Source organism: Dryas octopetala, chromosome 5 (genome assembly GCF_963921425.1).
Source record: "Dryas octopetala chromosome 5, drDryOcto1.1, whole genome shotgun sequence".
NCBI lineage: Eukaryota > Viridiplantae > Streptophyta > Magnoliopsida > Rosales > Rosaceae > Dryas > Dryas octopetala.
In genome coordinates this window covers 14283062-14352061 of record NC_141370.1, presented here as the reverse complement: position 1 = coordinate 14352061, position 69000 = coordinate 14283062, and the positions used below count along the sequence as shown (strand labels likewise).

Genomic DNA, 69000 nt, shown 5'->3' with positions numbered 1-69000 from the left:
CGAAGGTACTATTTTGACACAAAATGAAAGTTAAGATACTTTTTTGCAAGTTTTCAAAGTTAGGGGTACTAAGTTAAAACAACATGTAAAATTGAGATACTAATTGTAATTTACTCTTATTATTAAAACAAAAAGAAGAAAAGAAAAAGAAAATAAAGAATCAAGCTCACCATAGGCTAAATATCCAGAAATGTTTATTTCTAATTTTGTAGGTGTTCAAGTGAATCTGAATGCTAGTATATTTTTTTTAGGGTCCTTTAACATACATATATTTGTACCTAAATATATTAACCAAAACCACCTAAAGCCTCATTCTTTCTTTGCGGGCCAACTACCACAATCTTATTATTCATTTGCGGACACCACACCCACTAGATCCCAAAATACCATCTGAAAATAGACATAACAAAAACATAACATGCAGACATCTTCTAAAATATCAGCATCAACGCATCACCAAAAAACAGAAACTGAAACTACAAGTCCGCAACTCCAATAAACTACAGTTTCAACTCTACTAAATTGCAGTTTCTGCAGTTTCAGTTCACTTACAGTTTCATAAACTGCAGAAACTGCAATTTAGGGTAAACCCAAAAAACTGAAACTGAAACTGCAAGTCCGCAACTCCAATAAACTGCAGTTTCAACTCTAATAAATTGCAGTTTCTGCACTTTCAGTTCACTTACAGTTTCAGAAACTGAAACTGCAAGTCCGCAACTCCAATAAACTGCAGTTTCAACTATAATAAATTGCAGTTTCTGTTCACTTACAGTTCCAGAAACTGCAGTTTCAGTTCACTTGTAGTTCCAGAAACTGCAGAAAGTTCAATTGCAGTTCCAGAAACTGAACTAAACAAAAAAAATCAAGAACCTAAACATACTCATGCAGAGACCTTGATAAGAAGAGAGAAAAGTCGGGATCTGAATTATTTGATTAATTGATAAATTGGATCGAAATTAGTGGCCGGCAGCGGCAAAATGGGAAACTGGATGACGAACAGATCGCGGAGCTGCTCGTGGTGGTGGTGTTCGTCCTGGAGGTGCTTGCTCTGCGAAGAAGAAGAACAAGAAGATGATGAAGAAGAAAGAGAAAAAAGATATAGTGGGGGGATAAAGAGAGAAGATGAGCGTGAAGAGAGAAGAGAAAAGAGAGAGAATGACAAAAAGGAAATAAAATGGCAATTGACCAGATTTCAAGATAGCAACTTACCTTGTTATTAAGAAAAATTAATTGGTGCACTAGAGAGTAAAAACAATAAATAAAAGGTAGCTTAGGGTAATTAATTCTTTTTTTTTTTTTATATCACAAGGAAGGTAGAAAATGTTTGAAAGATAAGTTAGATAACACATGTGAGAAAACATTAAAAGGTTTTAGAATAAAAATAAAAATAAAATAATTGATTTTTTAATTTAAATTTAGGCATAAATACAATTTAGACATATAACTATATATGCTATTTCAACGGGGTCCATGAAATTTCAAATATTTCAAATATACACCTGATTTATTATGTAAATTGAAAAGTGAAATTCCGTCCATTAATTTATTGAGAGATCAGTTAAATGTCAGCTTGGGTTTTGCTAACGGGAATTAATTGGCGACGTGGCACCAACTCAGCATACATTTCCCGCCAAATGAGCAACACATGTCCACTTGACACGGGCCCACACACCCATCACCTCCTTCCCGCTCGTCGAACATTCTCCTGACCATTTAGTCTCCAAAAAACATCACGTTTTCCCCCAAATTTGAATATAAATCTCTCACTTGTGTTCAACGAGCGAGAAAGAGATGATGAGTTTGTGGACCCGTGTCAGGGGTTAGGTGGACCTGTGTTGCTTATTTGGCAGGAAATGAGCCATACGGGTCCACCTAACCCCTGACACGGGCCCACAAACTCTCACTCTCTCTATTATTATTAAATTGTGGGCCCGTGTAGCTCATTCGGCGGAAAATGTTTGCTGAGATAGCGCCACGTCGTCAAGTAATCCCGGTCAGTAAAAGCCAAGCTGTCATTTAACTGATCTCTCAACGAATCAATGGACATAAATTCATTTTTCAATTTATATAATAGATCGGGTGTATATTTGAAATATTTTAAAGTTCATGAACTCCGTTGAAATAGCTTATATAGTTATGTGTCTAAATTGAATTTATGTCTTAAATTTATCTATTTGTTCTTCACTTCTTCTTAACTTCTCAAATTTTTTATTTATCTCGTGTCTCCTCTTTCTTTAATATATATTTTTTTAATGAAAAACAAACCACCCTTACATTTTTTATTAAACCGGAAGTATATAAACGGTAATCATATAAACCAACCACCGCCATATTGAAAACGTAATTAACGGTTAGTCGCATTCGCTGCGCTCTCTGCTCTGCTCTGAAATGGCTGTTATCGGATCCAAAATAGCCAGCGAGGTCACGTTTCATCTTCCTCCTTCGATTTGTTTTCCATTGCGCTTCGCTCAATAATCTATGTTTTGTTCTCATTTCTATTTCGTTTATTTTTTGGCTAATGTTCAATAAATTCGAAATTACTTCGCGCGCGTTAGGGATTCTCAGCAATTCATAATTTCAAATCAAAATGTTTATTCAGTAATTTTCAAGATGATTCAATTTGAATTTCATAAGTTTGTTTTCTTTTCATTTCGTCTTTTTTTTTTGTTTGGAATTCCAATTGTTGCTGTAAATCGTGCGAGTCCGGTACTAGACAATGAATCGTAGAAGTAAATCCCTGATTGTAATACTAATTGCAGTGGTAGTTTAAGATTTTGGATTGTGAAATTCATTGATTTCTTTGAAGCCTCTGCAGTTATTCAGTAGTTCTTAAAGTGCAATCTTGTGGCCTATTGTGTTTTTGTGTGTGCCCATAGTAGTTGCTTGTGTGTGTATATTGTTTTTCGGCTTTCACTATTGGCGTCATTGTTGCATTTAAGATCGGAATGCAATGCCTTTCTGATAATTACATGCTTTAATTGATGTATGAGAATATCTGATGCAGGTAGGGCTGCGGTTGCTCCTCGGACCTCTTGGGGGTACGAACATTGTACTGCGAACAGCATGGTAAGACATGGTTAGTGTTCCTTTGTCCAGGTTAAACTTAAAAAGTGGTTATTTATGGTATAATTTTGAGTTTTTCCCTGGAATAGTTGTTCTGTGGGGATTGCTTTACCAGTATACTGTACCTGCAAGGCAATTGAGAGGAAAGACCATACTGCGCAACATAAGTGGCTTTTATATTGGGCAGGTTGGGAATTACTATTATTTCTTTTTTCCCTTTGGCACTTGAATTTAGATCACCTTTCATCTCATTTATATTAGAGGCTTATTTGAGCCCTTTCATGCAACTAAATTAGTTCTTCAAATTCCTTCAAATGATTGCAGCTTATGGATCTTTCAGCCTTGTGGAAATATTTTCAGATAAGCTTATTTCTTGGTAAGGCTCTGGACCCTATTCTCTAAATTATCGTATTTGTTATTTAGGAAAAATTCTCTATGTAAGGTTAGATAGGGCAAGTTTTGCCTCTAGAAAATCCCATAAAATGTTTGATATGTTGCATTTAACATGTACTACTTCTTCTCATGTTTACCCAGAATTCACTGTCTAATTATCCTTGCTAGCTTTGTGTAGTTTCAGGATTACTCTCATTCTCTTCTGATTTTGTACATTATAGATGGTTTAATGAATAAGGTTAAATGTGTGATGTGTCAAGTGTCAACCATAAGTTGTTGATAATTGAAATTGACATTTCAAGAATAATAAAGAAGGCTACACTACAGTCTTTATATACTTACACATTCCTCTGCTTATGTACTTGTTATGATCATGACATGAAACCATTTTTCCAACAAGACACTGATGCAGTAGTATTCAGTGTAGAATGTGTTTCAACACTATCATCTATGGTTATAAATGAGATTCTATTAGCATAAGGGAAGAGTAAAATATATCCAACAACTTTATAAGAAAAGATATCACTGGTAGTTTATGCATGTGTGTTTCTGAACCTGAATATCTTCATCTTTTTTTGTTGTGAACAGGTGCCCAATGTACTATCATATGAAATTTGCATTTCTTGTTTGGCTTCAACTTCCATCTGCTGATGTAAGTCAATTTTGATTCTTCCCTTTGGAGTGTTTATATCAATATCTATTGAAGAAGAATGACAATGGTACCTATCTGTCACGAAGTTGAGTTGGCTCTAATTGTCCATCTTCTCCCTCCCTCTCTTGCATTCACTTCTATTATGTCATTGCAATCATCCTCATTATTTTCTGACTCATTTGTAATTCAGGAAATACCCTCTGGGCATTTTTGGATAAAACTGAATAGTTACATCAAATAAAAAAAAAAAATTTGTCTTCATCTTTCTGTTTTGATGATATTTTCTTCTGGCACATTGGGATCAGATTGAACCATGACCTATCCTAATCGTAAACCTTTTCCCATCCCCTCACCACCTGGGCTAGCCCCAAAGGCTTATTAATAAACTCTTGCTTCTTAGTTACTGTGCTATAATTGAAGCTCCTATGCATGTGAGAAATCTGTTAATCTACTATATAACAACATATTTATCTTTGAATTAGGTTGAAATTTCTTTTCTCAAGGGAATTTTGGTAGGTATTCCTCATGTTTGTTTGGGGGCCGGGGGTGGTACAATGAGATTACGAGTAAAATGTAGTTTTAGAGCAGTTGATTTAGCTTTGGGGGTTATTTTTGTAAGTTGTCAAGTTATAAACATTTAGGTTTTGGCTGAAAGACATCAAACAAAGAACCCGAATTCCTTTAAAGTATTACTTTTATCTAATTCAGTGGATATCTAGATCTTTTCACATCATAGTCCAATTTCTTTCAAGGATCATTGTTTATGAGGATGGTGACAGAGAGACAGATACACACACGCATCTATATATTATACGTGTATATATATACAGGCCCATTTAGGTGCGGACGTCCACACATTCACACCTAGCGCCAAGTGCTAGGTGCAGCACTTGGCCGTTGTAAAAAACATGCTACCGAGCACTCGGCGGCATGTTCGCACGTCCGTTTGTCCGCACTGATCAAATCTGTTATATATATATATTCATTTAGGTTATGGGGGTCTAATCTTATGTTTTTATGTGCGATCTGGACATGAGGGAAACCTTGAGTTGAGCCTGCTTTCTTCTATAAAAAATAAATAAATAACTGCCTGCTTTCCACCAGGGGGCGAATCAGTTGTACATGAACCACCTACGCCCATTCCTTTTGAGGCATCAAGCTAAAGTTGATCGAGTTTTGGGCCTTACATATGGTGAATTGGTATGCCCATTGTCTCCATATAGTTTTGATTGAGCAATGTGAGTTTGTTTGAATGGTAAAACACTAAAATGTACGTTTATTGAGGTATTCTGGTTTCTTTATTGCAGCTCAAACTCATCAATGCACACCAAGCAGAGATCCAGTATGCTAAGGCTATGGTCATGAAAATTTTGGGTTCAGGTGAGAATGACATTGGTTACCCCCCACAACACACGCTCAAAGTCAAAAAGTGGTAGTGGACTACAGAAAAGGGATATTCCTTTTCCTCCACATAATCCTATTCAAAGGAATCACATACAAAGGAATGGATATCATTAGGTTTCAGAGGCTAGTAGTTAGTGCTTGTTTGTTAAATTCGCTAGTAGCCTAGTTCATTTTGGCTGACTAAAATTCATTGTCTTCCCTCCTTTTAACAGACCAAGTGTATAAGGGCAGGGCTAGTTCGGATCTACAACAGCGAAATGCAATTGAAGGCCAGACAAGAACAACCCCAATTGAAGGCCAGACAAGAACAGCCCCAATTGAAGGTCAGACAGGAGCAACCGTGGATTCTGAGTCTGGTCATGATTGAATTCTTACAAGTTCCGCTGCAAGAAAAAGAAAAAAGAAAAAAAATCATCCCCCCTATGATAAGGTAGTCTTATATTTCTTTTATTTGTGCTTTTAACTAGTGAAGATCTGAGGTAGTGTGTAGCATACAATAAAACGAAGAAATCATTTCTAGTTTGACTGTTAGCATGTTCTTTGTCGATTGGGCCAGATTATGTATATAAGGTTTAACTGTACTTTTGCATACGTAAATATTGCATGTGTTTTGTCTTAGTCTTTACCACATTCCGTTTCAGGTTTTTGTTCTTATTATTTATTTCATCCCCTTTCGTAAACATGTTAAAAATTTCTCACTGGAAGTTCTTTGACCAAGCACTGCCGTTTCTAACCGATCGATGGTGAGCTAGTTCCTAAGAGGACAAAATAGGAGGAAAAAAAAGACACTAAAATATCTCCAAAATTTCTGCTCTTAGTTTCTTCCCTTTTTAATCCCCTAGGAACTAGGATGCTTTCAATATTTTCGGGTCAGAGTTTGAATTTTGGTGGTGTAATATGTAACTTTCAAATAGAAAAACAAAATAAAAAGGCAAATCCTTTCCCTTTTTTCTTCCTGAAAAACTATTCCTTTTCACGGTTTCTGTATCTGATCGAAGAATTCACTTTGTCAACTAATAAACGCAAAAAGGATTAATTACCTCTAAAATTTTAGAACGAATTTGAAATAACTTCAATAAAAACTTTATCCTAATTCAACCAACTAAACTGCTTTTCCGCTCGCGTGTGAACTAAATATTATCACCTAAGAAAAATAGAAAATGCTTTATTGAAACCCAACTAATCTTCCAACTTTTTCATATAAAGTCATTTTATGTGAAATCGATTATATTGTAAGACCAATGTAATACTCATCTCATATGAGTTATTTGTAAAGATTCTGGGACAAGAATGCAATTTAACATCTTCCTATCTCAGTCACTTGGAATAAAAGATCCAACAAGTTGGATGTCTCTAATTCTAAACAAACAGCTCCCCCATTGGGTGGCTAAATGAATATAGACAAACAATAGGGCATCATACTAATGAGACACCATAGATCGATTCAAAAAGCTTAAGAGTCCATGGAAGTAATCTATTATATACTCTTTTCCAATGATACAACAATTTGCATGGTTCCATCAAGGATCCAACTCGGTTACAAGTTCATAAATAAAAGTTGCAGTTACAGAGAAGGGTTAAGTGTACAAATTAGTAAGAAAAACAAATACTCTACGCTCAATTCGAGGGTGTCATGGTCTCCGGAGCTCAATAAATTTCTGTTACTATGAGGAGAGACTAATTTCATCTCAGCTGTTGCTTTCACCACCACCAGCCTGGTGCTCAAGGTTTGCTACTACATCTGGTCCGCACAATCGTGTTAATTCTTCCTGTATAGCCAGAAAATTATGCTCGTTAGAAAATGGACTACACTCTGGATTGCTTTTGATGAATCAAGCTAGCACTTGACAACAAGCAAGGATTCTCTTAACATTCGGTATACAAGTAAAGGAAGTGAACAAAATGCAATCATCATTGAAATAAACCTTTATAGAAGTGTTTTCAGAAGTAAGTTTCTCGCAATCCTCAGAAAGCCTGTGCAGCTCATCTCTAAGGTTATGATTCTCATTGCTCAATGTCTCTACTCTTGCTTGTAGCTCTTCACACTCTGCCTGGAAAACATAGGAAATGGAAAAGTGATTTTAGGCTGATATTTTGTTTGTTCAGGTCTAATCAAATAGCTCTATTTTTCAATACTCTTTCTTGGTCCTCAAAATTTATTATTCTCCAGTAGGCCAATGCAAAATTAAAAACTCCACTAGTTGAAAAGGGATAACTATTTTATTTCCCTTAAATTCAGATTTTCCTTTCAGAGCCTGGATTTGGTGGAACCAAATTGGATAATGGTTTAAAAAAAAAACATAAACAAAACAAGGCAGATAGAACAGGGAAATTTCTGCCAACAGGTATGCATAAGTACATCTGTACCTGCTTCCGTAATCTTGACCTCCTAGCTGATTCCCTATTCGATTGCTTCCTTTTCTGTCTTTTCAGTTCACGTTCGTCCTGTCAAAATCATGAAAACAAATTAAAAACATTAAAGCGAGGTAAAACTAATACAGAAGTACAACATCAGTCTTTTAAGAAAGATGATCTCCAGAAGGTCTTCAAGACTAGACACCTCCACAAAATATAAATGGAAGCCCATTTTAAAAGATGAACACGCAGAAAAGAAATTAAATTGAAAGTACAATAATAATTCAAGTATTATCATTTCATTAACAATATGATTGACTTCATTAGCAAAATAACCATTTAATTCTTAGGCAATTCAATTACAAATACATATAAATATTATATATAAAGTTTTGCATGTATAATGAGTAGACAATAACAGTTTAAAAGATAACAGAAAGGTTCTTACTTGGATCCAATGGTCAGGACCTTCACGTCCCATCATGGATGCAGGAACCACAGCCGATGAGGCACCAGATGGATTTGCTCTCACTTTTGCTCCTCCAGCACCAGCAGGGGATGCATTCCATAAGTCCATTCCAATATTCAGATTAGTTGCAGGCATAGAGACTACAGGCTTCCCAGGCACTGCAGCAGTGCTATTCTGTGCATTTGCTCCTGAAAAATTAATTGTTAGAAAACCATTTTAGTAAATATAACATAGGTAGGAACTGTTGGTTGAACTCAATTGATCTACCATCTGCAAGCATCTTGTCAAAGCTTCCCTTCTTGTTTGCACCATATTCCTAAAGAAAAAGTAGCCATGATTTCATTAGAAGAAAAAAAAAAATACATCAACCAAAAGAAATTTTATTAGGCCAGGTTATTATGGAAGTCTAAACTCCAATACACATAGTATATAATTTTAGATGCGCGAGAGCATAAAATGACAACACCAGTTTTCCAGATGGGTTTCAAAAGCTCCCGCAACTTTGTTAGCCATTTGAATTAGTTATAAAGAACACCTAGGAGTAATTAACTGTAATGTAATGCATGCACACACCTGTTGGTTAGCATTATCATCACTTCCATCTGATGAACCCTCACTACCACTGTCACCACTATAAACCAGAAAATTTACAGTCAGACAAGGCACTACACTGATAGAAAAGTCTTTTAACAAAATCAATGTAATGAAGAAAAAAATGATATAAAAACTTGTTAAAAGGAAGAATCCAAAGCAAAGACCAGTGCACCTTTGTGAAGCGCCATCATTTCCTGAACCTGAAGTTGCTTTTCCACTCTCCCCAGCCTTGCCACCAACCAAACTTGTATTTCCTGCAGCTCCCTTGGGTTTTTTGGTTGAAGCCCTCTCTTTCACATCTGGACCCTTCCCATCCAACTCTGGATTTATCTGTGCTGGGACTGGAGTCTACAGAACAGATAGATAAAACAAATCAGCTGATCAATTTCAAATCTTCCTAGATATCATAGAGGCATGTGTCTGTCAGAATTGGTTACGATTGCAAGGGGATATAATCATACAGGAGGAAGAACATCATACCGTGACCATACTAGGATGAGCATAAACTCCACCTGGAGGATACATGGCTTGATATGGAACTGGAGTTCCATATGGTGGCATCATAGGGTGCTGGAAAATCGTAAACAAAAACCACCTTCTTTCTCATAAAAAGAATAAACAAATAATAAAAAGCAACAATCTCTATTATGGAACATGTATGCCACTGTATAATTCTAAAAGTAAATGAGAATTCACCTGGGCTCCCCACAGATAGGGGTGGGGTGTTGGGGAAGCAACAGTAGAGGCGAAAAAGGGAGGCGGAGTAGCTCCAGGACCATAATAAGCCTAAACAAGAAGCTGAGCTGTGAGCTATTAAATTTATTTATCAAGATACTAAAATTTCTATCTTCCTACTTCACAAAAAATTACATATTGATCCACAGTGTGTTTTCATCATGAACCTGCATAGAGCTAGACCAATCAGGATATGAAGGTGTTGTTGGCATCTCCTGAGCTGTAGAACCTTGTTTGGGAGGCTTAGAAGGTGTGCTCTCTTCCCCTGTCCCCATTTTGACTGGTACAGCAAACACCCCTTTAGGCTTTAGTTCACAATTTACCAGATCAAGTTTACTCTTAATGATATCTATGAAGAACCTGAAAAACATCAAAGTCAACAGTCCTAAGAATCAGTAATTACATGCTTAATTGAAGACAAAATTAGATACTCTAATTGAAGACCTACCCCATATCACATTGAACCGAAAAAGGGGGGGAGGGGCTAGACTGAAAAAATTCCCTTCCAAATTCTCAAGCATTTACTATTCAGGCACTGATTTGAAACTCAAAGCCCCAAAATTTACCAGCTTTGGAATTGAATTACACCTATCTTCATCTAAATTTAACTAATTTTCCTACTGGGCAAGCTCAAAATTCAATCAAATCACTATCACAGAGCTCAAACAAAAGTTGACAGTGAATCACTACCAGCAGCAGCAACAACAACAACAACAGCAGCAGATTAACTTGTGTAAAAACAACAAAGAAATTAATGAAGTTCAGATTTCGAAATTAAGTTGTGGATACATAAACACAAAACGGGAAAGGAAATTAACGAGAAATTAGGCTATGAGACGCGTGATTAGAATTATTTAAGGAAAGAAAAGAGAGAGAGACAGACCTGCTTTCATGGCGTTTAGATGAGTGAGGTGGAAGTCCAGGTGGAACCACTTTGTTATAATAAGATCGAACGGCTGAGAAATTAAGGGAGTTTACACTTTAGGGTTTTAGATTTTTACAACCTCAAAAAACAAAGTACGAGGCCAAGAGAGAGAGAGAGAGAGAGGGAGGAGCTAGATGTGGGTGTGTCCGTTCCTCAGCTTCTGCTTCTCTCTCTCTCTCTAAGTAGTAGTTGTTGTCGTTGCTGGGATGGATGGGACTGACTGGTAGTGGATATGTGTGTACGGACGGATCGGGTGTGGCGGTGGTCTACCGGAAGAAACAAGGATGTTAGGGTTTCGCGGGGGAGACACGTGAGCGAGCAAAGAGCCTTCCAGCTGTCCACGTTTTACTGGATTGGATCGTGACGATGCGCAAGCCACGATGACTCATCCTGACAACTACCATAAATACTATTTTATTTTATTTCTTAATTATTAATCTTCTTCTCTACTCTTCTCCGATGCTTTTCAGTTTTCCCTCCGGTTTCTACTAACTCATCTTTTATTTTCTGCCACGTCAGCTTAAAGTGGAACTACTTTTCTTGGATAAGAGGAAGGAAAAACCGATGACTCACTCCCTCGAGGGTTTGTGGATCCCACCTCACTTTAATGTCATTTTAAACTTCGAGGAATCTAGCTACCCACGCAATGTAATTGGACGACTGAAGTCGTTCCTTTTTTAGTCTTTGAGGATGGTTTGATTCATGTTTTGAAAGAGAAATCAATTATATGTTTATATTTGGTACGTACATAAAAAAAAAAAAAATTTCTCCCTCAAGTGAATCTAATGTCCTTATTTCGGAAAAATGAAACTTTTGCTTCAACCTGGGTTTTGTTTTCCTTTTTTTAAGAAAGTATTTATTGCTTTTTTTTTTGACAAAATCAATCCTATAATCATTTGAAAATGTTAACTTTATTGTCATTCCTTAAATAAATAAAGGTAATTTTTTGTTTACTTTATAAAAAGAGAGCTGTTATTTGTATACTTTTTTTTTTCTTTTTGCACATACTTTTCTCATACACACTTTCTATCATCTTTTAAAATGTAAAATTTCTCTTTAATACACACTTCTCATTACCAAAATACCATCAATCTCATTAATTTTACCAAATTTCTCTTACACACCCCACTCAATTCATTCAAACAATACACACACACATTCAACCCTTTCAAACAATACACACCCCCACCCCTAACTTCACACCCACCCAATCCTAACTAAGAACACACCCCTGTATACCAACATCATCATCGGAGCCATCACCACTGCCGTCAACTCAGTCATCAAAGTTGCCGTTAACTCACTACTATCAATTCGTTATTGGTGGTCTCACCACCTTACTACAACATCATAGCTATTGTTGTCAACATATAGTTATGTCTTAAGCTAAATTATTTTGATTCATATGCAAATCTAGGTTTTTTTATCAAATTTAAATTGATTAATCCATCCCAAGACTTATTTTTTTATGTTTGAGATAATTTGGAGTGCGGGTTTTCTAGGTTTCAAGATTGAAATTTCGAGTTTGGGTTATAGGGTTTTGCAAGTCGTTCGGCATTGATCTACCGAACATTTCGGTTTCGTTCGGTAGTAAGCTGTCGAATCTTTCAGTTTCGTTCGACAACTTACTACCGAACAAAACCGAAATGCTCAGCAAATTAGTGTCGAACGACCTACGAATCCGAAAATGAATAACTAGAAAATTCACTCTTGCCCTCTAAAAAACCTCACTCCAAATCATCGCAAACAGACGAAAAAGCTATTGGGATTGATTAACCAATTGAAATTAGATAAAAAAACATTAGATTTACCAATTGAAATTAGATAAGAAAGCATTACATTTACATTCAAATCCAAAAATTTTAGGTTAGGGCATGCCTCCAACTTCCAATGGCTATGGTGGAGAAATGGTGCATGGCGGCAATGAAGGCGGGTTGACAGCGGAGGTGAGTGTCGGCAATTTTGGGATGGAGGTGGGGTCACTAGTGGGGTGTGTTTTGGTTGTGGTTGGAGGTGAGGTTGAGGGTGGGGTGTGTAGTTGTGGTTTAGGAGTGTTGAGTTTGTGGTATGTAAGGAGAGTTTTTTTTTTTTTTTTTCTAAATGATGTAGGTTGTCCTTTAAGGTAATTTTCTTTTGTGTCAATTAAGTAATTTTACAAAATAAGTTGGTGGGGGTGTGCAAAAAGATAAAAAAAAGTGTGCAAATAGCAGCACTCTATCAGAATTACCAAACACACGAAAGAGAATTTTACATTTCCTTCTCCCCAAAAAATGCAAAAGAATTGATTTCCCAAGAAATCAATTTTGTGAACCAAATGGACCCTTAAAGATCTTCTATGTAATTATTAGCTATTTGATGACGGTTAAATAATTAGATGACTTTCGATTCATTCAATTGATAGATGATCTTTAAATAATCATTTATAAAATGAATTATTTAAATCATGATAGTACGCTACGAAATAGGTATGAAAAGAAATAATATAGAAAAGGGACACAAAACTAGCATTTCTCTTAATCTTTAATGGGGTATGCCCTATGGAGTATTTGAAGTAACTTCTCCTCATCATATCTAAAGTATGTAAGCTTGAAAGTGTATAATTGTAGGTATTCTTACACATAAGATAAAACTCTTGTTTTTTTTCTAAATAAAGCCATTGTTTTTTATTTTTAATAAAGCCTTTGTTTTTTCTAAATAAAACCTTTTGACCATTGCTTTGTCAAAAAAAAAAAAAAAATATTATTTTTGTATTTTTTGAGAGTATAGGGTATAAATTCACCTCATACCTTTTTAGGGTATATAATGAAAGTTTGTGGATGCTGCATATTAGGTTTTAACTCTGAGATTTTAGGCTCTCAGAGTTAAAACATAATATAAAACAAACAAATCAGCGCTTGAGGAAGAAGTAAAATGCACTATCGAACACTCGAAAATAGCCGTTGAGCGCTTCGGCGCCTGATATGTGTGAAAAAAAAAAATATAAACTAATGGACCAATATTATGTAATATGGAATTGTTACAATATTATTAGATTTTAGTTAGAATTTTAAAAACCATAAAACTTTAGTCCATAAATTGTAAAATTAAAAATTCTGAATGAAAGTCTCCCTAATTTTAATATATTTATGCTCGCAAGTATTCAAATAGAAAGATTTGACATGATCCACCCAATTTGCTCACTTGACATCCATAAATTCTCATTTTATCTTTAAATTAAATATAAATAAATTAAAAAAAGAACTGCCAATGGTCAAACCCCCCGAACCAATTGCAATCCCCTCCACCCATCCCTCCTCTCTTTCACGCACCGGTACATTAGCTCTAGAAAGAGGGAGGATGGGTGGGGGGCGTCTTTGGGGTCTTAGTTGTTCACTTGTTCCTTTTTATTTCTTATTTGATTTAAGAGTAAAATGAGAATTTTTGTTAAAATGAGTTAGTGGATCAAGTGAGTAAATGTGGATCCACTCAAAATTTCTTATGTGGCCAAATTTACAGCTCATTCTACACTTCTACAACTTAACCATGGACTAGTTGCTTTACGAATTCACAAATTTACTTGGAGTGACCATTAGCAATTCTGAGTTCACTTTAAGTCAACATATAAGATAAGCACCAACCCACTAGTAGAAAGGAAACACGGTGAAATAATTTTGCAATAACCAACAATTCAACATCAGAAAGGGAGTCATCTTTGTTAATCATTTTAACTTGTACGAATCAATATATTCCAAAATCTGATAGTCTTCATGCAGCAAGCCAGCAACCTGTGATATACAAAATCCAATGGTCTTTCCTAGATCCAAAACATCAGGCTTGTGATTTGTGAGGAAATGCAATCCAACTGGGCAAAGAACAATTATCAATTTTTTCATTAAAACTGTGTATCCATCCTTCCCACCTTTCTTTATTAATGTATGTCTGTACAATTGTCTGTAACAGAGCAACAGTTGAGCTCAGAACCCATTACTGAAAATTGTGAACCTATATCTACAGTCCTGTGTATACTACAAAAGTTGAGAGAACAACCAAACAACCAAACAACCAAACAAACAAATTACATGAACTTTCTAGCCTTGGCAGTGAGTCCCTCAGCCCTAAAGAACCCAAAATAGGACTCACCATGCCACTTGATCAATCACACAAGGGAGCATAGCAACAGAGGAAACTGAATGATTTCCTCCTGCGCTTTTTAACAACCTTCTTCTCTTCAGGCCTCTCAATCACATGCTGGGTGGTAGTACTACCTGGACACTCTTCCTCCTTGATGTTGCTCTCAGGACTTTCAACTTCAATCTCAATCACTTTTGGAGGAGGTTTTGTCTCCGCTGAGCAAAATTCCTGGAAGAAGTTGGAAAGATAATCTGTGATTTCCATGAATTCTGGTCGGCTCTTTGGGTCCTGTGCCCAACAGGACAGCAAGAGAGGGGCAATATCCTTAGGAATGTCCTCCAGGCTAGGCCGTACATTCTGAAAGCAAGAGCTGAGGTCATCCAAATGGTTCCAAAGAAAGGAGAAAATCATAACATATCTGATTCTATAGCAAAAGAAAAATCCATCAACAGTCATTTAACCTTCAAAACATTGTTTTCATGTTACACTCAGTCCATCTGTAGCAAAATCAAACTCAGACTCAAGAAAATTTGATCTGAAATGTCAACTAGAATCGTACAAGTTTCTTAGTGAATCTAAAGAAATTCAAAAAGATCAAGCAAAGTGTGCTGAATTTCAAAAGAGAACAGTGGTAGGAGTGTGCCAGAGTTTACAATAACTATTGCAAGGAATTTTTCAGGCTTCTGGATAATTAGTTTTGTTTTGAATGCCATTATATGACTTACCTTGGCTGTAGCATATGCTACCATTACATTATTCCTTCCTTTGAACGGAGTTTTGTTTGTGAGCAACTCCCACAGAACTATTGAGAAGCTGTACACATCTGCCTTATGATCATATTGTTTCTTTGCTCCTCTTGGAACTGGCTCTACGCTAAATAACTACTTCAGATAAAAAGAAAAAATTAGAAATATTATGTAAATTTCTTTCAGTATAAATGTGTGAATAACAAAGGAAGAGAAACGAAAAAGTGCACCTCAGGAGCCATCCACCGGTAAGTACCAGCCTCACTAGTCATTGCACCTGGTATCTCCTCTCTAGCAAGCCCAAAGTCAGCCAGCTTAATTTGCTTCTTGTCTTCTGTAAGAAGTAGATTGGCTGGGGAGAAAAAGAAGACTTTATGTTAGAAATAAATTTGTACGGTGAACAATGTTTCAAGTTTCAACCAGATTGTCTAATGCTCAAGAAATAAAATTCAGATGACCATGAAAAACTAAAAGAAAACATGATAAATTTACTGAAAGTATTCTGGAATATGGTCAAAACTAGTAATGATTAAATCCTTTTGTAGATCCACTAGTGAACTCATTTACAATATCAAAACTGGACAAACATACCAACATAGTAGCCAAACCAAAAGCCTTGGCAGTTGGCCCCCTTACCAATATAAACCAAAACTACTAGAATGAAAGGGAAAGAAAAAAAAAAGGAAAAAGAAACATTACTTGGCTTCAAGTCACGGTGAATGATGCCATTTGCATGCAAGTATTCCATAGCTCGACATATATCCAATGCAAAACTTATGGAAAGTTTCAGATCCAGATTTACTGGGCGGACGCTCCACAAGTACTTCTGAACTGTACCACCTTTCATAAGCTCAGTAATTATCATCATAGTTGGTTCCACGCACGCACCAATAAACTGTTACAGGACAATGACTTATATGAGATGTTCATATGGACTAGCTAGGGGCTCCGGTCTTAAAAAATACACATCAGGAAAATGAGTATTATGAATTGAGATTTCATGGTTGAATAGTGACACCGAGACAAATCTAGATACATTAGAATACATTAGAAGGCGAAGAACAGCGAAACTGAAAGAATTAGAAACCAAAAACGAATTGAGATTTTATTTCTTATTATGTAGCTTTCCAAAATTACGGACATCATTATGTATGTCAATAGTACCAACTTCTTAAAGGCGTTCTGCAGATAATGCTCTATCAATTTTAGAGTGCTAGACAGTTCTCAAAGAAGGAATCTCATATAAATGATGTATAGCTTGAGCTGTTTGTCCAGTTTCTACAAATATACTTTACTTGCTGTCATTATAATGGCAAAAGCTCCATAAATGGTTACATTATCAGTAACTTAGGAAGTTAAAAGAGAGGAATTATTACTCCAAGGCAAGATTATCCCGAAACAGCATAATACTAAATACTTGCCGGCCAATTTGCAGAAGCTAACACAGGGCATTGAATACCAATTTAGGAACAGATGTACAGTGACTGGGAGGTGTTCATTTCCTTGTGTCAAATTTCATCTCACCTTGATAAATAGAATAAATATATTTCTTAAAACAAAAGGTCAATTTTCATAATGGTATTCTCTAATCACCGAAACTAAGGGATGGAGGAACCAAAATAGTATATCATAACAGACAAGTATAAACAGTTCAAGTCCTTTACAAAAGGAGAAAAGGTTTCCCGAGATATGATGAGAAATATATATGCATATAGTTAGACAAATGCAGGTATCAGGAAATAAGTTTCATACCTTCACGACGTTTTCATGTTTCACCTTTGACAGCAATGTAACCTCCCTCTGAAATTTTTCCTTGCGTTCAGGATAAACAGCTGATGTTCTGGTTGGCTGTATAATTTTAACAGCAACAGGCTTGGATTTGTACCTAGAAACATAATGGAAAGCTTCAGCAATCTTAAATCCATAACATAAAATTCCTCAATTGCAGCACAGAACAACACTCAGATTTATGAATATTATATATACACACCCTAATAAGAAATAAACTTATGATCCACTTATTAACTTTTTGCATGCAAGTAAAATGCCGTCTCTTATAGAAGGTTTCAGCAAATCATTTAGTGTAAGAAGCAAGATCCTGCCACAAAGGGATAGATAAAATTTGTGCCGTCAGTGGCATCTACGTCAGAATGCTTGCTTGCCCAGGAATTCAACCTTTACGTGTAAAAGATACGATAATTACTAAATAAACTATGTTAAAGTAATTTAAGAAAAGAGGCCAGGCCAAGTCAAAAACATCAAAAGATATCCTTCTTTGCCATTGCGCTCTACGTAGGGCAACTTTACTTCTGTGATTCAAAATAACTACAATGCCAGCTGTGTTTTAAAATTTTTTCCTTTCACTAAAGTGTGATACATAAATTATACTAACCTTTACAATTACATTTTTTGACTCTCTTCAATTACAGAGTGTCCTCTCCAATTTTCCTCCTGTTCGGATAATTGGGCCAAGAGGCCAAAATGAAACTCCTTGTTACCACCGCTTATTATGCAAATGGTGCTATATGAACCTACACCTAAACCTATTGATTCTCTGACATGCCTTTATATCTAAAATTGATGGTTTAATAATAAATTGGTCTCATCAACTGATATTATGTCGCCAATTATCAGGTGATAGTTCTCCCTGTCATGTATGTACTCAAAGCTATTGATTCTTTATAAATACTTTAAATCTAAACTAAAAAGTCTAATAACAATATGGTTCATCAATAACCTTGTGAAGATATGCAAACATTTTTTTTCCCTGAGAGGAGTTGTAAATGAAGAAATAGAAACAAAAACCAAAAAGAAAAAACATAAAAAAAAAAAAAGGATCTAAGAAATAAATCATCACCAATTAATCCCAGCTCTTGTTGAAGAATGAAAAGTTTTTATGACTGTCCAATGAGTACAATAGCAAATGCTTGGGTGTCCCCTACCAATTAGATGATCCAAAAATAAAAGAAACAATCAAATCAATGGCTTCTAGGAGTTGTAATGTTTCGTTAGTTGAAACCCCCATGCATCCCCCGTCCCCCAAAATTACCCACACCCTTTTCCTAGTCCTCCAGGCCACTTACATATAATTAACCCAAAATAATGGGCAGTGCCTCCAAATCAACACAGGAGATCACCTACCATATATAACCAAGGGTTTCCTATTTAAACCTACCACAATTATTACATACTTTCCTCCCTCAACTATTTTTCCAAGTGATTAATGTAGGATGGCTCAAATAAGTCATGTTTAAAAACCATATCTCAGTCATGTGTAATATTTAAAACATTGCCAACAGATTCTCTTACTCGGATTTATGTACTGCTAATAATTGTCCATGATTGCATTCTTGTAAATATTGTATTTCCTGAGAGAATAGAATGCTGCAAGTCTCAATGCCTCATGTTAGCATCCAATCTTCACATGTTCTACAGAAAAATAAGGTGGGAGAAGAGAAAATAAAATAGCGAACTTACGTAAGACTCGCTGCAGAATGATGTTTTGCAGAAACCTATAATAATGAAACTTTTATCCCTGCTCTGCTAACAGATTAATGGACCCCAAAATCTAGTATCTTCGTGTCCCATTTTGGAGCATTCACAATCGCAATTAAAACTGAACCTATGTAAATGAAAGTTTTAACCTGTACTAACAAATGAATGGACTCCAAAAGTCCAGAATGTTCACGTCCCATTTTGGAGCATTCACAATCACAATTAAAAATGAACCTATAAAAATGAAATTTTTTATCCCTCCTATGCTAACAAATGAATATCCAGAATGTTATGTCCCATTTCTCTCAATAACTATTCTCATCAATGCTATTGCTTTATATGTCTTCTCCTAGAATAGACTGTAATCCCAACAACTTTGTATATACAATATGTAGCACAGCAGAACAAATTGTCTCAGATTCTTTACTCCAAAGAATATACAATTTGACAAACAATAGACTGCTCATCTACTTGCTCGGCATTGAAAGACAAAGACAAAGTAAAGAACACTGTTGTTGCGAAATAAATTGGAGTTGTAAGACAAATGTATCACCACAGACGCATTCACTCAAATAACGCACAGCTTAGTTTACACTCAGAGGTTCACCAATAATGAGAACCAGAGCTTCAAGATGAAACTGAACCTAAATGGGCACTAAAATTGACATTTGGCACCCAAACACTAACCCCCATTAAAACCCATAAATCATCAAAACCCTCAAAAGGGTTTATCACAACAAAATTCCAGATTCCCAAAACCAATACAACAACTCAACCAAACAAACCAATAGCAAAAGTACGACAATTCAAGAACATGCAGACAATGTGAGCAACCTAATCAAGAAGAAGCATAACCAAGAAAAAGAAAAAAAAAAAAGAGCAAACAGACACAGAGTGACAGTGTTTCAAGAAAGGAGACCCACAATCCTTCATGGACAATCGAATGGGGCCCTTCTCCGATTACTTGGCCAAGCTTGAGGCTGTAAGGGTCAATAAGCAAGCTGGGGTCGATCTTGAAGACGAAGCCGGTGTCCGAAACTTGGCCGTCGTCGGGATTCAGTCCACAGTAAGCGTTTCCGGCGACGTAGGTGGGGTAGAAGTCAAAAAGCTCGTCGTCTGAGACTGAGAGCACCCCATGTTCCGCCATTGTTGGAGCTTCTTTTTGCAAAGTACAGAGGAGGAAGCGATAGAGACAGAGTCCACGAAAATGGGTTTTAAGCAGAAGTGACGAAGTGAGTGAAAATTAACAAATTATACCAAAAACCTTATGCTAAGAATTATATAAATGGGAATTTTATGTGTATGGTTTTGGGAGCATTTAAAAGAGAGATGGGAGTATGGGACTGTGCGAGAAACGCGAGGGAAAACTATGGTAACTTTTAGTGCATTTTTGGAATGCTAATTTATTTGCCTAATCAATCATTAATTTTGAGGTGGGATATGCTGCGGTGCAGGTGCATGGGAATTGGGTTTGATGTTGCCACCTAAACATTAATTTTCTTTGTTTAGTGGTGGTGTGGGTACTCTTTTGTTGGTTAGCTGGATAAACTAATGGAACAGAGTTGACTTGGTATGGAAATCTTCAAAGAATAATGGAAGCTTTGGAGTCTGCAACCCACATAGTTAATTCTAGCCAACACAAGTTGTTTTGAAAAAGACATTTTAATTTTTGTTTGTGATGGTTACATATATAGCCTAATAGATTAATATAGGCAATATCTTTATACTCATATATAATGTTTATATATGTATAGATTTTATTTTCTGTATAAGAGTATGTTGTGAAAGGAAAATTATATATAATTGGTTTATACAATAATTTTTCCCTCCTAATGGCCTATTTAGGATTGCAACTCATCATGAATAATATGTTTTTTTTTTTTAATAAAAGAGTTTGAATTTATGACTTGTTTAAACTGATATTATTAACATGCACTTTGCAAACATTGTTAGTATATGAAAAGACAAAGCCATTTAGGTGCGAATGTGTGCATGTTTGCACTTGATATCGAGCGCTCGGTAATACTATCAAAATCGAGCTCCGCAATTTTTTAAAAAGAGACAATTGTTTCTTGTACCGCTTGGCGCTGCTTCCTCCTCCCTTTTTTTAGGATATAGAGTACGAATACCCTATTCTCTTTTAGGGTGTAGAATAATTTTTGTGGAGGTTTTATGTTAGGGGTTTAATTTAACATAAAAGTCGATAAATCAAGTCCAAACACTCGATGCAGAAAAATTTTACACTGCCAAGTGCTCAGCAATAGTAACCTGTATTTGGTATTATGTCGCACGTTCACACCTCAATGAACCCGTATGAAATGAATTTATAGTTATATTAATCTGTCATCTCACATAACTTACCACATGGCCAAATTAGTAAGGGAGAGATAAGTTGTATACAATAATTGTATGTATGTAATAAATTTGACTATTCTTCATTATTCCAAATTAAATATAAAAAGAAAAGTACATTTCCAAAAACAAAATAATAAAAAGAAAATCATTTCCTCATATATCTGTTGATCATCAATATCTAATAATAATCAGAAGTTCAAAGGAACTCACCATACTATAGGACTTATATATTTAGCATGAAAATTGTGCAGATAGTCATATTAAAGACAGATTGAATAGGAATAGCACTATGGAACAAGAGTAATCCAATTTGATTTGTGAACCCTACATGGCATGTCTCCTCCTCTATTTGGAACTTATATGATAAAATTTAGCAGAGCAAAAGGTGTTTGTTCTGCATTACTTTTCTAGTAATTAAAGAAAATAGTTGTACATATCAGTATGCCTACAATGCCTATATATCCAATTTTCTTGATCAATAGCTACACTATATAGCCAATGTGGGACTTACACTCCACTCTATGACTATGAGCTTCGATTGCCAGGAAAAATATAACTCTTTCTTAGGTACGTGTCATATATTTGCTTTAATTAGAAGGTGTAGTTTACTTGATATGTGTATTAGTTGGCAATGGCTTTTGGGCCTAATGGTACCTCATATCCCTTTAAAAAACAAGAATGAAAGGTGAACTATATCCATATTAAGCACCTAGCTAGTGAACGTATAATTATTTAATTAGTAAGTGAAGAAAATGCAGATTCAGATATATACTCCATTAACTTCTAATTTTCAATATTGCTATTGTTTATCACTTGTGGATAGTCTGCACCCAAAGATTGAAAGAGGTAAGACTAATTCAGCAGTGTTATTAACATCAGTACGGTTAAAATAATTGGTGTCTGAAATATGGACATTGATAATCGACTTGAAGAAAGGCTGCTTAGAAACTCTGGTTGTTGGTAGAAGGCCAGCTGAACTTAATGGAAAATCACACAAATAATTAGCAAAATAACAAGCATCAAGCTTTGACCAAAACAACAACATGGAGCCAATTTTAAAGAGAAAATTTGGGTGAGGTACTAGGTGACATTTTCTTTTTGGTTTCAATATGAACAGTAGTAAACATTTTCTAGTTAAAATTAGGTACTAAACAAATGAGTCACTATTAGGTTGGAGCAAAAAATATGGCCGAGAAGCGAATTCCCCCTCACTTGTTTTAGGAATTGCATGCACCTCCTAACTTGATTGTTTACCCAAACTAATAGTGACTGATATGCTTAGGATCTAACTTGAACAAAAAGAAAATTACTTTTTAAGATACAAGTGAGGCCCAATATTGACACCTTAAAGAACTATAATAATACCCATATCTTTTCTTTAGTTAAAGAATGGATGTCTTATTGAATTTGTGAATATATATATATATATATCCTTTTTGTTTAGTATTTAGTTGTGACTGTTTCCTTAAAAAAGAAAAAGTACTTAGTTGTGACTACTTAGTTAGAGGTTATGAATGTTTAAGTGATATGTACAAGTCAAGCATGCCAAATTTCTCAGTGAAACGTCAATCAATTTAAATTTCAAGTGTCATTTCGTCTAAACCATTATAATATATATGTTGCAACATATATATGAGATAAATTCTCGTATATACAATCATTTGTCTTTCAAAACTTATTATATAATTAACTAAAATGTGAAGAGAGATTATATACAACAGTTTGTATGCAAAAATTCCCTAATATGGAGATTGTTAAAGGAGTTTGGTTGTTCCTTATTACTCAAAGTAATATTACTAATTTTCTTTAACGGTTATATAAATTTTTTTGCAAATCTATAATGGACAATATTTCTTATAAATTTGTTATTAAAATTGTTTGATAAAATAGAGATATAATGGACATTCTTTTCTTATACGATGGTTCACAAGCAGAACACTCTTAATAATATAGAGTCATAGACGTTGCACTATCTAATAATAACAAAATAAAAAAGGCTTCCAGCATGCTATAGGACTTATTCATGAGAGATTGAATGGCATATATAGCACTAAGGGAACAAGAGTAATATATTTGATTGGTTAACCATACCAGCTACATATATGACATATGTCTCCACCTACATATGGAGAAATATTACATCAAAAGCCCAAAGAAGCGGGCCAGCACAACACACAACAAAAACGCAAATACAAACGTACAAATAAGCCCAGGTCCCCCGCTAATTAACCAGCCCACAACAAGGCAATCCGAGGGAAACCAACATGAGTAAAAAAAAAAACAAACCAGGGAGACAAAGACACCCAACAAAGAAAACACCCAAGATGATCCAACTACCGTTGACTTGTCCCCTGCCCTCCTTGCGTAGACTGTGTAGTTGTTGCTGCTCCTCCTCCTCCGTTTAGTTTTGGATATTTCACAATGCGGAATTCAGGAACCCAAGACCTTTTACGGGGATGAAAACTCGCAGATTGAGCATAGCACTTGGTTGGCTTGCGATGACCTAGATCATGAAATATTGTATCTTGAATATAGCCCACGATACGCTCTTGGGAGCTGACCGTAAGTTTTTCAAACAACTCTGTGAATCTTCTGAGTTTGAAATCCTCCTCACTCTCGTTGGGGAGTTTCTCAATTATATGACCTTCAATTTCCCTTTCACCCAAGATGATTTCAATGGGGTTTCTTGGATGATTGCTGCATCGTGTTTTGAACCAAATAATTGACAAACCAAAGTAAAATTCAGCATAACGGGACTGCTTGATTTCTTTTATTTCTTCTTCATCATCAAATGTACCTTTTGGATCCAGCATTTCAGCTTCAGGTTGGACGAAGTCACTCCAAGGTATCGGTCCGTACTGATGTTGTGTATTCCAGAGCTTTATAAATCTTCTGAGTCTAAAATCCTCCTCACTTTCCTCGATGAGTTTCTCGACTATGATATCTTTGACATCTGCCCTCATCTGATCAAATATTTTGTCGAGCAGCTCTTGTTGATAATTGGAGCCTAGCTGCCTGAACCAGAGAATGGACTCGCACAACTCTCTTTCACGGAAGAATTTTTTTTTTAACTCCTTAAATAAAAGATATCGGGTAGAGACAGTTGCTTTATTAAATAGCTCTGTGAATGTTTTCCTTCTGAAATCTTCTTCATCGCCAATTTCCTCTGCAAGTCTTTCGATTGCAACACCTTTAACTTCATGAGAGAGTTTTTCGATCTTCTCTTGTTGATCGGCTGCGGATAGTAGGCTGAATCCAAAAGCTGAGAGACGTGAGAGTAATTCGGCAGCACCGGCAGGATCTTGAGGCTGAAGGAGCCTCCCGTGCGGATAAAGAAGTATTAGTCCCCGCAGTCTGCAATCAGCAATGGAGAGGAGCTTGGCTTGCTTGGCAAAGTCTGCTTTCTTACATAGCTCCGTGAATGTTGTGAGTCTGAAATCCTCGCTTTCGTCTGGGAGTTTCGAAACTCCATCACATAGTTGTACAATCAGCTTTGCTTGACCCTCGGCGCTTTGTCCCTTGAACCAAATAGTCGAGAAACCTAAGAAAAATTCATCAAAACCTTCATCATCACCTTCTCGTACTTTCTCGCTTCTTTCTTGAACACTCGCGTCTAGTTTCTTGAACCATGAAATTAAATCTTCCATTTGTAGTTCTGGCGTGCTCCAGATTACAACCATACTGGAATAATCTTGCTCAGCGAAGGGAATCTTCTTGATTAGCTCTACAAATTTCCTGAGTCTGAAATCCTCCTCTGTTTCCCCGGGGATCTGGTGATTCTCAGCTGGAACATGATCAGTGATTTCTCCGATCATTCTTTCTTGAACACTGGCGTCTTGTTTTTGGAACCCTGAAATTAATTCCCCAATTTGCCTTTCGCGCTTGAACATCTTTTTAACTCTGGACAGGCCATCAACTTGCTCAGCGAAGGGAATCTTCTTGAATAGCTCTACAAATTTCCTGAGTCTGAAATCCTCCTCTGTTTCCCCGGGGATCTGGAGATTCTCAGCTGGAACATGATCAGTGATTTCTCCGATCATTCTTTCTTGAACACTGGCGTCTTGTTTTTGGAACCATGAAATTAATTCCCCAATTAGCCTTTTGCGCTTGAAAATCTTTATAACTCTGGACAGGAACTCAGATTGCTCACTGAAGGGAAGCTTCTTGAATAGCTCAGAAAATTTCCTGAGTCTAAAATCCTCCTCGCTTTCAGCGGAGAGTTGCACCACCGTAACATTTTCAACCACTTTAGTACAGAATTCTTCTGTCTGCTCTCGCTGATCGGTAGCGGATAGTCGGCTGAACCCAAAGATGGATAGATTTAGGCGTAGTTCCGCATCAGTAAAACTCTTATTGGCCGGCTCAACTGGCGCCACTGCCGGATTCGGAAAGAAAGACATTGCGAATCGATCTTAGCGTGAACTGTGAAGGAAGGCTTACAGTCACTCTGGTTTCGTGTGGCGACGATTATGAAGAATTTTCTGTTCAGTTGAGGAAACTTAATTCCGAATGTGTGCTTACAGAACTACGCGATTTTGGATGGAAATTACCTGCACCTTACCACAGTGCTCGGTTTCCTAGAAAGTGCACTTGTTACTTTTAATTTTGGTCTTTTTTTTTTTTTTTTTTTTTTTGGCCAAGATTACTTTTTCTTTTGGTCAAGTACGCGATTTTGTATGGAAATTACCTGCACCTTACCACAGTGCTCGGTTTCCTAGAAAGTGCACTTGTTACTTTTTCTTTTGGTCTTTTTTTTTTTTTTTTTTTTTTGGCCAAGGTTACTTTTTCTTTTGGTCAAGTACGCGATTTTGTATGGAAATTACCTGCACCTTACCACAGTGCTCGGTTTCCTAGAAAGTGCACTCGTTACTTTTTCTTTTAGTCAAGTCCAGCCATCACCAGCATATAATTTACCGAGTTAAGTTTGCAAAGATTCTAAGCAAGTAATAAAATTTCGGGTTTCGAACAAATTTTGATGAAAATTTCGATGAAAATTTTGACAGAAATTTCGAAGATTTTTAAATTTCAACAAAAATTTGATGAAAATAATGAAAATTGTTATCAAAATACGGAAATTTTGAATGAAACTTTACCATATATTTATTTATCATATTATCTACTAAATTGATAAAAAATATTGAAGAAACCAAATTATATAGTAGGTTTCATGTTATATAAGATAAATATAATGCACGCTGGAGACAAATACTGTTAAATAAAATTAGTATAAAATGAAATTAGTATATTATCTATACTCTATAATATATACACTAAACCCTATATATTTTATAATCTATATTCTATATTATTTAGGATATAGTATATGATACTAGGGTTTAAGCCCTTTAGGGTACTTTAAATTATTTTTTATATAAAAATATATTATAGTTTACTAGTTTAGGGTTTAAAAACAACTAAACGAAACTCCAAAACGGGCAAACGAAACCCCAAACTATTTTTTTTCTTCACAATTAACCCAAAGGCCCCAAACCCCAATCAACCCTAAACCTTTTTAATTTTTTTCTCTTTTTTTTTCTTCTTTTTCTTTCCTTCCTTTTCTTTTTTTTCTTTTCTTTTTTTTTTCTTCTTTTTCTTTCCTTCCTTTCCCTTTCCTTTCTTTTCCCCCGAGGCTCCACTCTCCAGCAACTTTGTTTTCTGTATTTCTTCTTCACTCTCTCTCTCTCTCTCTCTCTGAATCTCCCCCGCCGTCTCCCCGTCGCCCCTGCCCTCGCCCCGTCGCCCTCTGCCGTCGCCTCTCTCCCTCGATCTTCCCCCTGCCGTCGCCTCTCTCTCCCCCTCGATCTCCCCTTGCCGCCGCCCTGCCGCCACCCCTCTTTCTCCCTCGATCTCCCCCCTGCCACCTCTCCATTTTTCTGCAAAAACCCAGCTCCAAAACCAGATCGAAAACCACCGTCGAAAATTTCGCCGAAATTTCGATAATTTCGACAATTTCGACGAAATCATCCCGAAATTTTAGCAAATATGGGTTTCGATTTCGACACCCCCAAAAATCGAAATTTTGCCGAAAACTTCGAAATTTAACACCCTGATTCTAAGTAATAAGAAAAATAATTATTTCGGTTTTCATTAAAGACTTTTAATCTATTTTTAATTTTTTTAGTAATTTAATTTTAGCTCGAATTCCTATCAAAAAGTATCGAACCTCTCATACAGTAAGGATGAGGATCCTCTGCCAGATTGTTTGGTACCAGGCCATACCAGGCTTTCAATCTCAGCCATTAAAAAAATTGTATGATTGGGATTACACCATATTTTTAAAGTCCAAATTTATTTCTTTTTTTAACAGAAAAATATTTATTCCTTTAAACCAATAAAGAACATCTTAAAAAGGATTTGATGCAACCTCATCCTAGCCCTCCACCCCGAAGCAGCCCCTATACCCTACCCCTCTCTACTCTTTCCGGCAGCCTCCCCGTCACCGACTTCCTCCTCCATTGCCGGCAGCCACCCATTCCTTTCCTTTCTCACCCATTAAAATCTCGAAAATGAAACAGAATAATCAATATAAAAACACAAAAATAACATTTATTCAATAAAATGAAAGAAACCCACAAAGTGAAGTGTTCATGTACACTCGAAATGGACCCAGAGAAAAAAAAAAAAAAAAAAAGCACATGCAGACCTTTAAGATATCAAACGCAGCAAATCCCATCATGATTTCTTATGGGTTTAGGATTTTTCATGTTTGTGATAATGGTTGGCTTTTTCAATGGGTTTCTGAGGATAGAGTCAATTTGTGGTTGCCAGAGGTGGATAAGGAAGTCGGCAACGGGGGAGGTCGCCGGAAAGAGGAGAGGGGTGGGGGTCTGGGATGGGGATGGGTTTGCCTTAAAAATTTTCATTTTTCTATTAAAAGAGAAAAAAAATGGTTAAAATTAAAACAATTGGACCTAAAAAATATGGTGTAATCACAACCACATAATTTTTTTTAATGGCTGAGATTAAAAGCCTGGTATGGCCTGGTACCAAACTGTATGGCAGAGGATCCTCATCTCTTAAGTAATGCTCCAATCTTATTGAATAGTGCTCGAGGAAAGCTCAAACACTATTGGATTGCCAAATTTCTAATATTTTAAAAAATTGTTTAAAAATATTTGATTGAACCTCTCTCAAGTAATGCTCCAATCTTATTGAATAGTGCTCGAGGAGAGCTCAAAGACTTTTGGATTGCCAAATTTCTAATATTTTAAAAAATTGTTTAAAAATATTTGATTGACTTAAATTTGGTTAATTTTTTAAATTTCTCCTTGTGAATGTAATAGGTCTATAAGTTTAATTTTACCCTTTCAATTAATAAGGGAAATTAATTTAATTTGTCGAAATTAGTGTGACATGCCAACTGTATGTTCATATTTGTAATTCGCACAGTGTTGTACACCATATTTGCAGTTCACAAGTAGTGCATGTCCATGGTTGAAATTTACGCTGCCAACTATATATGCACCATGCAATTATTTGGAGAAATTCTTAAATTGAGTTGTTCCATTACGCGTATTATATGACCATTCTATACTATGGTATCATATATTCATATGTATATATTGTTTATTTTAAAAATATGTAAACTTTACTTAAAATAAACATATATGTGATTTGAGGTCGTACAAAACACGCAACATGATTACCTTACTAAATAATCTCTCCAACCACTTGCATTTGTATTATGAAATTTCATCTAGTAAAATTTAGTGCAAATTACAATTTACACCCCTGAAGTTTGGGGTGTTTCACAACTTGTACCCTATAATTTTAATTTTTTCAATTTAGTACTTAACATTTTAATTTACTTATAATTTTTTCAATTTAGTATCATTTCCGACACCTCCGTCAGTGCCAACACGTCGACGCCTCTTTCCACGGCTCTCGTCGATCTCTACGTCTACAACAACATCGATTGTGCTGCTGCCTTCGAGAGCTCGACGCCATTCGCTGCAATTCCGCTCTAGCCCATCATATTTAATACATAAACTTTGATCTTTGTCTTACTGTGGTACCTAAATTTTTTTTTTTTTTTCCAATTGAGTACCTAAAATTTTTATTTTGTATCTAATAGATACTCATGTGAATTTCTGTTAAAATTGTTAACAGAAGTTATGGATAATATGGTCACTTCAAAAAAATTATATTTTAATTATTTTCTTTTATATGTTTAAAAAACATTTTAATAAAAAAAAACCACCACAGGCTCACCCACATCCCCACATCCTTCTTCTTCCTTATTTCTTCTTCTTTCTTTTTTCTTTTTTTTTTCTTCTTCTTCTTCTGCAAATCAAAAACCCCACATCCCCACACAGGCACACCCACCCCCATTCCCCTCCAACCTAGCACCGGCTGGACCCATCTCCCTCACCGGCCGGCGACCGATCCTTTCTCTCTCTCTCTCTTCCTCTCTCTCTCCCATTCCTTTGCAGAAGAAGAAGATGAAGAAAGGGGCGGGGTCCGTGGGGTCAGGGGTCCGTGGGGGAACTGTTGTGTTTTTTTTTTTTTTTTTTAAACATATAAAAAAAATAATTAAAAAATAATTTTTTTAGTGACTATATTGCCCATAACTTTTATTAACAATTTTAATAGAAATTCATTTTGATACCTATTAGACACAAAATAAAAATTTAGGTATCAAGACAAAGATCAAAGTTTAGATACTAAATATGAAAAAAAAAAAATCTTATATATATATATATATCCATGCAATTGCTAGCCATTCAGGTATCTTCTTCCTTAATAAGTAAGTCATTATCTTCTGCACCTAATGCTCTATTGTAGGACCTGGATTCATTAATCTTTTCACTTACTCTCTTTAATTATTGTACATGTACCCAAGAGTACGCAAACTATGGCATGAAAGATGGATCGATGCTGGTGGCCTAACACATAAGATTATTTTTGATTTACAAGAAAAGTAAAAGTATAAGCAATAATATTAACACGAATAATGATGATTATAATTAATATTAATAATATTATTATTACTATATTTAATCATCATTTTTGCATCATAAACTTTCTTACAAAGGTACTCGCCCATTAGAAAATTACAAGAAAAATACACTCCCTCCTCCGTATATCCATGATCAAGGGTTTCCCCCTCCACCAGACTGTGGCGGACGAACGTATGCATAAACAGCAAAGAAGGCCTGAATGGCTGTGAATAGTAAGAGTATGACAGCAGCCAAAGCAGACAAGAAAGACCATGGGGTATCAAAATACTTGAATCTAAAACCCGCCCATTGAACCCGCCAAGTATTTCTATGGTACTCATTCACATCATTGAACAACTTGGATAGATGTTTCTCCTCAATATCCAAACTCACTTCTTTGCCTAATTTTGTGAAGAAATGTACAACTTCCTCCTCATTTGCCAGATAATTCATCACAATATTTTTGTCGCAGAGAAATGCTGCGTCTGTAGGCGTGCGGATGAGACAACTCATGAATGCCGCATAATTGGTCACATGCTTTGAGCAATGCAATCGCGAGGAACATTGTTCAAATGCAACAAAATTTAGGAAGATATGGGTATGCGTATCATCTAGTATTATGTATGGAATTTCGAGCACTCCATTGCAAAATTTGACATCCAAGAAGCTGTTTGCCTCCCTTGTCTTGAACTTAATTCCAGCCAGATGAAGCTTCTTCGCTGATGTGATAAACTGAACCAATGCTGAGGAGGTATTTTCAGGCATTTCTTCTTGAGGTTGAGGGATAGAACTCAAGCGAAATAAATCAAGTAAATGTTTTCCTTCAACAGAAAAATGTTGCTCTAAAACTTGATCCGGTCTATCTTCTATGGAATTACAGAATTCCAAAGCAAATTTGGTAAGGGATGAGTCACTATCTTCCCTTGAAGTTTTTGATTTATCAAATAACGTTTGAAGAAGAAAGAAAGGAATTTGGTTCTCCAACAGAAGAAGATCTCGTATGAGAGTAGGGAAAATCCATCCCGAGCAAAAGATGGGGTCGTCTCGATGACTTGGTGGTAAGTCTTTAGCTTTGCAGAAGAGTTCGATAATGAAGAGACCATCAAGCAGCATCATGTCAACTAGATCGGCTTTGCAAAAATGGATGGTCTCTGAGTAGCACTCTCTTATATCATCTTCCCTTGATGCTACAAGTTGGCGGTAGTCATCAAGTGTGGGGCCAGGTGATGGGGTTCGAGCAAGCAGATGGTGAAGAAATCTCCACTTGTGCTGCTGCATCATCTCCAGATTTGGGTCACCATGGTGATAAGGGCCAATGGAAACTATACTCGGCCGATAGGACTTGCTGTTTATTTCAACAAAGCATTGTGGAACTCTAAAGATGCAACAAGACTTCTTACCAGCGGATGGCTGCAGTAGCCACCTTGTTTCCTCAATTCTTTGCTCCAATGATGTCATCTGAATATTGTTCGTTGCTGGAATCGCAATGACAGTTTGATCTCCCCCTCCATTCGCCATTGCTGAGCTCGATGACGAGTTCATTTTAGCTATCTATTAAATGGATGAAAACTTGTTCGTAAACACAAAGGATTTAACGTGGTTCTCCCAACCAGTGTAGCTGGGCTAGTCCATGGGCGGAGACGGCGAGAAAATTCCACTAATAACAAAAGGAGATTACAAACGAAAGTGTTTAATCTCACAAACTCAAACCCCAAATACACCCAAATCACACACTCAACAAAAAACAAGAACAAATAACAAATCTTGTTCACAAATACAAAGAGAGCAAGCGAGAAAGATCAATACCAAAGTGCTGCAGAAGAGAGATAAGAGAATAAATCTCTTTGCAAATAGTTGCAGACAACACCTTCAAAACCCAAGGAACAATAGCTTTTCTCCTTGTTCTCTTTGGTATGGCTGCAGCTCTCAAACTCTCTCCGTCACACTCTGTTTTTCTTGTGTGTCTGCTGCTTTTACCCTTCTTTGCTTCTAAAAGAAGCTTTGAGTCTCGGGTCAAACAAGCCCAAACTTTTCCCACCTACTCAAGGTGATGTGGCACAATTAAACCACTCAAAAAATAAATGGGCTTAAACCTGATTTGGGTCAGGCCGAACAATCGGGTCAATTAGAAGCCACAAACAACAACATCTGCATTATGAAACTACCACGCACCTGTATTATGAAACTTCCTCCTGCATTATGAAACTTCACCAAGTTAAGTTTAGGAAGTTTCTGAGCTTTTACAAAAAAATTAAAGTCTTATGAATTGACGAGGTGTGGGCTCAGATGAACAATTCATTAACTTTCATGTATTAGTTTAATTTTGAAAGCGGAGGTAAGCGAAATTCAATGCGATTCAAACTTTTTTTTTTTTTTTTAAATTTGGAAAAAGGCCAGGCGTTCATTTGGGACATCTCTAATAATTAAGAAAATACCATTAGACCACTAATAGTTAGCAAAAATATTCATTAAATCATGCTCCTATGACGCCGGTAAAAACAAGTTCCATAAATAACTCTCATCAATATCAAAAGGTATATCCTTGCCCAAGTTTCTGAAGAAATGTTGCGCCTGTAGGCGTGCGAATGAGACAACTCATGAATGCAGCATAACTGGTTATGTGCTTTGAGCAATGAGAGTAACATTGTTCAAATGCAACAAAATTCAGAAATAGATCAGTACGAAGATCGTCTAGTGTTATGTGTGGAATTTCGAGCACTCCATTGCAAAATCTGATATCCAAGAAACTAGATGAAGCTTTTTCGCTGATTGGATAAATTGAACAGATGAGGAGGCAAGAAACTAACTTCTGTTTCTCTCCTCGCCACTCTATCCTCAGACTTTATTTTCTTAATATATTTCATCTTATGGATATAGATTGATAATTAACTAGCTTCTTTTGTTTTCTTATTAATGGGTTTGATTTGGTAATCCTAATTCAGAAGACTTTATCTTTTAGTTCTCTAGTTTACTTCTTGTCACTCTATAGCCCTGTCTAACATTACTTTCTTATGTCTTATCCCTGTCTTCCACATCAGTTGCTTCTTGTTTGTACTCCGGGGTTTCAAGGGTACTCCAAAGTGTTTCCAATCTGAATTTTTTTGTTACAATTCCAATCTGAATTTTAATTTCTACATTTAGTTGTTTTTGTTTCTCTATATTTTCCTAATTATAAGGTGTTTTACAGCTATACTTTTTTTAAGTCCATGACATGGTGGTAAATTCTTCCACACAAATGGCTCTAAATGCAGAGTTATAAGGTGTTTTACAGCTGCCTTTTACATAGACAACTTTATTACCAAGTCTTTTGATGCTTAGCTCTTGATCAAGTTATCAATATGTTCACTTATATATTTTAAGTGGTCTCATATATGAAAGGAAATGATCAAAGGAATGGCTCCTAATTAAGTCATTCTTAGTAGACATGATCAACTAAGGTTTTTAAATTATAGACGGTGCACTGTTTGTTTACTTATTGAAAGATGTTGGAGGGGATAGTAAGTAAGCAAACACAGAAGCAATATTTAAGATAAGCAACATGCATGATTGCACAGAAAACTCTAACTATTGTGTAGCTAAACAGAAGCTGAGGTTTTCAAAAGCTGGCTGAAGTGTATCTCCCAGCTGCTCAATCATCAATTAAATAATTGGAGTTTGGGGATTTAGTTAATTTTAGCTCAACTAAACTTATACATTATATCTGTACTGCGGTCTCTCTAATTTGTATAAGGAGGATAGGCTCTGCTTGCATGGGTATCAAAATCACTCATTGAATGAAAATGGTATTTGTTTCTCTCTTGCATTCCATTCTGCGGTACTTTCATAGCTCAAGATTGAGTACTTTTCTAAACTGACAAAGTCTCATCCTCTTTACACAGACCAACTTATTACGAAGTCTTTCAATGCTTAAGTCATGATTGATAGAATTAGAGCATCCAACCCAAAACCAATTGGCAATGAGTGGAGAGACCCAAGACTTATAAGCACATATGCTAAGCCTTAGTTTTCCGATGTGGGACATTGCTCCACATTACTCTCAACACGCCCCCGCACGTGTGGCGATATTTGAGCCTTACATGTGAACAAATTATATTGGGTGACGTGGGAGCACGTGTGACCGTTAGGGGCCTTACACGCGGATAACCAAGCTCTGATACCATGATAGAATTAGAGCATCCAACCCAAAACCAATTGGCAATGAGTGGAGAGGCCCAAGACTTATAAGCACATATGCTAAGCCTTAGTTTTCCGATGTGGGACATTGCTCCACATTACTCTCAACAATGATCAAGTTATCAATATGTTCAATATTATAATTAAGGTGGCCTCATGAAAGGTGAATGATCAAAAGCATTAATGGCTCATTAGAGTAAAAAGAAATTGAAGAAACAGAGAAATTTAGGGTCCGTTTGGTATCATTTTCAAATGCCCATTTTCATTTTCAAAAAATGAAAATGACAGAAAACATGTTTGGTGGCCTATTTTACTAAATAATTGAAAATGTTTTCTAAAAACATTTTCAACTTTTACACTGTAAGTCAGAAAACGTCATTTTGACGTTTTCTATTTTTTGTTTTCTATTTTTCCTATACTATCTTCTTCTTCCTCCTCTCCCATAGACCTCCGTCCCATACTATCTTCTTCTTCCTCCCTCTCTCCCGCATACCTCCCTCCCCTCTCCTTCCCGACCCTAACCCAGCGAAACCCAACCCCCATCACCGCCCCGACCCCAACCTTGACCGCCGGCCACTCTCTCTGCCTCATTCTCTCTCCCCGCCCCTCTCCTCTCTCTCTCTACCACTAGCACCACCGAAACCTCCCCTCCTCAACCCCAGCCCCAACCCCGAAACCCAACCCACCCAGTGAAAGAAAGCCAACCCCTCACTATCTCTCCTCACCCCTCTCCTCTTTCTCTGCCGCCCAGACTCCAGCCCATTGAAGAAGCCAGCCCGAGTTCAAAAAGTCACCTGGCAAGGAACAAGTCCATTGGATAGAAACCTTGATTCAGAGGTCTCAAGATCTTATTTTTAGGATGTGTAGAGAGAGAGAGAGAGGATGAGGAGATTGGGGAAGAAAGGTAGAAGAAGAAGACGGTGGCAAAAAAGGCATTAATTCAGAGTCAATACGTCTAGTGTATATATGTAATAAGCTTGCCTTCCACGTGTGTGTCATTTACGGACAATTTATTTTTTGTTTGTTTGTTGGTTTTGATGTGCCTCTCTCAGTGTGGGTATTTGGGAAGATGAAGAATAGGGGGAGAGAAAAAGAGGAGGCCTGAAAATGCAGTTACCAAACACAATTTCTCATTTTCATTTTCTCATTTTCTGTAAATTCATTTTCTCATTTTCATTTTGCAAAAATGTTTTACAAAAATACTTTTAGAAAATGATACCAAACGAGCCCTTAAGTATTTGTGTTCAGAAATCTTGAAGTTGCAGAAGGTAGCTAAAAGAAATTTTGAGTCTGGAAGAGAATTAACATACAAAGCTAAAGGCTTCTAAGACAAAAAAGAAAAACATTGAGATCCCAAATCAATATTTCTTTAATATGATGACATAAAAACTAAAAAAAAAAAAAAAAGCAATCTGAGATACTTATTTTGGAGTAATTACTCATCTAATGCAAGTAAATAAAGGCTTCTGTAGACACTAATGTTTATACTATTGACCTTAAGCTCAACCAACCCATATAACTACTGTAACCTATGCTGCACGATCCTGATCATCTAAGTCTTCCTCTACCTGAAATGCAGCCAAAATTTATCATATATGACCCATCCCCTGTTAACCACCATATATTTACCATACATGTCTAATTTCCTGTTTCATATCTAAGTTTATATAAAGATGTAGTGAATATATCATCACATTATGATTTATCCACAGTGGGATTCCCTCTAACAATTCCAGGAGAGAAAGAAAGAGATACATATAAATAAAGATTAGCATATTTCAACATATTTGACAAAAAGGAACCAAGATTAAGAGATTTGGTCCGGCTGGAGCAATGCTATACATATGTCCTCAAGCATAGTCCACAGGCACAAATTTAAATGAACTCATGTACTATCCAAACAGAATAGATCAAGTAAATTCAATTTCACAAGAAATCAATTCAAAAGGTTCTTCAAGTGACAAGAGGTGCAAATTAAATACTTAACTAGCTTCATATATTTAAAAAGATATATAAATAAAAAGCATAAAAAGTCCATAAAAGATCCAGGGATTTGAATTTGACCACTCCAGACTCATCACCATAGTATATATGATTTTCACTACCATGAACTAGATATATAAGAAGAGAAGAGCTCCTGACTTTTTTGGTATCATCAAACTCACTCATTGAAATGAAAATAGTTTTCTCTCTTGCAATTCAATGGGGATTATACTTTCATAGCTCTAGATCGAATGAGTACTTTATTCAATCATTTGGATTAAAAATGGCAGAGTCGATCTCATCCTTTCACACAGACCAATTTATTACCAAGTCTTTTAATGCTCAACACCCAAGTACAAGTTATCAATATGTTCATCATCATGAATCATGGTCTCATGATCAGTCATGAAATGTACGGAAAGGTCAAATTAAAGCAATTGTTCCTAAGTCATACTTAGCAGACATGATCATTCAGTTTTAGTTTTATTTTATAGAGGGTGCACTTTGTTTACTAATTGAGAGGTTGAGGGGTGTTATAGGACACATTGGATACAGATTCAATAAGAGGTTGGGTTTAATTGAAATATAGCCAAAATTTAACCCCTTTAATAAAAATATCCAATTTAAAAAATGCAAAAATGCAAATAAAGTGAAAATTTGAAACTTGAAGGATTCAGGTGCTACTTGAAAGGGGTTAAAGTGTTAAATTTTGTTAGTTAATTGCATATCTTGTTTTGAATGGCTAGGGGGTCGAATCTTGGCTTTTTTTATTTTTCTAAAAAATTATAGTACATTAACCATTTGGGTATATATTGTCAACACATGCAGTTAGAAAAAGAAAAATACAAATTTTATTTTGTGAATATCTTCTTCTGTTACTTTGAGAAGTAAGCCATGCACAAGAGTCCAATTAATGTGCACACTATTTCAAATTAAAAGATTAACGAAGTGACTAAAAATATACTAGTTTCTAGTCAAAAGGCAAGTTATTATATATATGTTAATAATAATAAGTACATTAATTTCCAAATTCCTAGTCAAGCACACTAAGCACTACTAGATAGAGAAAGAAAGCAATTAATTTACATTAGCTTGTCACTATCTACAAAATTCTAATAAAATGATTTAAGTAGTACGTTCACATATACAAATTCATCCATTCCATGCCAGGAATGTAACTGTTCTCAGCCATGTAGAAAGCACCATCATACTCTTCCACTCCAAATTCCCCTAAAAATGGAGGGTCGATATTAGCTTGATCCATTGAGAGTGATGAGGAGCTTGGGCTGTTGCTCGAGCCACCATGATCAACACGCTCCGAGAGCCGTTGGATCTCCTTCTCCGCCTCCGAGAGTTGCTCCTTAAGCTTTATCACCTACAATAACAAAATATCAAATGTTATATTAGACCGTCAATGACTCAATAATATATATACTTTAATGTGTACGTTATATCACATGCACCTGGACGCATATGCTCACGTGACGGTCACGTGATGTTTCCTAAGTGAGTCTTGGCTAATGGCTAAGGCCCAACACCACCAACCACCTTAAACAACATTGTACGGACGTCCCTTGAGAACTGGAACACCAGTACTTTTTGCTGTTTAAGGAGGTGGCTGTACCTGACTTTGTGTTTTGCAGACTAAACTCAACAAGTGGCATGGGTTTCTTCGAGCCCAGAGCTCATGCACGTTCATATGTGCCTATGTGGTAGTGGGTCACGGTCAACTTGTCCTTTTTTATTATTTTTTTTCTTTTCGAATGGATAAGACATAATTAGAGCCATTAATATTAGTTTAGCCACATGTGTGATATATTTTCTCCAAAAATTACATAATTAGTTAAACTTTTTGAGTTGGCTGAAGCGGTGAGAGACAATAAGATAATGGAAGTTGGGTTTGTTTTTTTGGCAGAATGAAAGTTGAGTTTGATTCTCTAGCTCTAATATATATACATGTATAAGAGTAAATAGTTGACTAAGAAAAAGATGCCCATCAACCCGATAAACAAGAAAAATAGAAAATGATCTACTTTATCCCGCACCCTTGTTTGGTTTCCAAGAAACCCAAGGAAAACTGAGAGAAAAGTAAAACTTAAATCCTAAACTTGAGTCTGTTTTGAAACCTAAAAAATAATTAATTAAGATGACAAACTTAGCATACATAATTTATAATCTTAACTTCCTCGATTTCCTTCAAACTAAACTGGTCCCAACTTTAAAGTCAAAAGATGTAGAAGTCACGTAATCAGATAATTAAGAAAAGAGAGAGAATAAGAGAAAGATAGATAAATATATGTGTACCTCGGATTCAAGCCTGCATTTCTCGACGACGACGTTTTCATGTGTTTCCTTCAAGTTGGAGTACTCTTCCTCCAACTTCTTGTTCTTCCAGCGAGCCCTTCGGTTCTGGAACCAAACAGCCACTTGGCGAGGATCAAGCCCCAGCTCGGAAGCGAGCCGGTCCTTCTTTTCGGACTCCAATTTATGCTCGTTGCCGAAATTGAGCTCCAGAAGATTCACTTGCTCCTCCGTCAGCTTCCTCTTCTTGGCCGCCGCGCCGCCGGCCTCTCCGACTTTGCTCTTCTTACGCCGCCGCCTTGGTTTCGCCGCAGACGCTCCTAATAAACGTAACCAAAAAATAAATTGAGTTCACACAAAGTTTAGTGAAAAATATAGGAGATGATAAATAACGCAAGTTGGAAAAAGTTTGTGTGCTTTTGGTGTACAAACCTTGTTGGGGTACAATTTGGGTGTAGACATCGGGGTACAACTGAGAGATGAGTAGCATGTTGTTATCTTCAACTCGATGGTTGGTCGATGTTGCCATCATCTTTCCTACTTCCTCTGTCACTCTCTCGCTCTTCTAAGTCTTTTTCTTTCTCTTTTCTTTCTTTCAACCTCTCACTTTCTCTGAAAAACAGATGGGCTAGCTAACTCTTCAATGGCTTGGGAGACAACGCATGGCCATTATTTATAAGGAGAAGTTTTTTATGTAAGCTTCCAACTTTTTGAAAAAGAGAGATGTTACAATAATGTCCCTAGCTTTGTACGAAATATTGAAATGTGCCATTGTGTCTTGTAAAACATTGTCATTTTATAATCTCATGTGCATGAGCTCAAGTGACAATGTGACATAAGATGGGTGATGTAAGGATAGAGATTCTAAATTCAAATATCTTTGTAATTAGGAAAAAAATGCAATATAAAATAATGAAAATTGATGCTCAATTACTTAATTCATTTTAAAATTGGATTACAAATTAACCTTCATAGGAAATATATATACACATACCATCTTACTAGAAATGCTTTAGAGTTTTCTCTTAAAATCTTGATTTGGTACTAATGTGGCTACTTGTTTGGATAAGAAATTACATGAACAAGTTCAATATGGTCAGGAGGCAACTTAAAATATCTTCTGAAGTACTTTTTTATTTATTTATAAGTCCCTCTTAAGTACTTAATTAATTAGATCTAGCATTGTTCAAATTCAACAATGAGTACAAACAGATTTCATTTGAACCATTGTAAACTGCATATCTAATATTAGAAGTGGAAATATTTATTAAAAATGTTTGTTAATAAATTTAATTGAACAAATTCAATTGCTTTGGTCCAAGGAATAAAATTTTGGGTTTCGAGGAAATTTCGACGGAAATTTCTAAGATTTTTAAATTTCGATAGAAATTAGACGAAAACGACGAAAATTGCTATCAAAATATGGAAATTTTGAATGAAACTTTATCATATGTTTATTTAACATATTATCTACTACATTGATAAAAAACATTGAAAAGTTTCATGTGATATTAGATAAATATAATGCACGCTGAAGGCAAATACTGTTAAATGAAATTAGTATATTCTTTATATTCTATAATCTATACACTAAATCCTAATTAATACTAAACTCTATATATTCTAATACTTTAATTTGATATTATATAATCTATATACTAAACCCTATATATTTATAATATATACTCTATATTGTTTAAGATATCGTATATGATATTAAAGTTTAGGCCCTTTAGGGTATTTTTAATTATTTTTTATATAAAAATATATTAGAGTTTATTAGTTTAGGGTTTAAGACTTAAAAACAATTAAACAAAACCCCAAAACGGCCAAACGAAATCCCAAACCATTTTTTTTCTTTTCAATTGACCAAAAGTCCTAAACCCCAATCAAAGAAAACCTTTTATTTTATTTTTTCTTTCTTTTTTTTTTCTCTTATTTTCTTTTTTTCCTTTTTTTTTTCTTTTTTTTTTTCCTTTCCTACCTTTTCTTTCCCTGTGACTCTCATTTTCTCCTTTTCTTTCCTTCCTCCCCTTTCTTCTCATTTCTTCTTCTTTCTTCCTTCTTCCTTCCGCCTGTGCAACACTGCAAATTTTCTCTCTCTCTCTCTCTCTCTCTCTCTCACTTTTATTCCTATATCTCTCTATCTCTCTCTATGCATCACCATCACCAACTCACCCTCACCCTCACCCTCACCCTCACCCTCACTCTCATCTCTCCCTGTCGCCGCTCACTATCGTCGAAACCCACTGAAAAGCAACTGCTTCCAAGCTTCAACCGCTCATCTCTTCCTCCCTCTATCTCTTTCTCTCTTATCTCTCCCATGCCGCCGCCCCTGATCACCGCCTAGGGGTGGGCATTTAAAACCGAAATACCGAACCCGTATCATTCCGTACCGTGTCAATTTTGTGCCAAAAAATAATACCGATTACATACCGTACCGATTCAAAATCAGTATGGTATCGGTATGAAACTTTCAATACTGCAATATACCATACCGTACCGAATTATATTTAATTTAATTATTTAATATTCTTTTAATTAGGTGTCGTCATATTAGTCGCTATTTGGGCAAGTCTATAGACTATAGTAGACTTGCCCACAGCGAATTCTCAATCCCCTATTCTAGGATTCCCCATTCCCCAGCAATATTTGGGCAAAAAAGTTAACTAACCTAATATGTAAGAATATTAGGTTAGAGTTAGACAATTACTAGCAAAGAATTGACAATTAATATATAAGAATAAAAGTGCAAGGGATTGACAGTATGTCTTTTTGGTTGTTAATTAAATGTTGTTTTTTGACAAAAAAAAAAAAGTTTAAAATGTTGGCACATACCGAAACCATACTGAATTCATAGAACACTGGTATGGTAGTATGGTATGGTATCAGTTTTAAAAATGTCTATACCATACCGATATCGTACCGAATAAAAATTTCGGTATGGTATCGGTATAGGGCTCATACCGTCCTATACCATACCGTACCCACCCCTACCGCCGCCCTCTCTTGCTCCCTAGATCTGAGATTGTAGAAAATTTCGCTGAAATTTCACGAAAAATTGACGATTATGCATTTCGATTTCGAACCCCCCTAAAATCAAAATTTTCGGCAAAATTTTGCCAAAAATTGTGAAATATAAACCCTTACTTTGGTCTAATTAATGTGTGCTAATAAATTAAGACTCTATGTTACTCTCAACACAGCTTTTATATATATATATATTTGCCTTTTTTCTTTCAATGTACATTTTTCACTTATTAATTAGTTAAGAAGAAATTGTAACAATAACAAAATTAGCCCTCATGATGAGTGCTTTGATCATCTTACACAGTTCCACATGCACTAAGGGGCAAATTGGGAAACGCACAGGATGCAAACTGGTACCATAATCACCCTAGAAATGTGAAGATGATGAAGGGTTTTGATGGCCATGATTGAAACAATAATAAAATATTAAAAACACAAATTTATGACACACTGTCATTTAATTAATGTAATCCATGCACCTTGGCCTAGATAGAAGTATGGTTGGGTTAGGCTTTCCTAATTCGGTAATTAACGTGACAAAGCTAGGGCAATTATGGCATGAACAAAAAGCTTAAAATCCCCCTCAACCACGCACAGACTTTGTAAATCCGAATTGGGTTGGGTTGGGATCCCAAACCTGACCACCTCGAAGTGAATAAACAATTGGGTGTGGTTGGCCTCTGGATTTGTACATGCATCACTTTTGTTGTCCAATTGGGTGGTATTCTCCTCTTTTTCTATGCCCATTAGCCAAGCCATACAACATTCACTCAACATTTAGCTTAGCTTAGCTTAGCTTTGGCTTTATATACAATATAGGCCATGCGTGGCTCGAGATGAGTGAAAAATGAAAATGTCATCAGCATCTTTACAGTGTGTTCGAGTTTGCTTGGCAAGTATGTAACTACATAGAAAAAGCTTGGAGACCCTTTCTTTTACCAAGTTTTAGATGAAGATCAATGATAAAGTATTATAGGGAAGTCAATAAAAAATTTGAGAAGGTTGGAGGAAATTGAGGGCCACTGGGCCACTACTTGAGATGTCGTCATTGTTGACGTCTTTTACTTACCACTTCGTACTAGTCTCTTGGCATAAAACACATGATCCGTCCTAAGATTGCTTAGAATATTCTATGCAAAAACTAAACAAAATTGCATTTTTTTTACATGAGAGATGTTTTAGAATCCAAGTGGTTTTTTTTTAATAATTTTTGAACTCTCTCACACAAGAGATGAGACTTATAAATTGTGAAATTTACGTAGAATTCACTCCATGTAAGAGAGTTAGTAGATTATATATAGCATTCTTATTTAGCTTCACATTCTAGTATTTTCAAACACTAAATTATGAATGTGGAATTTAAAAAACATTTTTGCATAAAAAGGTATATAAATTGTCTCTAATATTGATCATGTGACTAGTTATTATAAGAATGACATTATATATACTTATTGTATGCATAACTTTCTAATTTTAGGGTGAACAAGAAAAAAGTTCCAACAAATAAAACTAATAATATGGTCCTAAATAATTTAGTACGATGAAGTTTTTTATGCTTAGCCATATTAATCTAAAACAATAAAAAAATAAGAAGAAAAAGGAAAAAATAGGAAGAAACAAAGTTGAAAATCAACCTACTCTCTAACTAGCTTGTTTCTCTTTTTCAGGTACTATTCATGGGATTTGAAATTTTGTCTTGGAAGATACTGAATTACAAACAGAAAGCACCAACACCATTTCCTTTTCCTCCGCGCAATCAAACAACACAGTACTACAAACTAATGAACTAATGAACTACAGAGTCGCTTTCGATCTCATCCATTACTAGCTTTCTTTTCTTCTCTTTACTTTTCCCATAGGGTTGGTTTTGCATCTTTACATCTACTACCTGGTCCGCTCCCAACTGAAAATCTGAAACGATGAGATGAGATGATAATGATCTGAGTGTGGTCACAAATCACAATGAATGTAATGGGACTAGTACGTGGCATGGCTTGACCAATGTTCCGGGAACATGCATGCATGTATGAACAACAAGTGCAAGCCCAGACCCACTTTGTCGGTCCTTGAAGACTTTATGTGTAAATTCATTAGTACTCCATGAAGGCATGGAGGAGCTAAAAGTAAAACTCCAAGGATGTGTAAACTTGTGTTTTGGGGTCCCACAGCAAAAGGCAGTCTTCTTTTGATATTTTGTTTGCATCCAATCAGTAGTTCGTATATTGTATATTGGGGCGGAACTAGAATTTCTAGTTTAGGGGGGGCCAAAATGTACAAATGAAATAGAGGGGGGGGGGCCATCACCAAGTTAATTACAAAAGTGAATGGTATTTTTACATGCTATTTTCTATACAGTAGAAGAGGTTGATAGAGAAGTTCCCGCGTAAATATACCAATTTGCTTCAATTCCTCACTATGTAAGTAGTGTTGATATTTAGATTTTAGATTCACTAAACACCATGTGAGAATAGTTGATATTTAATTAGTCTCAATAGACACTTGTTAAACTTAGAGGGGGATACGTTCAAAACATCTGCGTTACACACCTTTGCGAATAAACAAATTAATATATACCACATGTACATTACTGATGTTCCTATCAATTTGAGAAATGTGACACAAAATAGGTATGGGATTTTGCCAAATGCCTCAACATTAATGTACATGTGTGGTTTTCTTCTTTATATATATACTAATAGATGTACAACTCTTCACTTATTTAATATAAAATTACACACATAACTATAATTCGAGTTATTTTTTCAACAAAAAAGAACTTCACGTGATCACTTACCGTATATAATTTAATAAAAAGATAACATTTTTAAAACATTACATGATAGGTAAAATATCTAGATTAAGGATGATACTTAACTTTGGAGAGAGAGAGAGAGAGAGAGAGGCAAATGGCATTTTATTATAGTTTAGTTGATTTCAACAATTAATACAGGTGTACTGATAATCCAAAAATATCATGACCAGTGTTCCACAAGCAGGAACTGAGGGTCCCCTAGCCGGCTAGCTCAAAGGCTTGTAATGTAGCCAATGGGTTTTGGCTTTGCAGTTTGAAAGTGCGTGACAAGGACAGCCCCTGCCAAAGAAGGAGCACATGGGAGCAACAAGAACCTTTTACGCGTGTCCAAACCCCGCCAACTGTTTAACTGGACCACATATTCTATCCATCCACGCGTAAGCTCCTCATAGACAGACCAAATTTACAGACCTGCCCAGTGCCCACCAATCAGGAATCAGGTGCCACATTAATACTTTAGAAATCACTAGCCGCCATATTGTACCACACTTAATTCTCACTTAACTTGGCCCATTTTTCCTTAATTAGCCTCAAGGGTTTGGATAATCTTTCACTAGTTGGCATAATCTCATTGGCCCTGGTTGTGGAACAATCAAGCTTAAGCTTATTCACCCCATTGTCCCTTGTAAAATACATTTTTTTTCACCTTATTTTCTGAAACTTAAATCCTCTCAATTTGTCACCTGAACTTCACACAGTTGTTGCAAAAGACCCTAAACCGTCAACTCTATCAATTTTTCCTTTAAAAAATTTGACGTGACACCTATATGGCATGGGTCGGACCCTTTTCTAGTTATGTAAAATCCATGTGGACAAAAAAAATTATAAAAAATTGACATGGATCTTATTATTTTTTATCATTTTTTTATCCACATGGATCTTACATAACTAAAAAATGGTCTCACTCATGCTATATAGGTGCCACATCAGCTTTTTTAACGATAAAATTGACAGAGTTAACAGCATAGGGTCTTTTACAACAACTGTGTGAAGTTCAGGTGTCAATTTGAGAAAATTTAAATTTCATGGCGCAATGTGAGAAAAAATGTATCTTATAGGAAGTAATGATGTGAATAAGCCTTAAAAAAGGGTATGTTTCATTTATTCAAATATCAACTTATATATTTAGGCTATTTTGTCTAATTTATTATGACAGATAAATGCTAGGTACATTCTTATGTTTTACCTTCTTCTTATTATTATTATTATTCTCATTATTTGGTATAGTTTTATGATTAAAATTGTTTTATTGTTTTATATCCCATCTTAAAGCTAGATCATTTATGCAAAAACTATTCATATAAAAAAAATTTGATTATGTAATTGTTATCAAATAAACATATAATTTGGTTACTATTAAATTCACCTGTCTGTTTATTTGATCACAATTACATAAACAAATAATTTTTAATTTAGTTGACTTTATGTATAAATGATATTTAAATGGTAATTTTCTTATATTACATTGCAGAATAATAATAATAAAAAAATGTCCAATAAGAATGTAGCATTATAACAAATAAAATATTAACATATACAGTCATATTAATACATTTTTTGTAAAGGTAAATTAAAATTCTTGTGATTCTAGCATTACTGATAAGAGAAAGACAATCCTAGCCTTTCTTGGAGTGGCATACGTATATGCCTTATCTTCTTTTACTTCTTATGTACATGTTAATCCAATACAAACCCATCTACACCTCTTACCTTAAAGGCGTAAAAACCTTTACCACTTGGGCAACATTCAGTGAATGAAACTAACTGACATGCATACGTATACAGTATACAATGGTTTTGGTGTTCTGGGTTTGTGGGTATTTCTCTTTGGGCCAATTTTATCACTCAATGGCCATGGCAGGTTCTGCAAGTTATCCTAAAGTCAGTTCAGTATTTAAGAGTGCCCCCACTGTGTGACACGTGTAACGTTGTCTTTAGTTGCTAGGACCCCATTTTAACGAATGGTGCAAAGGGCTGTCGGTGATCGAAGTTGGGGTTGCCAAAGTCAAGAGGTGTCATTGATTGGGCTTGATATCTGTGAAAACACTGTTCATGCATGCATGTTTTTGTTGGTATATGGTTTTGGTGGAGTGAAAGTTTTTCTGGCCAAGAGAGTCGTGACATCTATGACTTTCTTCATTTGCTTATAGAGTTAAAGAGTACTCTACAAGGGTGTAGGTACGTTGTGGTTTGTGGGTTGTTAATTAATTCATGAGTTGGGTGCTATTTGAAGCAAGAAAAGAAACAAATTAATTAAGAAAAATATACTTGATGGGAAAGAGATAAGCCTGCAAGGCTCTCTTTAAGTATTACTAGCTAGGGTTAAATGGATTAAAAGGGGTAAGAAAGGATAAGGATGAAAAGCAAGTGACAAGCAAGTGATGAGAGAGAGAGAGAGAGAGAGAGAGAGAGAGAGAGAGAGAGAGAGATTCTTTCAAAGCTGGCATGCGCATGGTGGGGAAGGGATTCCTTTGTATGTTACCTTTTGAGTTGTTTAATGGGGTCATAATTAATTATTCCAACTTTTTTTTTAATTATTATGACTAAACAAATCAACAATATTAAGACGAGACTAAACTAATGGGTGGTCATGTTTATCCCGACATTTCCCACCTTTGTTTCCCATCTTCCAACTCTTACTTAGATGCTAAACAGCTAGTGGTGACTAAGATTTCTCAGTTTTTAATTATAATTAATTTAGCAAATCAGATATATCAGCCTCCCAAATCCATAACACCTACAACACATTTGGAACCATTAACCCTTTTATATCTGTCAGCATGGATCTAGACATTACTTTCATCCATTTAATTTGTTCCCTTTCGAAAGGAATATGCAGTACATACTGGTCCCGCTGGGTTCGATTGGCTTAGAAAATGCAGCAGATCTTATAGATGGTTCATTTACAAATACAATCATCACATGTAATTGTACTTATACATGTAATTAAGCTTCTGAAATGATAACTTTTTAACTTTTTTTGTATTATATATTTATATATATATCAGAAATGATCACTCGCTCATCATAGAGTGGAGAATTTCACGCTCACGTTGCACCTAAGTAGGCTATCCATCGGTCGGTTTGAATTAGTATTGGGGCTTACCAAACCAAAATAAAAAAATTTGGTATTTTTCGATTTCGGTATTTTTGGTAAACTTCAGTTTTCAGTTCCATTTTGGTAATTTCGGTATCGGATACTTTCGATTCATTTTCAATTTACTTCGATATATCTTCGGTTCATTTTCGGTTTACTTTAGTATATCTTCAGTTTATTTTCGGTTTAATTATAATAATACTAATTATTATATACCAATATAAATTCAAATTTAATCAAATATGATGCATAAAATATAATGTTTGATGAATATATATTAATTTGCAGGGGTAATATTGGTAGTTTAGTATAGTACTAGTATTAATTGTAATAATATTAATATTAGTAATTATGTATACTAGTATAATTACTTTAATAATAAGTATATAATAACATTTACTTTATTAGATAATGACTCTATATCTTAACTCACACTTTTGATAATATTAATATGATAACCTTATACAATTATATTTTCTTATAATTGTTTAAGATATTAGTAGTTTAATATTTATTGTACCACTAACATAATAGTATTATATAAGCATATATAACTAAATTTTGGTAATTGTTTCAGTTTTTTTCGGTATATATTTCGGTAATAATCAATTCGGTTTCTTTTAGTAATAATTTTCTGTAATCGGTTGGTTTACCAAATTTTTTTGGTTTTTACCAAAACTAAATAAACTTTTTTCGGTTTCAAATTTTCGATTTTTAAATTGTAAAAATCGGTATACCAAACCAAAAAAATTTGGTCGGTAGTCGGTCAGTTCGGTAAAAACCAAACCAAAGGGCAGCCCTAGAGTGACCTAACCATCCAACAATCACTGAGTGAGGAATTCAATGATCGGGACCCTTGATCAACTCTTTTTGTGGCATGCAGTAATATTAAAATTTGTTCAAAATTAAATATATGTAGCATGCAGATTATGGATTATATGCAGATGAATTGGTTGAATTACATCAAATAATACTGTACTACACCATAGCCTAAACCCTAATCAACTAAAGTTACACTAGTGTTAATAGTATAGACTTTATTTCCAAAAAATTAGTGATCACTGACCACCAATCATTTTCACATGAAAGATACACGTACTCTAAAAACATTTCCAGTGTCCACCATACGAAACTATAAATGATGGACCCATTAGTAGCTAGCTATGCCCGGCCCTATATATCAATGTCTATCCCATTTTCATAACAAATTAATTAAAGAATATATTTATATATCCCATTTTCATATCAAATTAATGAATATATATTTATAATTATAGGACCTACACCATGTCTAATTCTATAAAGCATAAAACTGCTTAATTGAATAGGATATGCATGTGTGTGATTAATATTAAGTGTCATCAAGATCAAGGTCAAGTTTGTTTGTGTTGTATATGCCACACACAGTAACCTTCCATGTTTCCCTCTTCCCCTACTAATTAAGACCTCCACACACTCTCTCCCTCCCTCTAAGTGTGTGCCTAATTTCACTGCCTGCTGCCAAATATTCTAAGTCAAGCATGGCTCAGAGAGAGAGAGCAATAGACTGAAAACACTTTTAATTAATTAATTGTAACATTGATTTCAACAAACCCATGAATTACGCCTTAATTTAGGCCATTTTTAGGTGGACTATGACCTAAGTGTGTGTATTATATTAGGGGGCTCTAAAATCATGGCTTAGAAAAGCACTTACTATATAGACACAATTGGCCAAACCTAACCCACATCTTACCCGTTGGTGAAAAAGCCATTAGTCAAATACTTAAAAAGAAACCCATAAAGTGAGAGAGCTAGCTAGCTAGCTTTTGATCTTTGCTATTGGAAGCCAAACCTTTGGGCTTGTCACTTTCATAATTTATAAATTAATTAGAGTTAATTAATGTATATGATTAAGGTGTCCACACCAACACGTATACACAACATAAAGTTAGGATTATTCCCCATACTTTAAAGCAAGAAATCTTCACAACAGCTAAGTCAGTATCTTTGAGGGGTTTAATTAACTAATAAATATTAAAGACCAAAATATTCTAATCTTAATTAACACCTTCATCAAGACACATCATTAATTAAACATCGAGAAACTACTGTAGGAGATTGTGGATGGTTGACAAGTGGATATGTGGCATTCCATGGTCCCTTGGTTGTACCATTTAATTTGTTTCAGAGTTTTTTGAGTTAGGGATTCCAATTAAAGCTGGCTTTGGCTTTCTTCCTCTACCTTATGCAAAACTGGTGAACTACCTCTGGCTTTTGCACATGGTGTCCCACTAGTATATATATGTTTTCTGCATGCTATGGCTTTTAGTACTACTCCTTTCATTGATAATCTGAATTCTGAAGGGTTCTAAAGCACATGCTTGTTATGTACACGTGTTACAATGTGGAAGCGGCAGCTGGTGTGTACTGTTAGTGTAGGTATGGATACTCGGGGAATCAAATTAAAGTTTTTCTAGATTGCTCCTCAGGTGTCCTTAGATCCGAAGACATTGGTATATAAATGAAAGGTAATGTTGTCTTGTTATTATGTTATATTATTAGACCTTTAAAAATATGCTATAGACTTATTTTGAATCTTATTTATAACATCAGGTAAAAAACTGTCGTATCATTTTGATAAACAAAAATTATGATAATAGAATGTGTCTATATTATGGAAACGAGTTTACATGTGTCTGAGTCCACTTATGTGGGTCAAATAGGTACAATTAACAGTACTCCCAACTCCTGTTTTTCTGTTTTGTGGTTGGTCCATTTTGTGGTGTTGTACAGTGCATATCATTAAGTGTCAAATCCTCCTCTAATGCCGTGAGATTGTGTTTGGGTCAGTATATTCTATGAATGGTCCACAAGTAAACGTCAAATGCTTAGTTGGGTCCTTATTGCTTACTAAACTGTTAGAATAAAAATTGTAAATAAATAATAATATTATTCAACGTAATTTCATCCAAATTCATTTAAGAAATAAAAGTTTTATTATTTTGGGTACGACCTATTCAAGATGGAGTACATCTCTTAATTAAATCTCTTGACTCAAGGAAATACCCTTTGATTTCTAATGTAATGAAACTAACAGAACACTTTATGAGTGTTTGAATTTTCAATAAGTGAAAGACCTATTTAAATGAAATTTATTTGCGACTGCGGTTGCACCTATATTTTAGTTTGCCTACGTACCTATTACAGGATCAAACCAAACATAGTTCAAAGGTTTTGGGATTTAAATGGGTGAATGAACCATTTAAATTATTTGAGTAATTTTGGTAGGGTTTAGAGCCCTTAGATTTGATTTGAGAAATTAATTCAGGAACCTTTGTGTGTAGAACTAATTTCTGAAGAATTTGGACTGATTTGATTTGGTTATGGTTGCATCTAAATTTTAGTAGGTTGCCTACATACCCCAACGGGATCAAACCGAATGTGCTTCATTAGGAATTTTGAGAGATTTAGATTTGGTTTCGGTTTTGTACCGATTAAGAGAGTTGATTTTGTACCAATTTGAGAGTTTGAATTTCGAATTGGAGAAAAATGTGCCCATTAATATTTTTGTATCATTTATTTGTTAAATGACACAATTTTTTTTTTTTATAATGGGCAAACATTAAGTTGGGAGAAGTTCATACCAATATGATTTGCTAATTGGTATGTATCTAATATTGATGGGTATTTGTGTCTTTAGAAGACCATCTCAATTAACCAATAAATGATTTGTTAATTGGTGGTTTGTTTTGTTAATGGGCCATTTCGGAGAGACACATGGCCATTGAACTTTGATATATTGAAGACATTTGTTTTTTCTGCTGGGCTTTATTTAGTAGGAATTGCTCTTGAGAAATAGGATTTCTCTGTGACTCCATTGCCATTTGTATTGGTTTATATTGTGACTTTGAAACCATGCGACTTCTTTTCCCCGCCCAAAGGTTGAGAGCCATATTAATCCTTTGCTTCATTTTTCTTTTTGGTCTTTCACTGGCAGAAGTGCAGCAACGTACATGAGGCAACAACAACAATCTATTTCTTTTGTTTTTTATATTGCGCCATTGATGTAGATAACAAAGATAACAAACGCCATTTATATTTTCTCTTGACTTTTTGTCATTTCTTTGTTTTCTTTGTCTAATGTAAAGGAAATATATCTCATCCATAATACTTGATTTCTTTGTTGACTGATGGAAGAGAAGGTGATTTCCTTTGTGGGGTTCAGCATAGAACTACCAATTTGAAAAATTAATTTTGTGGGGTTCATACCATAACCCTCATCTTGAGATGAGACGAATTTATGGGGAGTTTAGACCAGAACCCTCATCTCTTGAGAGAAGATAAATTTATAGAGGGTTCAGATCAGATTGAGATAAGATAACTCTCTCTATTTAAATTTAAACTCATCAGATAAGAGATAATTAAGTTTTCAGATAAATCCACATTATCTCATTTTCTAACTTGTTTTCATTTGAAATTAATGTGGCACATGGTACATGAGGATCTTATCTCAACCTTAACCTTTATATTTTTTTGAATTTTTTTGTAAAATCAAAAGAAAGCATCTATCAAAAAATAGAGAAAAAAAAAAGCTTGTAAGTTTATACAAAACAAAGATATTGTGAATGGTCGGAGACTCGGAGGTTCCCTCCAATAGAGAGAGCTCATTTTTTGTTTAAATTTCAAGCTTTTATTTATTTTAATGCTGACGTATATATAAAATAGTTTTAACTAAAAACCAATTACATTTCAGAGGAAGGTAAAATAGAAAACCATGGGCCTGATTGGATGAACTGCCCGGCCCAGGTTTTTCTAGGCAGGTCTAGCTACCTGCTTAGATAGTATATGCTAGCAGCTGCCACACCTAATCCAGGGCATGTCTAGTCAGGTGCCTACGAGTTTTGTTTACATGCATCATTAGTTTTTGTCTAATTGATAAGGTTTATGCATGCATGATCGGAAAACTTTCCATCAATTGGGATGCTTAGAGTCACTTGCCACCAATAATTAATGTAAAATGGAATAGTATGACTCCAACACTTTAACCCCCCACCTGCTAATTAAAACAATAATGGTATTTAGAATTAAGATAGCTTTAATATAACCCCAACCCACATAGAAACTTAATATAATTAAATTCTAAAAATTTGGCTTAATTTTTTTAGAAATTTAGAAAACTAACCTGAATGTGAAAAACTTTTAAAAAATTATTAAAAGTCTAATGAAAACAAGAAAATGGTTGGTTTTCAAAATTTCTCTTAATTTTTTCGGTTATTGATAATCCAATAGTATAGAAGATGTGATAAAGTAGAATTCATTTCAGTGGAGGAATACTAGTTACTTTCTCTCTATTACGTCTCTATTACGCAATGTAGTTTCATTATTAGAATTATTCATATCATAGAGTATCCTTTATAGATCATTTATGTAAAAAATAATCAAATTGAAAATTGTTTAATCATCTAACTGTTATTAAATAAATAAATGGTGAATCGAACTATTATCAAAACTTTCTATTTTTTTGATAACAGTAGAAGACTAAACGATTTTTGATTTAGTTAAATTTTTACATAGATGATCTTTAAAGGGCAATTTAGAAAATAAACAATTTTGATCATGATATTACACTGAAAAATGGGCTGGAGAAGAGAAAATGTAGAAAAAGAAAGTAAAAAAGGAAAATGTTACTAACATTTCACGTTTGGATAGATATTTCCAATCAGTAAATAATTATTTTAAAAAGTTATTAGGGTTTGGGCCTAATGACCAAGTGATGGGTCGAAATGGAAGTTCAATTAAACTGAGTTTGACTATTATGGCCAGCCCAATGAGAAATTAAGTATAATATCAATTAACTCACCAAGTGCGGAATGAAGGTTTGGGCATCTAATTTTGGGCTTACATACTATAAGTCGACTGGGCTCTCATATACTTCTTAGTGGGCTTTTAACTAACTTAAGTTTTAAGCCCAAACCGCCAAATGCCGCCATCATCGGGCACTAGATGGTTAGAAACCCTAACTCTACTTCACTTCTCACGCAGCAGCCATTTACTTCTCTCTTCCTCTCACCTTCTTTGTTTTCCTGGTTTGGTTGAAACCCTAACTGATCGGCGACACAGCATCCTCTCTCTGCCGACTCCAAGGTGATGATTTATATTCAGAAAGACTATGTATTTCGTCATTTCTGCTGATTTAGTGATTTATGCATAGATTTGATGATAGGTTTAAAATTGAAAATCAGAAACAGTATATTAGTATATTTGTATGCGATATACTCTGTTATAAATAGCTATATATAAGAAATATGATATATATTATCTATTTTATACTATATTTGAAATATAAGGTTCTCTAATATTGTGGTAGTTTAGAGAACTTTAGATTGCCTCTGATGATGATTGACAATTAACTTTCGTTCTTCCGAAATGCTCCATGTGGAAAAATTTTGGAGACCTGAACTGAAGAGGCTTGACCTAATTTAGACTATTAAGTTTGATTTTTTTTATTTTTTTTATTTATGGACTATTTGTTAGTGACGCTTGAACCCATTATGTAATAACTGCTAAAGGGTTGTAATTAACCTCACTGGGCATCATTGGTATTTAAAAAATTTAGAATGGATCCTAGATTTTTGTATGCAACATTTATTACTTTGGTTGTTAAGGTTTTTGGTTAACAAACCTGTGCAAGTTAGTTTTGCCATGACACATCCAATGAATTTATGAGAACTTAATTATGTTATATTATATTATTGTAGGTTTATATTATTTGAGCCATGCGTGTTTACAGTTCTACCTTTTTGCTGTCATAGTTGTGTCTGTCATTCAGTTATCACTTAAGACTCTGATTAACTTGATTTATCTCGTTTCTGTGTTCCTTGCCAGGTTGGTATTTAGGTTTCTGATTAAGGACGCCTTAGAAATCTACCCGTTCAAAATGAGGTATGATTAGTTTGATATGTCAAATTGGAATTGTCCTTGGCTATTCACTGAAATACTGACAATTGTTCCTTTTTTGTTTTGTGTTTATTTCTCTTTCCAGCCGGCCAATGGAGGAAGATGTAAGTTATACTGCTCTCGAGCTAATTTAGTGCATGTTTATTATGTCTCTTTGTACCATTAGATGTTATGTTTTATACGAGATTGAGGTAAAATGGTTTTTGTTGTCCTGAATTTGGAATTTTATAACAAAAAACTTCTTTGAGTTGTCATTTTGCAATTGTATTGAATGATGCTCCGGCATTTGGAACTTTAAAAACTTTTGTATGCTTTGATATTATGGGTTTGTTGCTGGTGCATGGATACTAGTCGAGTCCAGAATTTTTTTGCAGTTCAGTTAATCATTTTTGTTTGATGTATCAGAAAATATGTAATTCTCACATGGAATCGTCATTCTTAATCTTATCATGGCTTCTATGTCTATTTGTGTGTGTGTTTCATTTTTACAATCATCTAATGGACTGCCAAACAATTTACCCATTTACTATTCCAGCTAAATAAAACCAAATGTCTGAGAGTGATGTCTTTGTTGTCTATGGCATGGTCTCATATGACTATATTTTTCTTCTCCTAAATAAAAACCTTTAAACCAGCATGTTTATTCTGATTTATATCATCAATTTGTGTTAAATGCTTATCCAACCTGACTGCAGCAAGTTGCCAAGAACGAGGAAGAGGAATTTAATACAGGACCACTTTCTGTTCTTATGATGAGTGTCAAAAATAATACTCAGGTAATGCTTTCTTATAATTATATAGTTCTTCTTGTATCTATCCTTTACATATCAAGGGCTAGTATTCTAAAAGTGAAATTGGTTCTTATTGTGCAAACAGGTGCTCATCAATTGTCGTAATAACAGAAAGCTTCTTGGTCGTGTGAGAGCTTTTGATCGGCATTGCAACATGGTTCTGGAAAATGTTAGGGAGATGTGGACTGAGGTATTTCCCATCATTGTTTTATTTTTTTCATTTGGCTGCGGTCTGGTTGATCTTCATCAATCAACTTTTCTCTAATGATATTTATGTTAATATTTTATTTGTCTATGCAGGTACCAAAGACTGGAAAAGGCAAGAAAAAAGCCCAACCTGTTAACAAGGATAGATTCATCAGTAAGATGTTTCTTCGTGGAGATTCTGTTATCATTGTTCTTAGGAATCCCAAGTGAGATGTATTATAGGATTGACAATTCTAATGGCCTGTAGAAATGGATTATCTGCTGAAACTTCTAGTACTAAGGTTGGGAACTCGAATACCATTTTTAGAGAAATTTCATTTTCCAGCGGTATAGTTGTAAATTTGACCATCTGTCTGTCACTGTGGTGTAAAACTGGACCTGTTTGGATCTATGTTTGTGTACTTCAATTGACAAGTATTTGCATTTTGCAATAGTAATCTCTTCACCTGCTATGGTGGCCTTTATCATTTATTAATTGCCTACACAAGGTGCAGTGTATACTAACCTTTTATATTCTTTGATGAATCATTTTCATTGTTTATGATACTAAAGTCTAATTATTATTTGTCTAATGAACAAGATAAAACCAAGTGTTTTTCTCGTTCATAAAAAAGCATCATCTTCTTTTAGTCTCGTTCATAAAAAAGCATAATCTTCTTTTAGCCATGAAACTGGCGAGGGCCGACTCTTTAGGATTTTATGTTTCTCCAGCAAGTCATCTATGGCTTTTGCAATGGCTTTTTGGTGTGCAATCTGGGCTTCAGTTGGCCTTTCTACTCTCAATCTCTTTTGATGAACCTCAACTTGGAGTGAATGGTTTTGAAAGTAAATCTGTTTCCAGATAGCCAAACGTCTCGCACATGAATCAGCTAGTTTTCCCGAAATTTCATACCGTCTGAACTGTGAATATCCCTCCTTTCCTTTGCCAAGCCTCCTATATTACCTCTTCACACTCAAATCGGTCCATTCCTAGGATGTGAATGGCTGCATAAAAGTAAAAATTGTTCGTGTAGCCTTTGAAGTGCTAATATAAAAGTAATCTTTTCCCCTTTGCCTCTTATCTTTTCCCAACAATATCAACATCAACCAATTCGGTTCATTATTTTTACCATATTTTTGTGTGTGAGAGGCTAAGAGCGAAAGTGTAAGTAGGTACGAGGTACCCAATCCTATTTTTACCCTACTATATTATATGTTACAGAAGAGGCGTTAGGTAGATGGTAGATGATTGATGAATGATGACTGAGAAATCGATTTATTCGGTGCTGTATAGAGACATCTTATTCCTAAAGATGCTTTTGTACATAATTCCAAAGGACCTCAATTTGCTGCTTCAAAAAAAGAGAGAACAAAATTCAAAACGAGACGCCGTTTGTGTCGTGAAAGTGGCACGTGTCCCATTGGCCATTGCAAAACATAATATCTATTGAGATTTGAGATATAATAATATACACGCACAAAGTAACACTCATCGGATTCCAACCGTATATACCAGTCTTACTTGGAAGGAAGTTCTTTGGCCGGCTGTGCTTGCTTAACTGTAAGAAAGAATTAAGAAACAAACAAACTCAAAAGTTGAAAATTCGTGTTTGGGTTTCGCTGCTTACATTGCTCTTATCCTCGTTGAGGAACAGCCTTATTCTTGATGGGGAAAGGCGGGGGATGTGTCCCAAGCAAGAAGAAGGTCCCCTCAGGCGCCACAGCCGCCGACGCCGCCCAGCGCGCCTCGCGAAACGCGCCGATTCCCGCCGACGACAATCCCAATTCCTTTTTGAATTCCAACGACGACGTTTTGAACTCCTCAGCCGCGGCAGCCGAATCGCATCCAAACCCGAATCCGACTGCGAAATTGAGGATATTCATAGTGTTCTACTCGATGTACGGACACGTGGAGGAGCTGGCGAGGAGGATCAAGAAGGGCGTGGACGGCGTGGACGGCGCGGAGGGGGTGCTGTACAGGGTGGCGGAGACTCTGCCGGAGGAGGCGTTGGAGGCTATGAAGGCACCGGCGAAGGACCCCGATATTCCGGTGATTTCTGCGGCGGAGCTGGCGGCGGCGGACGGGATGTTGTTCGGGTTTCCGACGAGGTACGGGTGCATGGCGGCGCAGATGAAGGCGTTTTTCGACTCGACGGGGCAGCTGTGGAAGGAGCAGAGTCTTGCTGGGAAGCCTGCTGGGTTTTTTGTTAGTACTGGGACTCAAGGAGGTGGCCAAGAGACCACTGCGTAAGCCTTCATTTCTTCGCCCTTTCTTTGCTATTGCTTTAAGTGTCTTTGTTTGGGAAGTGGGAATTCAGTTGTTTATTTGGTTGTGCATATGAATTGCAAACTTGGGTTTTTAACTTTTTATGCATTTTATCTAATCTTGAAGATTAATGGAGGTCATGACCAAAAAAAGTAGATTAATGGAGGTTATTGTTAATTTGTTACCAAAATGAAGCATTTTTATTGTAGCCCATGTAATTGCCATGACCTTTTACGCATGTTAGTGTAGGAGTGTATGAGATTGTTGTCGCTTTCAAACTCAGATCAGCAAATCTTTGGTCTTTAATTAAGGTGACACTCTTTCCAATATGCATTAGAAGAAATGAATTGTCCTGGTGCTTCAGGGTTAATGTGCTTAAAGTTGTGAGGTTCAAATTGCAAATATATTTTAGAGAAATAGTACATTATATAAGATGTATGTATGTCATCTTCATGAAATGCTGAAAGGTTGTGCCTGTGTATGCTCCTTTTAGTTTTTATAATTGTGTCAAACAATCTGAAGTGCATTAAATGTGATGAGAATCTGAATTGCATTGTTATAAATAAAAGCCTAGAAAGGCTGATACAAATTGATGAGAAATTGTATTGAGACTTGTGTTCTGCTATTTATCGCAGTTGGACAGCAATCACTCAATTAGCACACCATGGAATGTTGTTTGTTCCCATTGGGTATACTTTTGGAGCTGGCATGTTTAAGATGGACTCTGTACGAGGGGGTTCTCCGTATGGTGCTGGTGTTTTTGCTGGTGATGGCACAAGAGGGCCGAGTGAAACTGAGTTCGCGCTTGCAGAGCATCAGGGGAAGTATATGGCAGCAGTAGTCAAGAAGCTTGCCCAAGCTTGATAATGGTTTCCTGATTTTAGCATCTTTGTTTCCCATCATTTTGATTCTTCTGTTTGTCGATCTTAAGTATATCCCTCCTGTGATTGGTTTTGCCATTTTCTTATTTCTGTCAAACCTGAAAGATGCCACCTTCTGCCAGTGTTATAGTTCTTTGCAATGTTAGTTCTTTCTTTTCTCTTCATTTCCAGTTATGTTCAGAAAGCTGTAAATGGTTAAAATTGTTCTGCCTGATTTTGTCAAATAATTGTGTGAGTGTGAATCTGTGGGATGTGTCATTTTGTATACTTCATTTCTAAAACATGTAATTCATTTAGGACTTGGTATATTAATAAAGTTACTTCTCTTTTCGATTTTGTTCAAGTGACTGTTCTATTGATCTTTTTTTACCATTGGTGATTATGAATACTGGTTGATTTTGTGAAGAGGAAGAAGCCCTTCTTTTGCTGTGAATTTGAACCTGGGATGACAATTATCAGGAGCTTTGTGGAACAAATCATTTGAAAAGTGAAAAGCAGTTAGCTTTTTATTGTGTGACGCCTGCAAATATGCCAATCTTGGAAACCTTGGTGACAGTTGGTGTACACAAAGCTAACGATGACTGTGTTTGCACATGCTGTCATGCTGATATGACATTCTGAACTAACATATCCAACACTTTCAAGTTTATCAATTCCAGATGTTATGACCTAACAAGAAAAAAAAATCTGGATATAATTATGTTTTATCAATTCAGAGTTTTGATCTTCTTCCAATCTAACTCCAGATGGATTAGTTTTTACTGAATTCTCGGATATTATTATGTTTTGGCTTATCAACTCCAAATGGATTGGTTTTATAGTTTGATGTGTTGTGGAATAGGGGCACATATAAGTGGCATAGTTTACATTCTGTCTTATGTTTACCTGGTATATAAAAAGAGTGTTGTTATTGGCACTTTAAAAAATTCATCTTGCACTCCAATTTAAAAAAAAAACATAAGAGAAAATTTGTACACGTTGGAGTGCAGATGACATTTTTAGAGTATCAATAACAACACTATAAAAATATGAGGTATAGGTGAAAAATGAAATTTATGGAGTCTATTTGGAATAAGCGTAAATCAGAGAGAGAATATGCTGAGGGAATTACCATTTAACCCAAACATAAGTGACAAAAGGAACTACAAATAAAGGTGCAAGGACAAGGGTCATATTCGGAACTCAAAAATTTATCTTATTCTTATGTATATATCTTTGTTTTTGGTACAGATTCTTATGTATAAATCTGATTCTACGAATCTTAAACACCCTTGGAGTTGTAAGCAAGCTGTAACTTGTAAACTGCAGGTTCCATCTCTATCTCAATATCTCTCACACTCGCTCTCAACGAAGACTCAAATTCGTCACCGAGAAGAAGAAGAGAGATGGCGGACACTCTGAGCGCTTTGAGGTCGTTAATGGCGTCTCACTCTCCGCCACTTGATGCCTTAGTTGTACCTTCCGAAGATTACCACCAGGTCCTCTCTTTCTCTTCCCTCTCTATTGCTCTTAATCTGCAAATTATATGCTTTGCTTAATCAATCACTGAAATTTTTTTTCTGAAAATTTTTAATCGTATATGTCATCCATCACTCGATCACAACTATTATTTCTATTATTATTATTATTATTATTATTATTTGAGAAATAGGCTTAAGAATTATCCAATCTAGTCTCGATCGCTAATTGTGCTTTAAAAAATTGTTTTCTTTTTTCGTTTTAGTAAATTTTGATTATTGAGAGAGTGTGGTGTTTACGGTTTTGTTGAATAATTTTTGTTTTGTGATTTATATTCCATTGCAGAGTGAGTATGTATCTGGCCGAGACAAAAGACGTGAATTTGTTTCTGGCTTCACTGGAAGTGCTGGTCAGTCTTTTTATAATAGATTACTCAAAGTCAAATTGACTACATCTCTTTGTCATGCTAAATTGTGTGTCAAATTATGTTCAGGTTTGGCATTAATAACGAAGAATGAAGCACGGCTTTGGACAGACGGTCGTTACTTTTTGCAGGCAACACAACAACTTAGCGATCAGTGGCAGCTTATGCGAATGGGAGAAGACCCTGCTGTGGATGTCTGGATGGCAGATGTGAGTCCCAGGTTCTTGGAGGAACTCCTATAATTTTTTCTTATGTTGTAGATTCTAAGAATACCCTTTTGAAACTGTCCAACAAAGCCTTCTTTCAGTTAGTCACTGCCGCTAAGTTGCCCTGATAGCAACTTTGCATATTCTTATTTGTCAAGTTTACAAGTTCTTCGCTATAGTAAGTGGATTCATGATTTGTTTCTGTTAGAATCTTCCTGAAGATGCAGCCATTGGTATTGATCCTTGGTGTACGTCGATAGACACTGCACAAAAATGGGAGCTTTCTTTTGTCAAAAAACAACAGAAGTTGGTTCAGACTTCCACAAATTTGGTAGATGAAGTTTGGAAGAATCAACCCTCTGAGGAAATTAATCCTATCATTATACATCCTTTGGAATATGCTGGTCGTTCTGTACCAGATAAGTTGAGGGATTTGAGAGAAAAGCTCATAGAAGAGAAAGCTCATGGTATAATCATCTCAGCACTTGATGAGGTGAGTTGGTTTGGTCTATTGCTCGATCTTGTTATTATATGTTGAGAACTTCCTTGAACTTGGGCCTCTGGCTTCAATGGTTATTCTATTTTTATGTTGTCATTGCACTATTTCAATTTAATTGCTACTCTGCAGGTTTGTTGGTTGTATAATATTCGTGGGAGTGATGTCTCCTACTCTCCAGTTGTTCATGCATTTGCTATAGTGACATCCAACTCTGCTTTCTTTTACGTGGATAAAAGGAAGGTTTCTTCTGAGGTCAGTTAAATCATATATACCTATTTTCATCATCTTCTCATGCAATATTCGTACGGTGGTGAATAATGGTGTTAACTAATCAATCAAACTGATAATAATATATGTATTTACTATTCTTCTCAAAGAATAGATGTATTTACTATTGGCCTTCACCAATTTATGTATCTGATACGGTACCAGTAATTAAAACCTTGGAGCAATGTTTTGCTGTCCTTTATTTTCGTTTAGGTTTCCTTCTTAACATGCAAGAATGCAAGTGTGAGCATGAGATGATAACCAGTTACAAGTTATTGAGAAATTTGCATGATATGCAGGTAAACCATTACTTTGAAGAAAATGGGATTGGAGTTCGTGACTATAAAGCAGTGAGCTCAGATGCCACCTTGCTTGCATCTAATCAGCTCAAATCTTCATTTTCAGTTAAGGGAACTGAAGCTGAGATTACAGGAAATGGTACAAACAAAGCAGAAGAAAAAAATATTGACCTCATATGGGCTGACCCTGGTTCATGCTGCTATGCTTTGTATTCAAAACTAAACCCTGAAAAGGTTCTCTTGAAGCAGTCACCTTTGGCCCTTGCAAAAGCTCTAAAGGTAGTAGGCGTACTTCCTATCTAATGGAGATATCATACTGTTGATTGAAGGTTTTATTTCGATAAATAAGCTAATGCATTCCCCATCCATATAAACATACATCGGTGCTGTATTATATATGGGACTTAAAACTTTGATCATGTGGTTATGCAAACATGTATGGTTCTTGGGGTTTCTTCCCCTTTTCTCTCTTTCTTTGGCAACCAGCTTTCTTTTTTTTTTTTTTATAAGGTTGGCAAGTGGCTTTCTTAAAATAATTAAATGATAAAATTATTTAGTTTGTATTTTTTGTATTCTATTCATTATTCTTATATAAACTGAATGCTCTTAAATTTCAGAACCCAATTGAGTTGGAAGGGTTAAAGCAAGCTCACATTCGGGATGGTGCGGCTGTTGTGCAATATCTTGTTTGGTTGGATAAGCAGGTAAATTGTGGCACCCATTGTATCTTTACATTTTCTAAACAATATGCGAATATACTTTTTGATTTTCTAAGTGTGTTTTTCCTGATTTTGATTCATTCAATATCCCAATTTTGGGAAGGATATGAAAGGCCTGAAATAATGCCTGAGCTTGTTTAAAAAATGCAGGTGCAGGAGATATATGGGGCTTCTGGTTTCTTTTCAGAAGGGAAGGGAACAGATAAGAAAAAATACTTGTAAGTTTGTTTTTCCTGGTTGAATTTCACACCTCTTAAGGATGAGATGTATCATGGTCTTGATATGGCCTGTTTTACAGTGTTGGTAAGATGTGAAATATCAGACAAGTTGTAGTAAGATGTCCATATCAGTCAAGTTGTACTTATGTGAAAGTGTACTGTTAGATACACACACAAAACATGTGCTTCCAGTACCATTACAAAGCAACCAACACATAATGGCATATTCTTGAATACTATGATGATAACAATACATAGTAAGCTTTATATTTTAGATTTTCTACATATAGTGCAAAGAAACTGTTTTTTCCTATTGCATTCACGATCATCCGTTCTGCTCTAGACTTTCTTACAGTTGATGCCTGAAGATCTTGAAATTTTTTGTTTCTAAATATATGCGAAGTGGCACAAATTTTGTACATTATTGTAGCATATTGATGGAATAAACTATGGCAGGGAAACCACAAAAATAACCGAGGTGACTGCAAGTGATAAGCTTGAGGGATTTCGAGCATCGAAAGAGGTAATGTGAACTCTTAATATGAAAATTCCATATAATAGTAGATAAGGAGATATGCCTTTGTTTTGTGTGTGTGTTTTCTCCCCCTGTATATTTTTTTCTTGGATCCTGTGATGCTCATTGTGCTGACAAGAGGGTTCCCTTCCGCACTTTAAAAAGCTTGCTATAATTGGTTACTGAATAATGAAATATGTACTGCAATTTATTGTGCATACTTCTATGTATATCTACCTCCCTGTATGTTTAGGTTGTTTGACATGATATGGATCTCCTGTTTCTTTTATATTTGCAGAAATTTAGAGGATTAAGTTTCCCTACTATTTCATCGGTTGGCCCAAATGCGGCAATTATCCATTATGCACCAAAAGCAGAAACTTGTTCTGAGTTTGATCCAAACAGCATCTATCTTTTTGATTCTGGAGGACAGGTTTGTCAACTATGATGAAATATTTGGCTGATATCAATTGCCAACCAATTTCATTTGTTAATTTTCTTGCAAATTCATTTAGTCACAATGCTTCATTTTTTTTAATTGTTAATGTTGATGGCATGGTTTCAGTATCTAGATGGAACAACTGATATAACACGGACAGTTCATTTCGGAAAACCTTCAGCTCATGAGAAAGCATGCTATACGGCAGTAAGTGTTTTTTCATTTCTCTCTTGTAGGACATCTAGTTATTTGGTACTTGAACTTATTCCAATTTCAATATTGTTGCTCCAACTCTGTTTTGATATGCTTTGAATTGCCAAAATCTTGTTCAGTTGTACTAGTTCATTCATGCATTCTGCTACCCATGATTTGTCACCCCCTACAATTTGTCTCCACCATAACCACCATTGTAAAGACTCCTTCCCTGAGCTTCAGTACAGTTGAAAGTTTACTACTGTTACCAACTTCTTTCACCTTTGTAGCACTGTGGCACCACCTTCCCCGATGCTTTTTTTTTTTTTCCCTGGTAGACCCGCCTTAGGCCCAAACCTTCCCGATGCTAATTACTACAACTGCAAACATCGCAGTTTACCTTTGCACAAAATCACCACCCAATAAAGGAGCACTATTCTAGTGATCATTCTGCATCAGTCTACACAACCTCTAACAATTTGTCAATAAGAATCTTAGTTTCATTTGAACATCAAAATTCTAAATGTTCATACAACTAGATATCATCTATTCCGGTTGATTGGGATTTGGGATAGCACTTTTCTGAATGGGAATGCAGGCTCTCAAAATAGAATTTCATTATTTTCAGAATTTTTCTTATTGTCATTTCAATCACATATATTAAATGAATTCAGATTCACAATGGCTTTGTCTTTTACTGTACGTATATAGACTGTAATCCCCAAATCCCTTCGAGCTAATCCTTATGTTAGGGTCTTATGAATTTGCTTAATTTGCTGCATTTGTGCAGGTTCTCAAGGGTCATATTGCTCTCGGGAATGCGCGATTTCCTAATGGAGTCAATGGTATTTCGTGTTTTTATCTTTTTTCTTCCTTTCACATCTAAATGAGATGTATCAAGTGTATATAGATTTGTCTTATTTGAATGCATTTTACATCTGCATGCTTTTTCACAGGTCATGCCCTTGACATTCTTGCTCGAGTTCCTCTGTGGAAGGATGGTCTTGATTATCGACATGGTACTGGTCATGGAATTGGGTCTTTCCTAAATGTTCATGAAGGTACATATGAACTACAACTGCTCATCCTTTACTCTCCAATATATAGTTTGATATGAGCTAATTAATGAATTTTCCATTTCTTCCTTCCATTTGCACTGGTTGAGCAGGACCACACTTAATTAGTTTCAGACCGCAGGCTCGAAATGTCCCACTGCAAGCTTCCATGACTGTAACAGATGGTTAGTATTGCGGTATACTTTATTTTTGGTTGAAGTTCAAGAAGACTTTCTTCAAACTCAAGAAAACATTAAATCCCACGTCCTGGAGGATAGCCATGTGGGTTGTCCTTTCATTTCTAGAATGTTCTAATACTAGAACCATTACAATTTTTTTGTACTGCATGAAACTGCATTTTTCAGAACCTGGATACTATGAAGATGGGAATTTTGGTATAAGATTGGAGAACGTGCTTATAGTCAAGGAAGCTGATACAAATTTCAACTTTGGTGACAAGGGTTACTTACAGTTTGAGCATATAACATGGGTAAGCTTGTTTTTGCCTATAGTAAGCCATGACTGGTATCTTATGAGATTGTACTGTGTATTATTTAGTTGTATTTCATGTATCATATGACTTGCACATAAAACTTTGGATATGAACTGAAATTGTGCACGAGTTATATTTGTCACACACTTCAAGTTGACTTAACTGGCTTAAATTCTTGGTCTCGATCTCCTGATGAATGCCATATGTTCTTTGAATGCTAAATAAGCTAAAGCTTGTTTGTTTAAAAAAATGTTTGAGCATCCCATTTAAATTTTGTTTATACTGACCTAATCCTCCAGGAAATTGCCCTTTGTTCCAGTATAAAACAGTCAACTTTATAATGCAACTAACTGGCCAGGAAAATTTACAATTCCACCTTTTCAATCCTTTTTATATAGCTTAATTAGCTTTATGTTATTCCTGTCGTGGCTATTACTGAATTGGGCCCTTGCAAAGTTCAGTATGACAATATCTCTCTAGGCATGCATTTAATGCTTAATTTGTTACTTGTTTTTGATGCTGCATGCACTGCCTGGCATTAATCATTGTTACAACCCTTTTTCTACATATACTTTGTAATGTATAGAGTGTGAGGATCTGTTTTCAACTTTAAATAAGTTTAAACAAATTGTCTATCAATGGTAGATCGAGCTTGCTAGCTTTTTCTATATTTGATGTTTTGCTCTCTGTCCAGGCACCATACCAGAGAAAGTTGATCGACTTGAGTCGTTTAACACCTGAAGAGTTGGAATGGCTGAACACCTACCATTCGAATTGTGGGCAAATTGTGGCTCCTTACTTGGATGAATCTGAGAAGGCATGGCTGAAGAAAGCTACTGAACCCATTAGTGCGTGAGCCACATCTCCCTTCTCTCAGAAGAGACAAAGTTGTGAGCTTGTTATATGTGCATATTGACTCAATAATAGAATAAAAATGCATATTCTATCTTTGGATCATTAGTATCTCACGATCTGTTTTTATAATTTTCAAGATTTAATTGGAGATTGACTTCCTTCTTTTAGATATGTTCGTTGTTTAAACATTATAGTATTAAATAATGCACTTTCAGACTTGTTAGGCCTCACTCGTTGTCTTTGGCCATTCTAAGACAATAAACTATAAGAGGAACCACCAACCTTTACTTGGAACCCTCACTGCACTTGATTTTATTTTATTTGCTCTAGCCCTTAATTAATCTTTTTAATTACTTGAATCTGATGTATGGACGATGTAAAATTTGGGTGGTAACAAATTATCCAATATCATTTTGCACATTACATGGTCTTAAGCATGTTGCTTGCTAGGGTAGCCGTGGACAATAATTTTGGTGGTTGAGGAATGGCTTTCCACTTTCAACTGGCTAACGCAGCAAGGAACTGGTTGCTTTTTATAAACAAATTTAATCACATTCTTTAAGTTACACTCAAGAAGCAGGTTGACAATAAACAAAGCAACAAAACAAGCACCTAAAACAGAGATTGACGAGCCTCTTTGGAATATGTAGTGAAAGCATGCAGAAACCGAATAATTCTTCACTCATGTCATGTCAGATAAGATAGGACTAAATAGTCCCAGTTCGATGCTTGGTAATCTCTCACTCAGTGTAGCCCATTATGCAGTCTCAAGTTTCTGGCGAAGGCTGTTGATCTCACATAGCTTTGCCAATTCAGAGAGTGTATTGAAAGAAGACCCTCCTTCACTCATAGCTTTTTCCCCACTCTTTTGAAGCTCTTTGGCTCTCGCCCTCATTTCATCCCCTTCTTTCTCCACAATTTTCCTCACCATCATCTCAATCTCCTCTCTCCTCACCATCCTTTTCGCCGGCAAAACTTTAGGCCGTAGCGCCACCTTCAGCTCCTCCACTAGCATCGTCGCAACCATCTTTTGCTCCGCATAGAGCGGCCACACTATCATCGGCACACCCATCATTATACTCTCCAGCGTGGAGTTCCAACCACAATGTGATAAGAACCCTCCAACCGATTTATGAGCCAAAATCTCCAACTGAGGTGCCCAAGTTGAAACTACTAAACCCTTATCTTGAGTCCGAGTCATAAACCCCTCAGGCAAGTATTCCGAGATTTGATTCCCTGTGTCGCCGTCCTTGCTTGGTGGGTGCACCACCCATATAAACCTCTGCTGACTCAGCTCTAAACCCCAAGCCATCTCAATGATCTGCTCAGCTGAGAGGACCCCACCACTCCCAAACGAGATATAAATCACTGACTCGCTGGGTTGCGTGTCAAGCCAAACCAACAACTCGCTCCTCGGACCGGCCCGCCCAGCCGGTCTAATCATTGGACCGAACGGGTAAACTGGAATCTTAACAATCCGGTTCCACTCCGGGTCCTCTCTCATTGCCTTAAGACTTATTGGCTCCAGATCTTCCCACGTGTTCACCAAAATCCCATCACTCATTGTAACTATATCCGACCCAATACGTATGAAGGACTCGTATTCGGGATCTTTCCGGTTCATCATCGGCTTGACCACATCTTCGGGCCGAACCGCCTTGCAACCCGGGATCCTGAGCGGTTCAGTTTGATCCAAGTACTCTCCCTCCACCTCCTTATCGAGAATTGGCGCGTACAAAAGCAGAGCGAGTGGCCACGCACAAGACACGCGCACGTACTTGAGCATGTGGAACTCGTCTGCGACGGCGAGCGCGGCGGTGCCGAATAGATCGACGACGATGGCGGCGGGCTTGATCGGCGTCAAGGCGGAGATCGCGGACCGGAGAGAGGACCGGACATCGCGCATGATGGCCGGGAGCTGAGTGAAGACCGAACCGGCGGCGTTGACGTGGCTTGATGACGTGTCAGGTGGTGGGAGCTCGATGACGTCGATGAGTTCTGAGGAGGTGGCGGATTGGATGACTTGGGATTGTGCAGGAGAGGTGTTCGATGAAACGACGACGACGGTGGCGCGGAAGTTGTGGTGGGCGACGAGGCAGTTGGCGAGTTCGAGGAAGGGGATGAGGTGGCCCATGCCAGGGCTGGGGCATGTGTGGTTTTGAGCTGATGGTCTCCATGGAAGTCGTCATTGTTTAGCTAACAAAGCTTAATCCTTCAAGAATGAAGAGTTCATAGGGCATATATGCTTCATGTTGCATATTTAATATTTTAAAATCATAAAAAATAATATATAATTGTTGCATTTGCATAATATAAAAATGGATCTTTATCAGGAATTAGTGAGTCTTTAACAGTAGTACAACTGTTGAACAAAAAAAAAAAAAAAACAGTAGTACAATTGTTAGTCTCAGACTACAAAGAAAAAGTACAACTTTTAGTCAATAACAAGCAACTTATTTATCTTTTATTTATTTTGTAATTCATGTCTTTATAAATATTTGACTTTTTTACAAATTACTCACATGAATTATGACTTTATTTACACTCCATCACCCGAATTAAAAATTGAATCAATTTGTCACCTTAATTTAAAAAAATTTGCAATGTATAACCTTCGTTCGAATCAGTCAATATTTCTGTTAAAAATAAGGGTATTTTAGGGTGCGTT

At 35.8% G+C, this 69000-nt stretch overlaps 10 protein-coding genes and 1 non-coding gene across 13 annotated transcripts; 5 read left to right on the top strand and 6 right to left on the bottom strand.

The window, feature by feature from the left end:
* The first annotated feature begins 2339 nt into the window (after positions 1–2339).
* Positions 2340–6129, top strand: HVA22K (HVA22-like protein K). Its single transcript, XM_086243782.1, has 8 exons — positions 2340–2421; positions 3005–3066; positions 3153–3250; positions 3388–3439; positions 4045–4108; positions 5213–5308; positions 5416–5488; positions 5725–6129. Exons 1-8 carry the CDS (start codon positions 2389–2391, stop codon positions 5877–5879), a joined length of 633 nt encoding a protein of 210 aa, XP_086099908.1. The 5' UTR covers positions 2340–2388; the 3' UTR covers positions 5880–6129.
* An 826-nt stretch (positions 6130–6955) lies between these two features.
* GBF1 (G-box binding factor 1) lies at positions 6956–10973 on the bottom strand. Of its 3 annotated transcripts, none has more exons than XM_086243779.1 (11): positions 10549–10973; positions 9833–9945; positions 9627–9716; positions 9411–9500; positions 9103–9278; positions 8910–8967; positions 8604–8652; positions 8316–8524; positions 7880–7957; positions 7438–7563; positions 6956–7281 (listed from the first exon to the last, which is right to left on the bottom strand). In XM_086243779.1, the coding sequence occupies exons 1-11, from the start codon at positions 10556–10558 to the stop codon at positions 7201–7203; spliced, it is 1080 nt and encodes a 359-aa protein (XP_086099905.1). In that variant the 5' UTR covers positions 10559–10973; the 3' UTR covers positions 6956–7200. The 3 variants fall into 3 exon arrangements, with proteins under 3 accessions (XP_086099905.1, XP_086099906.1, XP_086099904.1); XM_086243780.1 differs by having other exon boundaries at positions 9833–10025; positions 10549–10970; XM_086243778.1 differs by lacking the exon at positions 10549–10973 and adding an exon at positions 10114–10478 and having other exon boundaries at positions 9833–10025.
* A 3748-nt stretch (positions 10974–14721) lies between these two features.
* Positions 14722–20094, bottom strand: LOC147284627 (serine/threonine-protein kinase STY46-like). The gene is made up of 6 exons (XM_086245714.1): positions 19865–20094; positions 17199–17331; positions 16146–16341; positions 15677–15798; positions 15426–15581; positions 14722–15057 (listed from the first exon to the last, which is right to left on the bottom strand). Exons 1-6 carry the CDS (start codon positions 20086–20088, stop codon positions 14722–14724), a joined length of 1167 nt encoding a protein of 388 aa, XP_086101840.1. The 5' UTR covers positions 20089–20094.
* A 3265-nt stretch (positions 20095–23359) lies between these two features.
* LOC147284626 (uncharacterized) lies at positions 23360–25794 on the bottom strand. Its single transcript, XM_086244786.1, has one exon. It carries the CDS (start codon positions 25694–25696, stop codon positions 23630–23632), a length of 2067 nt encoding a protein of 688 aa, XP_086100912.1. The 5' UTR covers positions 25697–25794; the 3' UTR covers positions 23360–23629.
* Positions 25795–30388: 4594 nt separating this feature from the next.
* On the bottom strand, positions 30389–32171 carry LOC147284625 (UPF0481 protein At3g47200-like). Its single transcript, XM_086245713.1, has 2 exons — positions 32042–32171; positions 30389–31892 (listed from the first exon to the last, which is right to left on the bottom strand). Exon 2 carries the CDS (start codon positions 31775–31777, stop codon positions 30389–30391), a length of 1389 nt encoding a protein of 462 aa, XP_086101839.1. The 5' UTR covers positions 31778–31892; positions 32042–32171.
* Positions 32172–37423: 5252 nt separating this feature from the next.
* HB40 (homeobox protein 40) lies at positions 37424–39282 on the bottom strand. Its single transcript, XM_086245082.1, has 3 exons — positions 39125–39282; positions 38696–39012; positions 37424–37766 (listed from the first exon to the last, which is right to left on the bottom strand). The coding sequence occupies exons 1-3, from the start codon at positions 39222–39224 to the stop codon at positions 37530–37532; spliced, it is 654 nt and encodes a 217-aa protein (XP_086101208.1). The 5' UTR covers positions 39225–39282; the 3' UTR covers positions 37424–37529.
* Positions 39283–53619: 14337 nt separating this feature from the next.
* LOC147284622 (uncharacterized) lies at positions 53620–56039 on the top strand. The gene is made up of 6 exons (XM_086244397.1): positions 53620–53757; positions 54499–54555; positions 54656–54674; positions 55266–55346; positions 55447–55551; positions 55662–56039. The coding sequence occupies exons 2-6, from the start codon at positions 54551–54553 to the stop codon at positions 55776–55778; spliced, it is 327 nt and encodes a 108-aa protein (XP_086100523.1). The 5' UTR covers positions 53620–53757; positions 54499–54550; the 3' UTR covers positions 55779–56039.
* Positions 53999–54082, top strand: LOC147284623 (small nucleolar RNA Z159/U59). The gene has a single exon (XR_015122731.1). It is a non-coding gene; the product is annotated as a small nucleolar RNA Z159/U59 (small nucleolar RNA).
* A 1003-nt stretch (positions 56040–57042) lies between the features above and the next one.
* On the top strand, positions 57043–59037 carry LOC147284621 (Quinone reductase family protein). Its single transcript, XM_086243167.1, has 2 exons — positions 57043–57794; positions 58449–59037. The coding sequence occupies exons 1-2, from the start codon at positions 57214–57216 to the stop codon at positions 58675–58677; spliced, it is 810 nt and encodes a 269-aa protein (XP_086099293.1). The 5' UTR covers positions 57043–57213; the 3' UTR covers positions 58678–59037.
* Positions 59038–59954: 917 nt separating this feature from the next.
* On the top strand, positions 59955–66562 carry APP1 (aminopeptidase P1). The gene is made up of 16 exons (XM_086244065.1): positions 59955–60172; positions 60498–60561; positions 60646–60785; positions 60991–61275; positions 61411–61533; positions 61848–62126; positions 62465–62551; positions 62717–62784; positions 63241–63307; positions 63597–63731; positions 63864–63944; positions 64720–64774; positions 64886–64990; positions 65098–65169; positions 65350–65474; positions 66172–66562. Exons 1-16 carry the CDS (start codon positions 60080–60082, stop codon positions 66331–66333), a joined length of 1941 nt encoding a protein of 646 aa, XP_086100191.1. The 5' UTR covers positions 59955–60079; the 3' UTR covers positions 66334–66562.
* Positions 66563–66682: 120 nt separating this feature from the next.
* On the bottom strand, positions 66683–68611 carry LOC147284619 (anthocyanidin 3-O-glucosyltransferase 5-like). Its single transcript, XM_086244066.1, has one exon. The coding sequence runs from the start codon at positions 68464–68466 to the stop codon at positions 67090–67092; it is 1377 nt and encodes a 458-aa protein (XP_086100192.1). The 5' UTR covers positions 68467–68611; the 3' UTR covers positions 66683–67089.
* Positions 68612–69000: the final 389 nt, after the last annotated feature.

Excerpts from the sequence above, each read along its gene's own strand:
- LOC147284626 (XM_086244786.1), bottom strand. The coding sequence starts at position 25,696 with ATGTCTTTCTTTCCGAATCCGGCAGTGGCGCCAGTTGAGCCGGCCAAT.
- APP1 (XM_086244065.1), top strand. The coding sequence starts at position 60,080 with ATGGCGGACACTCTGAGCGCTTTGAGGTCGTTAATGGCGTCTCACTCT. Across the intron at positions 60,562-60,645 it reads TGGCTTCACTGGAAGTGCTG|GTTTGGCATTAATAACGAAG; the intron begins GTCAGTCTTTTT and ends AATTATGTTCAG. Across the intron at positions 65,475-66,171 it reads AGTTTGAGCATATAACATGG|GCACCATACCAGAGAAAGTT; the intron begins GTAAGCTTGTTT and ends CTCTCTGTCCAG.
- HB40 (XM_086245082.1), bottom strand. The coding sequence starts at position 39,224 with ATGATGGCAACATCGACCAACCATCGAGTTGAAGATAACAACATGCTA. Across the intron at positions 39,013-39,124 it reads CCAAATTGTACCCCAACAAG|GAGCGTCTGCGGCGAAACCA; the intron begins GTTTGTACACCA and ends TACGTTTATTAG. Across the intron at positions 37,767-38,695 it reads AATGCAGGCTTGAATCCGAG|GTGATAAAGCTTAAGGAGCA; the intron begins GTACACATATAT and ends TTGTTATTGTAG.
- LOC147284625 (XM_086245713.1), bottom strand. The coding sequence starts at position 31,777 with ATGAACTCGTCATCGAGCTCAGCAATGGCGAATGGAGGGGGAGATCAA.
- GBF1 (XM_086243778.1), bottom strand. Across the intron at positions 9,501-9,626 it reads CCTATCTGTGGGGAGCCCAG|CACCCTATGATGCCACCATA; the intron begins GTGAATTCTCAT and ends ACGATTTTCCAG. Across the intron at positions 7,564-7,879 it reads GGTCAAGATTACGGAAGCAG|GCAGAGTGTGAAGAGCTACA; the intron begins GTACAGATGTAC and ends TATGTTTTCCAG.
- LOC147284627 (XM_086245714.1), bottom strand. The coding sequence starts at position 20,088 with ATGGCGGAACATGGGGTGCTCTCAGTCTCAGACGACGAGCTTTTTGAC. Across the intron at positions 15,799-16,145 it reads TCACCGTGACTTGAAGCCAA|CCAATCTACTTCTTACAGAA; the intron begins GTAATGTTTCTT and ends TTTTCTCCCCAG. Across the intron at positions 15,582-15,676 it reads ACCGGTGGATGGCTCCTGAG|TTATTTAGCGTAGAGCCAGT; the intron begins GTGCACTTTTTC and ends TATCTGAAGTAG.
- LOC147284621 (XM_086243167.1), top strand. The coding sequence starts at position 57,214 with ATGGGGAAAGGCGGGGGATGTGTCCCAAGCAAGAAGAAGGTCCCCTCA. Across the intron at positions 57,795-58,448 it reads GGTGGCCAAGAGACCACTGC|TTGGACAGCAATCACTCAAT; the intron begins GTAAGCCTTCAT and ends TATTTATCGCAG.
- LOC147284619 (XM_086244066.1), bottom strand. The coding sequence starts at position 68,466 with ATGGGCCACCTCATCCCCTTCCTCGAACTCGCCAACTGCCTCGTCGCC.
- LOC147284622 (XM_086244397.1), top strand. Across the intron at positions 55,347-55,446 it reads GTGTCAAAAATAATACTCAG|GTGCTCATCAATTGTCGTAA; the intron begins GTAATGCTTTCT and ends TTGTGCAAACAG. Across the intron at positions 55,552-55,661 it reads TTAGGGAGATGTGGACTGAG|GTACCAAAGACTGGAAAAGG; the intron begins GTATTTCCCATC and ends TTGTCTATGCAG.
- HVA22K (XM_086243782.1), top strand. The coding sequence starts at position 2,389 with ATGGCTGTTATCGGATCCAAAATAGCCAGCGAG. Across the intron at positions 2,422-3,004 it reads GATCCAAAATAGCCAGCGAG|GTAGGGCTGCGGTTGCTCCT; the intron begins GTCACGTTTCAT and ends TATCTGATGCAG. Across the intron at positions 3,067-3,152 it reads ATTGTACTGCGAACAGCATG|TTGTTCTGTGGGGATTGCTT; the intron begins GTAAGACATGGT and ends TCCCTGGAATAG.